This window comes from Balaenoptera physalus (genome assembly GCF_965194825.1).
Source record: "Balaenoptera physalus genome assembly, chromosome: 6".
Taxonomy (NCBI): domain Eukaryota; kingdom Metazoa; phylum Chordata; class Mammalia; order Artiodactyla; family Balaenopteridae; genus Balaenoptera; species Balaenoptera physalus.
This window is the reverse complement of record NC_138885.1, coordinates 3,245,478-3,306,425: the sequence shown is the minus strand read 5'-3', so window position 1 is coordinate 3,306,425 and position 60,948 is coordinate 3,245,478. Positions and strand designations below refer to the sequence as shown.

The window sequence follows — 60,948 nt, the reverse complement described above, 5'->3', positions numbered from 1 at the left end:
CCCCTTGTGTTTTCATATTCACTTGGAACCCAGGATGGTGACAAGGAACCAGAATGTAGACCAGAAAAAAAAGGAGTGTTATGTACTAAGGAACTGTACTTCACTGTTGCAGCAGTAAAGGGTACTTTTTAAATAAGACTTCAAGTAAGCACCCAAATGTTTCTCGACCACCTCATATATGGGTCAGTGAGGTTGGATTTAAAGTCTAGGTGGACAGTGTTAGCATACCAAGTATCGAAGTGGCTGATGCATGCCTTTGAAAAAAACATAACTATCTGGTTTCTTATTTTGGATCTGTTGACCTTGGACTCATCTCTCACACTTTCATTTACTGGTCTATGAAATGCATTTCAAATGATCTCTTGAGCTGCAGTAATGATACTTAAAGTGTGACACCTCACAAAGTCCTCAGAGACTCATGGAACTGAACAAAGAGAATCACACAGGGTCATTCTCCTTCATGACTAAATTGCCTGCACTTATCACTGCAATTATATGAGTCACATATGAACCATTTTATTCCCCTTAATTTGAAGATGTGGGATGGAGGTCACTTTCAGCACATGGAAACTACATATTTAATGGTAGTTGTAAGAAGTATTCCAAATTTCACGTCAGCCATTGGTCCATTTTGAGCATACGGTTTGCTAGCATTGAGTACTGTGTTCCAGTTCAGCTCAGACTTGCTCCACCCGATGGAAGCCAGCCGGGAAGTCCAGAGGGCAGTAGTCCAGCCTTTCCTGCAAACCCACCATGCAACCCACCCAGACCAGAACCCTGCCCACAGGTGGCCAAGAGAGGAGAGAGGGGGGGAGAGAGAGAGAGGGAGAGAGGGCAGGCTGTGGGGGAGAGAGCAGCTCCCCGAGGGAGGGCAGTCTGCTCCAGCTGGGCCAGGAAGTGCTGCAGCTGCTCCTTGCAAGGTGCCCTGCCAGCCCCACCCGCTGCTCTGTAAGAGCAATATCGATGAGCACGCCAGCGGGGCCTGAGGCTTCAGATAGGTCTTGTGTCCTTGGGACCAAAGGGCACACAAGTTTGTACTATGGGGTCCAGGTGCAAAAGGACAGTCGTCCTCTTGGCTTGTCCCTGCCTTGCCAAGGGAATGTCCTTCCCTTGGGAAAGGGAATGACTGTGCTGGAGTCGGCTGCGGCCTGCAGCCCCGGCCTTGTGAATTTCTCAGAGCTCCCAGTACAGGAAGAACTCAAGGACGTAGGGAGCCGGCTGCCTGCGCGTTAGGGGTCCCCTCGGTCAGCGCCCCCGCCCACCCCATTGCCCTGAGTCTGGGTGGGGCTGTGAGGTTGAGGGGCTGGAATGCTGCCTCCTGCCAGTGTTGCCGCAGGGGGCCGCCGAAGGCCACTGGGATGTAGCGGGCAGGTGGGATTTTAGGATGGGGAGGGCAGTGGCTGGAGGGCGGGGAGGGAGGAGGGACGGGGGTCTTTGGAAAGAGCTGCGGGAGAGGGAGGGGGTGGGAGGCTAAAGCCTTCAGCAGCTGGTGTCCCCAGGAGGTCTGCAAACAAAGTAATAACCAGGTCAGTAACCCTGCTCCTGAGGTCAGGGGAGATGGGGCAGGTTCCACGTGATATGTTCTGACGCCAGGGCCCCAGAAGCCCACGGCCTGCTCTGGCCACTCTGGCTCCCCACGTGGCTCTGGACCAGGCACAGCGAGGTTCCTGCTTGCCAGGTCTGGGCGCACCACTGGCTGGCCCAGGCGCTAGGCCTCGCTTCTGCTGCCCATGCCTCCTACCAGCTGCGTCTGGAAAGTAGGAGGCGGGCCAGCCTGCTGTGTGCCTGAGACCAGGGGCCTCCAGCATTTCAAGGTCCTGGTGTTCTCTGTGCCCTCCCATCACGGGATACTCCGGATCCGGCCCTGCTGGGTTCCGAGAGCTCACGAGGTCCAGCTGCTGGGGCTGAGGGGGTAGGGACTTCAGGGACTTGGGCCCTTGGTCGTACGAGCGTCCGCAGGGCCGTCATGCAGCCCAGCCAGAGCCCTGACAGCCTCTACTGCGGGGCGCCACTTGTCCCAACCCACCTGGAGCCAGCAGGGCCCAGAGGGCACAGCCCAGCTCTAGGGCCCTTCTCCACTTTTCTTTTTCATTCCCTTCTTCTCTTTCCACCAGAACAGGCAGAACTGGATGATGAAGGAATGAGCGACCCCAGACCTTACATAACCTGGGTTACCTTGTCGACCTGTCCTTGCACAGTGTTCTGAGAGGCTGTTCTTCAAGAACCTTCTCTGCCTGAACTCTCACTCCCCCTCGAGGCTTACTGAAACCTAAGGAGCTCTGTGAGCTCTGTCCAGTCCAGGCCTTTCTCTTGCTCTGGAAGCCTGTTTAGCACTTGGTCATTTTCTAGTTGTTCTATGAGTATTTGGCTGGTCTCTCCAGTAATGAAGTAGGACTCTCAGATGCAGGGACCCCTGGGTCATGCTGGCCCAAAATACGCCTCCACCCCAAACTGCTCACTCTCTCCAAACACATTCAGAACTTTCTTTTTTAACCATATTTCTGATGGGTAGAAATGAAAGTGAAAAGTTATTTCTGGGTAAGCAAGATATAGATGTACCTTAAAAAAAAATTTTCCCCCCAGCTGGGTCCAAATTCTACTTTAGAAATTTCAGAGGCTAGTAGAAAACAGGGAGAAAAAGTTTTGAATTTTGAAAAAAATTGGAAACAAGAGTTTCCAGATGCTGGACCAGGGTCTGGTAAGGATTTTGAGGTGCCAAGGGCCACCGCCCAGGAGTTTGCTATGCCTCTATAGAGGATCCAGCTAACTTCACTGCCCACTTAATCTCATTCTCTTGGGCCCGGCACACATTCTCTAGGAGCGTAGGCTGGGCTGAAAGTTCTGGCCCACCCAGAGCAGCGCCAAACCTCCACAGAAGACAAGCCCACCAATTCTGGGGACCGGTCCTGAAGATTTCCTGCTAATTATTAAAAAAATTAACATTGAGAGGGGGGCCAAAATGATTTCCTTCCTTTTAATTTAACTGGAATCACAGGCTGTTAGAGCTAGAAAGATCATTAGGGTCCTGGCATCTGTCCTTTCCACTCAAGCAAAGACCCAAGCTGAGGGGACTGAACATAGGCAAAACACTCTTTGACATAAATCATACCAACGTTTTCTTAGGTCAGTCTATGAAGGCAATAGAAATAAAAGCAGAAATAAACAAATGGGACCTAATCAAACTTATAAGTTTTTGCACAGCAAAGGAAACCATAAACAAAATGAAAAGACAACCTACAGATTGGGAGAAAAATATTTGCAAACGATGTGACTGACAAGGACTTAATTTCCAAAATATACAAACAGCTCATACAACTCAATAACAAAAAACCAAACAACTCAATCAAAAAATGGGCAGAAGACCTAACTAGACATTTCTCCAAATAAGACATACAGATGGCCAACAGGCACATGAAAAGATGCTCAACGTCGCTAATTATTAGAGACATGCAAATCAAAACTACCATGAGGTACCACCTCACACTGGTCAGCATGGCCATCACTAAAAAGTCTACAAATAACAAATGCTGGAGAGGGTGTTGGAGAAAAGTGAACCCTCCTGCACTGTTGGTGGGAATGTAAACTGGTGCAGCCACTATGGAAAACAGTATGGAGGTTCCTCAAAAAACTAAAAATAGAGTTACCATGTGATCCAGCAATCCCACTCCTGGGCATATATCTGGACAAAACTCTAATTTGAAAAGATACATGCACCCCTATGTTCATAGCAGCACTATTTACAATAGCCAAGACATGGAAACAACCTAAACGTCCATTGACAGATGAATGGATAAAGAAGATGTGGCACACACACACACACACACACACACACAATGGAATACTACTCAGCCATAAAAAAGAATGAAATAAGGCCATTTGCAGCAACATGGATGGACACAGAGATTGTCATACTAAGTGAAGTAAGTCAGAAAGAGAAAGACAAATACCATGTGATATCACTTATATGTGGAATCTAAAATATGACATAAATGAACTTGTCTACAAAACAGAAATAGACTCAGAACAGACTTATGGTTGCCAAGCGGAAGGGGGGTGGGGGAGGGATGGATTGGGAGTTTGGGATTAGCAGATGCAAACTATTATAATATATATATGTATAACTAGGGACTTCCCTGGTGGTCTAATGGCTAAGACTCTGTACTCCCAATGTAGGGGGCCCAGGTTCAATCCCTAATCAGGGAACTAGATCCTACCTACCGCAACTAAGAGTTAGCATGCCACAGCTAAATATCCTGCACGCCAGAATGAAGATCCCGCGTGCCGCAACTAAAACCTCACAAGGCCAAATAAAATATAAATAAATATTTAAAAATATTTATACATATATGTATAACTGAATCACTTTGCTGTACGCCAGAAACTAACTTTTTTTTTTTTTTTTTTTTGCTTTGGTCTGAAGCAGCTCCAGGGACAACATTCAGCCTCTTGCACCGAGTGGTCAAACAGCTGCAGGTTATTACAGGAGCTGGAGAACATTCAGTATTTATTAATTAATTTATTTATTTTTGGCTGTGTTGGGTCTTCGTTTCTGTGCGAAGGCTTTCTCTAGTTGCGGCGAGCGGGGGCCACTCTTCATCACGGTGCACGGGCCTCTCACTATCGCGGCCTCTCACTATCGCGGCCTCTCTTGTTGGGAGCACAGGCTCCAGATGCGCAGGCTCAGTAGTTGTGGCTCACGGGCCCAGCTGCTCCGCGGCATGTGGGATCTTCCCAGACCAGGGCTCGACCCCATGTCCCCTGCATTGGCAGGCAGACTCTCAACCACTGCGCCACCAGGGAAGCCCCAAATCAACTATATTTCAATAAATTTTTTAAAAGAGAAAAAAATGGTTATGATGGTAAATTTTATGAAGTATATTCTATCACAATAAAAAAATTTTTTTAAAGATTTCATTTCAAATTCTGGAAGGGCAAATACCCTACTGGGCAACACTTGGGGGTGTCATTGTAGCTGGGATGCCCTCACACTGACCCCATGAATGGCTTGAGACAGAGTAGTCTCAGAGTAGTCCCTTGCCATCATGTGGAATAAGCCAAAGAAACCAACTCTGTTACAGAATATTATGACTCTGATGGCCCCACCACTTCTCAGTGTTGCCCAGTGGGCTGCTCAGATCCATCCCATGGCACTTGGAAAGAGTTACCCCTCACTCTCCTTGGAGGAGCCTTTCAACTGTCACAAGTAGCCAATTAATTTGAACTACCCCCGGGTACTCTGTCCTGGACACTTGACACCTTGACTCAGATAGGAACTAGGGGAGGACTTTGTTCACAAGTTCCAAAATTTATGAACGGGATTCACAGCAACATCTGGTAGAGGCAACAAAAAGCAGTTTTGGCTACAGCAACAACATGCCAGCCAGCAGCGTGCCTGCTGCTGCCATCTGGAAGACCTGTTAGAAAATCAAGAGCAGTCATTCGGTCTGAGATCAAACCATTCTGCTTGCCGGACCAATTGTTTCAATGTTTTATTATTATTACTTAGGTATTGTAAGGCCAACAGATTAGGAGACAATTGCCACTGAAAACAGTTTATTGCAACATTCCCAAGAGAGGGAGTAGGGACGCATGTGGAGGCATGGGACACAGAGACTGACCAAGGGGAAGTCAAGAGGCAGAGGCAGGGCAACGGGAGTTAGGATTGGCTTGTCTGAATAATTTCAGGGGCTCAAGGGCATAGAAACGGTCCCTGTTTTATCATCTGTCTTTTAAATTTTTGTTAAGAGCTACGCATGATGTATCGGGTAGAAAGAACTGAGGTAAATAGGCTTTTAGTGTGAGCTTTTGTATTTTTCTGGCTAGGAACCAGGCTGTATTTATTGTTTGCTCTAGTTGTAGGTGTCAGAGGCTAAAATTTCCTCCGGTGTTCTTATTTTTCTATCTTGTGCTGTCTTTGGCTTTCCCATTAGACCTCTTACACAGATTCTGAGCCTAGCAGTTCCTTCAGCTATAGTCCCCTATTATTGTAACACAGGAGCTTTAGTTATGTGGTGGTAAGACCTGGGCGGAGGGGAAGTGTCTAGAATCCTATGGCTAGGGCTTAGTCTTTTCCTGAGCACCAGCCCCTGGCCTGTGACCTTCACAAGTGTTTCTGAGCTTCTGTTCCTCCCTTTATGTGACACAGGATGGCGAGAAAGGGTTGGAGCTCCGTATCTCCCTTCCCCCAGGTTGGGTATGCTCTGTAACAGTTTCCCTGAGGATGGGCCTTTGTTAGGGAGGACAGGCTGCGCTGGTTCGTTTCAGAACGGTTCCTTTCTCCCTCCCCTTGCCAGAAGCACCGGGGGCTTCTTCTCCAGTCCTGACCCGGAGCACCTGGTAGGGCTCCTGGAGTAAAACCCACAAGTGTGACACTCAGTGAGCCTCCGAGTTTTCCTACAAGTTGCTGACTCTGGCAGCCGCTTCTGAGCCTGGTGAGGCCTGGCTCTCTGTCCTCACTGTTCTCTCCAGTTTTCGAGGCAGCAGGTGGCCCCGCGACCTCAATTTCCTCATGATCTAAGACGAGTGGCTAAACTGTGGTTTTCTCAGCTTTTTCCTTATTGTGAGGACAGGAATGACTTCCAAGCTCTCTGCATGCCAGATCAGAAACCACTGTAGCCTACTGTAACTTCCACGCTAAAAATTATTATGATTATGGAGATAATCCCCGCCCCCCGCGCAGAAGTGTCAATGAATACACGCGTGCGGTAGTGCGCTCCTGGGGACAGGGCCTCGGGCCTGCGCGTAAGCTCCCTGGATTAACTGATCCGACAGGGTAAAGGGATGGAAAACGGAGGAAGGCGTTTCCTAACTCATGTTTGTGGCTTTGGCTCCCCTTTCGAAGGGAAGTGTGCCCGGGCTGGGGTGCGGGGGGCGTGGCGTGCGGGCGCGGCCCGCAACCCCGCGTTGCCCCCGTGAGAACCCAGGACCCCTAACCACTGGACCACAGGGCAAACGCAGCGGCCGCCGGGCCAAAGAGAGCTAAAACCGTCGGGGAAGGCTCCGATCCCCTCCGCAGCCTGCCCCTCGCCCCTCCGCGAACTCAGCTCCGCAGCGGCCGCCCCACCTTCCCCGCAGGCCCGGGAGCCAGGCTGCGGCAGCGCCGCCCTCGAGGGAGGGGCCGGACCCAGGGCGCCCTTCACGGCGGCGGTCTAATACTCACATACTGGAGTAAACATTTAACCTGTAACTACTACTGTTACTCACACCTGTAGTGGATATGGTACCGCATGTAACTCACTGGTAGAACAACTAGTCAATGACGTGATGAAAATTGACGCTTCCGATTAATACGCTGACGGATGGGGCCCAGAGCTTCCCGGGCCTCAATTTCTCTAGGTTTAAACGGAGAGAGACATTTAATTTGACGTGAGGTGTGCTAGTGGAAAAAAGCCAAACTGTGGCAAGTTTAAAGAGTAAGAAAAAAAAAAAACAAAAAAAAAACAACTCAACATTCCCATACCGGGAGTCGAACCCGGGCCGCCTGGGTGAAAACCAGGAATCCTAACCGCTAGACCATATGGGAACCGTTGAAAGAACCGCTTCCTCGATGCAACATATATTATTTCCGTCAGCTTGTCATCAGCGCCGCCACACCACATCTGCGCACCTCAGGCCTTGCTCCGCTGGTAGAAATCCGTGCTGACTGCGGCTGCGCGAGCCCGCGCTTCACGGACCCGCCCGCCGGCACATCCGGGCCCCTCCCAGGGGCGGGAACTCCTCCTCCCGGAAGTGTTGCCAAGAACAGAAGCGAGGGTGGCTGGGTGCTAGTCGTTGTCACCTTCCGCACTAGCACACCCCGCTGGGATCCTGGCCGCCACCAAAACCCAACTTCAACAGTAAATAACGGAGGGCTATTGCTTGTCCTTCGATGTCAATTGACATGTAAAACAAAAGACACCCCTTCTCCCCCCGCCCCAGGACCGGGTTCCCCGTGAAAATCTTTTCCTCGAAAAGCAAAAATGGGGTGTTATCTTTCACTCATTTTAGCTTGAAGATCTCACAGGTTGGCACTTTGTTGGTAACGGGTTTTGGTCTGAAATTCAACCTTTTGTGTGGGTGGAGGGATGCCCTTTTTTCCTCCGGTCACGGCGTTTCCTTTTCACTGTTTCAATTAGGCTTTTTCACGGACGACTCAAGCTCAACGTAGTTCCCCGCCCCCCCCGGCCGGGCCAAAAAAAAAAATTCCCTCCAACCAGAAAATGTGCGCTACTGCGGTTAAAGTATGTATTAAAGGTTCAAGAATTAAAACAGTGTGGTTCCTGTGTCTGACATTAAGATCAATGAAACAGAATGGAACCGCCAGAATATGGTACGGGTATACAACATTGAGATTAATCGAAAGAAAAAGGTGGCATCACAAATCGGCGATAAGGGTGGTCCCCTGTATGTGGACCTGTGGTAGAAAAGAGGAAGTTGAGTGCAGGACTCACCCTGTACCTCACCTGAAAACACAAAAGTTCTTGAGGAAAACACTGGCGAATTCCCTTACCGTCACATCAACTGCAATCCCAAAGCAAGAAATCATACAACAGCTGATTGATAAATTCAACCGTACTAAGAAAACTAACTTAAAAACACAAGAGCTGAGAGATGCTCATGATAGCTTTCACCCTGCTCTTTGAGCTATTCATTTGGTCTGTGAAGTTTAATGTAATGTATTTTATTTTATAATAAAAAGTTTGTTTTGTTTTTTTTTTAAACCACCATAAGCAAAATTAAAAGACAAACTGGGAAAAAAAATTTACATCTCATATTATGAACAAAAAACTAACATCCACCAAACATAACAATTAGCGCCTAGAAACTGCTAAAAATATCAACAAGCCAGTAGGAATATGAATTGACACAGAGTTCCTGGCCCTTCAACAAATTAAAAGACTCACTCTTGGAAAGATAAAGTCAAGTTTTTAAAAACCTGAATGGTCTCTTGAAAGATTTCCCTTGAAAATCTAGGTCCGATCCTTTTTACTTTCTGGCTTAAAACCTGCCAAGCGCTGCCCATCTACTCGGGTGTATGTGTGTTTTATTGATGAGGAATCATTCTGTCCTGATCTGTTAGCTGTGTACGGTTTTTTCCTCCATCAAAATCACTTTTAAGGATCTAGTGAAACTGAAGCACCTACTTCTTGTCCTTCCCTGCCACTAGCTGTGCAATATTTCATCCTTTAATGAAAAACCACAGCTGATTTATGCATCAGGTTGTTACAGTTGTTCAGTGATATGAACTAACCTAACAGGTTTGTGCCTGCCCCACATGAATATGTCCTGAGACAACAGTAGAAGTGGTTTCATAGTAGTGACTTTCAACATTACTCACTTTATCCCTTCAAACTTCCCCACCTAACCAAGTCGGAAACATGCAGACCAGAGAAGTATTAAGGAGGGAGGAATAGCTGGGGTGAGGGGGCAATCTGTGAAGGAAGAAGGCCTGAGATAATGCAGCCACATCGAAGAACAGCTGTGCTCACTGCCTTGCTTCTGTGGTGGCAGGTCAGGGAGCCCTGGGCTCCAGCTGCTTGAGTTTCTCCTGCAGCCCCTGGAGCTGGCTTCGACCCCAGTCGATGCGGATCTGAAGGCTGGCCATGTCTGCAGCCAGCTGCAGACCTAGAGGAAGAAGAGAGACTGTCACCATGTTATCTGTGGTGACAAATGACTCAGGGGGCTCTGGACATCCCCACGCCTCTCTGGCCTTCACACTCTTCCTAAAACATTCCAGGTATAGCCTTGCATTGGCTCCTCAAGAACCTCACTGGACCCATACCCTCATGTCCTTCAGGTCATTGCTAAAATGTCACCTCCTCAGAATACTTCCTTGACCCCCTTATATCACCCACCAGGAACCAAAAATTCACAGATCATAATATAGTCTCATGCCCTTATTTCCTTCCTTCTTTTCTCCATTATCACAGCCCCTCACTGCTCTTGTCCTCTCTCCTTCTACCTGTTTTCTCTGCCCCCAAGAGTGGTCCACACTCTGGATCCACCTCTACGTTGCTTTCACCTGATGCTTCTCCTGGAACAGCTGCTGTCAAGTCCTCTGGGCCCTCCACACCACCCAGTCCACTGGCCAGTCCTGTCTTCAGCCGAACTGCCTGGCAGCAGAGCTGGCCACACACCTGATCACCTCCCTCCAGGGCACATCTTACCCTCCTGGTGTTGCTCCTGCCTCACTGCTGCTTCTCAGTCTCCTCGACTGGTTTCTTCCCTTCTTACATACTGTCCACATTCCCAGGACCTCTGCTGATCTTATCTCATTTCAACTTTAATGCTGTGTCTGTGTTAGCAACTTGGGAATTTAAAACCAGTGTCATGCAGTGGGCTCCCAAATCTCTCTCTCCAGCCCAGTCCTCTTCCAGACTCCAGATGCATGTGGCCAACCATCTGACCAGAATCTCCAGCACACAGTACCAGGAACACACCCCACACCACTCCTGACTTCCCCTCGGCTGCTGCTCTGCAGCCCTCCCACTCCAGGTGAGGGCATCCACCCTTTCAGGCATTCTGGCTAGAAACTGTGGGCTCATCCTTCACTCCTCTCCTTCCCTTACTGCCCAGTTGATCTGTCAGCAAATCCTGTGGCTTTTACTTGAAAAAACGTGCAGCTTCCCACCACTTACCCCATCCTCCACGGCCCGCCCCCCGCCCCCCTCCACTAGACCACTGGCCTCCTCTCTGCCATTCCAGATACAACCTTGCCTCAGAGCTCTGCCCTGGCTGGTCCCTGCACCTAGAACACTGTTCCCCCAGATCACCAAAGCTCTCTCCTTCATCTCTTCAGAGGCCTTTCCAGGCTACCAATCAAAAAACAGCTTCCCCAGCCCACTCCATACTCTACCTTATTTTTTCATAGCAAGTCTCATTACCTGGTATTATATTTAGGGCCTACTTATTTGTTTGCATGTTGTTTTTCTGCCCTCAATAGAATAAACATCCCATGAGGGTGTTTGTCCCTTTTGTTTACTGCCAGCACCTAATATGAACCTGGAACTCTGCCAACAGCGAATAAATGCTTTTTGAAAAAACAGAAAGTGTGCAACAAAAGTCTGCAATGGAGAAAACCTGCAAAGCCCTTTGCAGACTAATCCCAGACCTGGCATTGTGCTCAAGTGCTCCCTGTAGATAGAGGGTCCACTCACCCTCCCGGAAGCTGGCTTGAGCTTGCCGTAGACTGTGAGGAACCAGGATTCCAAACCAGTTCAGAGGGTCCTGGGGAGCTGGGGAGGGGTCTGGCTCCGGGGTCCTCGTGAGACCCTTGCGCCTGCGCAGAACTGTAAAAAGAAAGGCTGGAGGTTGGCGGTCTTGTTACCTGGCCCTTGTTTTCTCAGTAACACAGTGTTAAACTTTACTTGAGCTCATGATCCCAGAAAATACTGATGGTTGGAAAATCCTCTCAACCTTTTATGTTCTGGAAAACAGCTTACTACAAAGAACCACCCTTCCCCTTGTGGTTCATGTGAATCTGTCCACTCTTTCTCTTGACTATTGCAAAACCAGCAAATGACCCCCCTTGTTTACCCGTGAAAAAGCCACACAATGACTTTTCCCATTTCGCCTGAACATGCTGAAAGGCCAGACAGACCCTTCAACTCCCCGTTCTTTGTCTCACGAATGATTAACTGAGATTAGAAACTTGTCCCCCTGAAACTAGCTAGACACAGAAATAAATATCTTCTGCGCAGCTGAGACTTCCTCTGATTGCAAAGCAATCCCAACTGTAAAGGACCTCACCTATAACTTTCTCTCTCTCTCTGTAAAAGTCTAAGGCAAAAAACCACTCTGCTGAGACATTCTACATTCTGATCTTCAGACCTGCGGTGCTCTCTCTACCGCAACAGCCTAAATAAAATCATCTCCTCCGTTGTCCCGTGCATTTTGTCTTTGACATCGGAAGGGGCCCTACGGGAAGAAGGGGCGGGGGGACTCACCTGCCTCGCGGGGTCCCAACTCCTCTGGAATCTGGGTGCCGGCTCTCACCATCCAGAACTTCTGGAGTCCGTCCTGGGCCTCGCTAAAGAACGAGAAGGGAGGCTGGACCTTTGGCGGCCCCGACCTGGCCCCTGCCTGCCCACACGCTGCAGCGTGAAAGGGACCTCACCTGGTGCAGACGCGGACCTGGGGCTCCATGCGGGAGGCATACTGCAGAGGCCCCACCGACTTCGCACCCATGGCGTAGCGAGCTTTGGAGAGTGAGAGCCAGCCCTGGGAAGAGAGAGGAGAGCGGTGAAACTCCGTAACCTTCGCGTGCCAGCCCTCCCGCCCCAGGCTCCCACCTCCTCCACCCGGGCGTTCAGCGCCGCCCGCTTCCCCTCCAGTTCCTCCAGGTCCCCGAGCAGCTGCAGGAGAAGAGAGTCCAGCTCGGCTCGCGGATTCCGCGCCGCCATGGGTCCGCACACAGTCAGTAGCCGGCTCCCCAGGTCGCCCAATCAGCGTCCGCCGTGCCAGAAGGACAGCCAATAGGCGCGCGAGGTCCGTCCCCGAGGGGGCGTTCCCAGCCTTGGGACGAGACGCCCACTGGGTGGAGGCAACTCGCTTAGCTCCTTTAAGGATAAGCATCTTCAGAGCAGCGGTCCGAGGAGGTGATTAGCGCCTCGTCACGCGAGCACCGGAAGGGGACCAGCCACCCGGACAGTCGGCGAGATCTGTGGGTGTCTCCGAATCGCTTTTGGAATCGGCCGTTTTTTAAAGTACGGCTGTCGCAGTGGCGATGGAAGGAGGCATAGCCGTTCGGCAACCATTTTAAGGGAGGAGCGGCTTTAAATTTAATTCTAGAACCGGCCGCTAGGCGATCATCCGGTCAATCGCTGTGCAGCTTTTACAGTTGCTGCACTATTTCGAGCCTACAGTTATGATTATTTTAGCTTCTAATTGGGCATCCCGCTCCGCACGGTAGGTAGTGAAGCCACGGCCGACGCCTTTATTAACGGCCGTTCTAAGCTACGTGACAGCACCTTGACCACCACCACCCCCCTCCGCCTAGTAGTTGCTCCAGCTTCGGGCTGGCCAATCGCCTTGCGACTCCCAGCCACCGTTCGCCATTTTAACTTTGGGCATTCTCGGCAGCAGCAGAATCTAGTGAGGCCTCTAGCGGCCTTCTCGGTTGAGGGCGGAAGCGACGACTGCGTGGTACCGGCGGCGCCAGAAGAGAACTCCTGGACCCACGTGGAAGTTGTGCCCAGGATGGTAGGAGGGATGTTTAAGCTCCTGTTTTGGAGGTCGGGGGCTCGCGGACGCTGGGGATGTGACCCGTGGGCTCGGGGCGGGTGTTTCCTGTGCCCGGCCTTGCGCGGCGAAAAAGGGTTGTCTGAGCGGGTCTGCTGTTTCCCAGCTGCGCCGCGAGGCCCGCCTTCGTCGCGAGTACCTGTATCGCAAGGCCTGTGAGGAAGCTCGGCGAACGGCCCAGGAGAGGAAGGACAAGGTTCGGCGTGCGCTCGAGGGTACGTCTGTCCCCGCCCCCCAGTCACTGTAAAGACCCTTGGGCTTTCCTGTTAAAACCCAACGGGAAAAAGGCCAGTGGTGTCAAACGCGTTTAATTAGCATTTACTTGTGTTAGTGTGGTGAGTATCTTTTCAGGTATTTACTGGTCATTTTCCTTTCCGGTTGGATCTTCCTGATGGGTTGCAAATGTCGCTTTCATGATGGTGTGAATTACTTGTCATTTATGCTGCAGTATCCAGATTTTACAACTTGCGTAGTGATTTTATTTACAGTGTCTAGGTCTTCCCAAATTTAAACATTTCACGTGGTTCTATATTTCCCCTCTGTCGTTTTTATTCTTGCTACTTTTTTCACTACAAGGTAACAAGAATATCTTATTGTCTTTTGGTGCTGTTATGAGTCCCTTGTATTTTAAAACTGTTAACTCGTGTAGAACTTAATTTTATTTGCGTTGTAAATTAGGAATTTAGCTTTGCAGTATTTTCCCCGCTTTCCATTTGCCGTTCTAATGAAGAGCCTGTCACACATGCCAGATTGGAAATGCCGTATTTATCCGTATTTTGTTGGTTCTCATGTTGGTGGAGCTCTGTTTCCTATCTGATAGTACATCAACTCCATATCTCTATTTTAGATTCACTTTGATTTTCTTAGGTTTTAGACATATAAAGTATATGAGGTATGTGTATGTAATACTTATGTCAAGCATAAAGTTAAACACCTCTGACCTATCTGCCCATGTTAAGAAATGAAAAATGATCAATATATTTAAATTCAGATATATTTCCCCCAACTTAGGTAAACACGGTATTGAATATTGATTAAAAATGAACCATTTCCTTGCTGTTCTTTTTGAGGATTATCATGCTTGTTTGTATTCTTAAATCATATTGGTCGATTTTTAGTTGTAAAGGTAGTATTAGGTTGCGTGTATTCTTTTGCAGCTTTCTGTTTTGGTTCAGTGTTGTTTCTAAGATCCATTGAGTGTAGGTGGGGCTCCTGCAGGTTAATATTCCACAGGGTCTTCATGCATTTCCCTGTGGGTGGTGTGGAGCTTATTTTTAGTTTGGGGCAGGCCTGCTGCTGTGAACATTCTCTTCCATGTGCAAGAGTTTGTCCAGGGCATGTTGGAGGGACCTGCTGGGTTCAAGGGCATGCTCCAAAGTGGGCATGCCCACAGCCTAGCCCCTCTGCCAAGTCCAGCGTTAGGTCACAGAGGAAACCTCTGACCCAGAGCATCATGATTAATGATTTTATTGTCAGAAGGTTTCAGGGTTTCTGGTCCACCTTTGTATAGAAAGAACAGTTTCCATTTATTCTTTAAAAATTAATTGTTAATTTTTTTCTAACTACAAAGGGAGTGCATACTTGTGATTAAATATTTTAGAAACCCTTCAAGTCTTGAGAATCAGGAACCATAGTAAATGAAATCTCCTATAACCAGTTAGCAGGTTGGCATGTAGCCAAAAACAGTTTCATCCCTCTCCCCCCCCGTTACGTATCACCTCTCTGCTCAGAAGGGAGTAAAAGGGGTATTTTTCCATCAAGTTTGTTCAGTGTTGTATAAACTGAAGGCTCCATGCATGTGTCTCACTAGCCCCTCTGTCTTCCCTCTGCAGAGAACCGCCTGATTCCCACCGAGTTACGCAGGGAGGCTCTGGCCTTACAGGGTTCCCTGGAGTTTGACGATGCCGGCGGTGAAGGTGACCTTCCCTGACCCTGTGGGCCAGCCTCACTCCCTGCAGTTGAGCCCACTGGCTTCCATGTCATTCCTCAGACACCTTGAAGAAAGGTTGTGCGGCTCCCACTCCTGAAACTGTCCCCCAGGTGCCCTCGTGGCTCTGTACAGATGACACCTCAGGGGACCTCTCCCTGAGTGCTCCCAATTCCATTTACATGACACAGTATTACCCCACTTTCTGCTTTGCTTTGTCTGTTGGTTGTCCCCCTTACTAGAACAGTGGGCTCTGCTGGGGCAGAGCAGTGTCCATTTTGTTCACTGCTGTGTCCTCAGCTACCAGCACTTCATTGGCACTCAGATGTCTCATTCACTGCATTATTCAACAAATATGAAAGGAATCACAAACATAAATATTTGTTATGAGGGAATGGAGCCTGATACCTTTGGCCTTAACAGAATCTGGACTTGTGCTAACATGGTAGCTACTAGCTCCATGTGATTACTACCGCTTAAATGAACTAAAATTAAATATAAAGATTCAGTTCCTCGGTCACACTTGTGTTTGTAGCCAGTGTGGCTGGGGGCCACCCCGTTGGCACAGAGCAGGTAGAGAGCCTTTCGTCAGACAGTGCTGTTCTAGGTGGATTTGGCCACCCCAAGTTAGCACTTCACTTCTCTAGACACTGTCACGTTCTTGCCCCTCATGCTCCTAACAGGTGTGACCAACCACATGGATGATGAGTATCGATGGGCAGGGGTTGAGGATCCCAAGGTCATGATCACTACTTCCCGAGATCCCAGTTCCCGCCTCAAGATGTTTGCAAAGGTACCAGTCGATGGGGTTAGCGGGAGATGCTCAGGCCCCAGGAGCCCCAGTCCTAACCAGAGGGAGTTCATATGCAGGAGCTAAAGTTGGTGTTCCCAGGCGCCCAGCGCATGAACCGTGGCCGGCATGAGGTAGGGGCGCTGGTGCGAGCCTGCAAAGCCAACGGGGTCACTGACCTGCTGGTTGTCCACGAGCATCGAGGCACACCTGGTAAGACTGAAGGGAGGGAGCAGGGTGCTGCCATGATGGCTGGCTGGGAGCAGAGGGTCTCTGACGGCTTACTTGGCCCCGCCAGTGGGGCTCATTGTCAGCCACCTGCCCTTTGGCCCAACCGCGTACTTCACACTGTGCAACGTGGTCATGCGGCATGACATCCCCGACCTGGGCACAGCGTCGGAGGCCAAGCCTCATCTGATTATGCATGGCTTCTCCTCCCGCCTGGGTAAGCGGGTGAGTCTGAGGCCGTGGGGTGAGGGCTGGGGGCCTGGAGTGCCAGGCTGGGCATTTTCCACTTTTCTTCCTTCTGCCCCAGGTCTCCGACATACTCCGCTACCTGTTCCCTGTGCCCAAAGATGACAGCCGCCGGGTCATCACCTTCGCCAACCAGCACGACTACATCTCCTTCCGGTGGGTCAGTGGGCTGGGCCCGAGTGGTGTCCTGACCTTTGCGTCCCTGTGCTGTTTGTTGTTGACCCCGAAGCTGCTCCCTGCCTCTCCTCACTCCTGCCCTGCCCCCCTTGCCCCAGGCACCATGTGTACAAGAAGACCAACCACCGCAATGTGGAGCTGACCGAGGTTGGGCCTCGCTTTGAGCTGAAGTGTGAGTTTGGGGCTTTATACCACATCTGGTGGGGGGCATGCTGGCTGTGTAAGTGACCATATCTCATCCCCCTCCACCAGTGTACATGATCCGTCTGGGCACGCTGGAACAGGAGGCCACAGCAGACGTGGAGTGGCGCTGGCACCCCTACACCAACACTGCACACAAGAGGGTCTTCCTGAGTGCTGAGTGAGCCCACTCACCAGTCAGGATGTGGACCTGGACCCGGGAGCTGGGGAGAGGTCAGAATAAAGTCTGTTTGCCACAGCACCCTGCTAGCCTCTGAGTGGCCAGGACAGGGCTGTCAGGCTGAGCGTGAAGGATGTGGGGTCTCCTCAGCTGGGGACCTGATAGCTCTGGGACATTCTCAGGCCTGGTGGTGACATCATGTCTAGGACAAGGCAGGCCTGATGTGCTGGCTTGTCCCTGGGCCACAGAGGGTTTGGTGCTACCCTGGGAGATTTGGTGCTGCTCTCTGTCACTCAGGAGTCGGGGCCCTGTGACTTCATCATCTGGGAGTGGGGATAATAATGTGAGCACGGAAGTCTCACTTAGAGCAGGGCTTGGCGCTGGGGCCAGCTCTCAGCCAGGGACAGGCAGAAAATAAACAAGAGGCAAACCATTTATTCACTTCATTGTGGCCTCCTTTGAGTGTAATTAAAGTTCCTCAGAGAACCCAGTGCACTTGGACTCACCAGCAGTGGAAAGCTTTATAATGACCATCTTTCCCTTTAGGGATCTCCTTAGGCTCTCCCTGGATTACCGAGAATATTTCTAGGTTATCTAGGATGTCTGGTATGTGTGGATTCACCACTCTTTGATGGTCGCACACTCAAGTTGTTTCCTGTTTTTACTACCACAAACATTGCTTCAGGAACATTGAACATACCTCTGTGCATATTTATGCGAGTATATCTGATGAGTAAACTACTGCAAGTGGAATTGTGTCTTGAAAATGATTATAGATGCTGCAGAATTGTCCTCCAAGAGGCTGTCTCTCCCAGCCACTATCAGCAGATCTGAGTGTTTCCTGTGTCCTTGTCGGCACTGTGGACTGTCAGACTTTGCATCTTGCCCAAGCCGTAGGTGCAAAATGGGTCCTCAGTTGAATTTGCATTTCTTTAATTATGACAGAGGTTATGCATCTTCAAATACTCATTGGCTATTACTGTATGTGTATTCTCTGTGACCTGTTAGCTCTTTATAGAAACAGTTGTTCACCTCTATGTTGATTGATTAAGTCTTTTAATTGTGGAGAATTCCAAACATAAGAGCTGAGAGGACTGTACAGTGAGTCCATGAACCCACCTCAATGTTGACCAGTCTGGTTTCCTTCATAGCCCCACCCACTCCCTTTATCCACTCCATTCGTTTATTTTGAAGCAAATCCCATACACCATATCATTTCATCCATAAATATTTCCATATATCTCTGAAAGATAAGACTCAACAGGAATAACAATACCACTGTCGCACCTAAAAAATCAACAATTATTCCGAATTCTACATGTTAATGTTCAGTTTTCCCTGATTACGTTATGTTTGTTTGAACTAGGATCCAACTTAGGTCCATTCATTGCAAATGATTGACAAGTCTCTTGTCTTTTTTATTTTATTTGTTTGCTTTTTAAAATTGAACCATCTTTTTCCCTTTATTAATTTATTTAATTTATTATTTTATGGCTGTGTTGGGTCTTCGTTTCTGTGCGAGGGCTTTCTTTAGTTGCAGCAAGTGGGGGCCACTCTTCATCGCAGTGCGCGGGTCTCTCACTATCGTGGCCTCTCTTGTTGCCGAGCACAGGCTCCAGACGCGCAGGCTCAGTGGTTGTAGCTCACGGGCCTAGTTGCTCCGCGGCATGTGGGATCTTCCCAGACCAGGGCTCGAACCCGTGTCCCTGCATTAGCAGGCAGATTCTCAACCACTGCACCACCAGGGAAGCCCCCGCTTGTCTTTTTTAAAACAGCTTTATTGAGATACAATGCATGTCCCACACAGTTCACCTGTTTAAAGTGTACAATTAAATATTTTTTTATCATATTTACAGGGTTGTACAACCATCACCACAGTCTAATTTTAGAGCATTTTTGTCCCTCCTAAAAGAAACTCCATACTCTTTAGCTGTCACTTCCCATTCCTCTCCAACCATCTCCCAACTCTCAGCCCCCAGCCCCTTGTAGCCACTAATCTACTTTTGGTTTCTATAGACTTGCCTATTCTGGACATTCCGTAGGAACTGTAATAGGGAAGAACCTTTTGTATTCTATTACAAGCTAATCACTAAAGGGATGTTGCCTATAAGCTTGAGTTATACATAATGGCTCATCTCTGGGAACCCTGCTTCCCAGGTAGTGAGCTAAAATACCTTTGTTTAACTCACAGGAAACATCCTGACCAGGTCCGCCTGTAAATGACTGCAGGGAGGAAGAAATTAACACATCCTCTCCAGAGGCTGATGGGAACCAGGAAGTGTTTGATTTTACTTCCTCCTCTTTTAGTATAAAAGGAGCCTGAATTCTAACTCAGGCAAGATGTTTCTTCGGGGCACGAGCCCACCATCTTCTCGGTTTGCTGGCTTTCCAAATAAAGTCTTATTCCTCGTCCCAACAACTCGTCTCTCGATTATTGGCCTGTAGTGCGGCGAGCAGTATGAACTTCGACTCGGTAACGGAACGGAATCATACCATATGTGGTGTTATTTAGCATTGTTTTCAAAATGTATCCATGTTGTAGCATGTGTCAGTACTTCATTCCTTTTTTTATTGCTAAACAGTATTCTATTGCGTGTGTATACCTTATTTATCCATCAGTTTATGAAATTTGGTTTGTTTTTCACTTTTGGACTATTTTGATAATGCTGATATGAGCATGTGTGTATAAGTTCTAAGTCTTTTATCCTATAGAATTCTCTTTTTAATTTTTTTTTCTTTGTAATTTATTCAGTTAGGAAATTGGTTTGTATCGTGGAGTTTCCAGAGTCTGGAACAAAAGCCCTCCCAAAGGCAGTTACCTCCAATCACTGGTGGATGCAAGCTGCCACTTGTAGCTGGAGAGACTGGCATTTTTCCTTTTTTGCCAAATGCCAGACTTGTAGGTGGGCCAACAGGTCAGCCCACACCCAATCCAAAGGTTCTTAACAGAGTGGAGTGGTGGGAGAATTTTTTCAAATTTTTTGTTCCTTTTTGTGGCCTAGCAAAAAAGGAAGTCAGAAGAACTGTTCAATAGGGATGTCAGTAGTCTCAGACTATCTCTCCATAAGCCTTCTAGGTGAGGGTGGTGTCTGCCAGGTTTCTCCACTGTTTAAAAGTTACTATTTCCCCTGTGCAACATCAGCGCAGGCTGGGTTCTTCACAGTGTTGCAAAAGCTTCTCTGAGCACCTTCCAGCACCCTGTCCACTTGGCTCTGTGGGGTGGCCTAGCACTCTGAGCTGGGAAGCAGGTGGCAGACTGGCATGTGGCATGTGGGCGCTGGGGTGCTCAGGATCTTCAGGACAGTGCCAGCTGCTCCCACTGCTTGGGACTGCCGCCAGTAGGGTGCGCAAGAGGGCCAGCAGCAGCAGTGAGTCCCGCTGCGAGAGCACAGCTTGCAGTTCTCTGGGACAACGGAGAGGGGTGAGCCAGGGCTGCTGGAGGAGGTCTTGGGGGTCTTTCCATCCCCTACACCCAGCCTGAGCTGAGCAGAGGGCAAGCCAGGAGAATTTGGATGTTGGAGAGACATGGAGGGATGGTCAGTGTCAGGATGGCGGTCCTGTTAAACAAGAGGAGGGTGTGGAGTAGGAGGTGGATGTGCAGCTAGAAAGACAGACACCCAACCCTGGTGGAAGCATGGCAGGTGGACTAAAGTCTCAGCCACTCTGTTCACAGTCCAGATAGGCAGAAAGATTCCCAAACAGGCAGGCAAACAGACACATAGACCCCTGGCAAGACAGACTTCTAGATAGCGTCCCAGGGAGAGATAGACTACAGCAGGACAGCCAGACAAATGGACAGATTATTGGACACGTGGGAAGGTGCTCAGCCAGGCATCCAGAAAGACCTGTGTCCAGACACGTGGACACCCCTCCCACCCCACTTCCAGCCAACCAAAAGACAGAATTCCTCAAGGATAGACAGAGCCCCACAATTGTACAGAGAGACCGTTAACTCAATGGAGAGACATTCCACTACCCTGTCAACTAGCCAGCCAGACCTTCAGCTTGACAGACTTACTCTTTGCCAGTAAGACAGACCCAGCCTATGAGAAAGGCAGGTAGGTCCTCAGGATAGATGTCCCCTAAGCCAGGGGGACAGATAGACATATACACCCCACCCTGTCAGACAAATAGACCCTCAGCCCCTAGTGGAACAGAAGATCCCAGAGTGCCAGAACCCAGTTGCTGGGTTAGCTGCCCTGCCTCCCAGTCATCTCCATAGGTGATATGGATGGCTCACTGACCCTCAGTGTTGCCTCTGCTCCCCAGGTAGCACTGGTTTCCAGTGATCATTGACATCCAATGACATTCACTACCAGCAGGGTCCATAAAGCCCTTTCTTGATCCCACAGTGGCTGTTCCCCCTTTACTCTGGTATCCACTATACCCAAATGACTGCCATTCGTATCCATGATTACTCAGGGACTCAAACGTCTCTGTGACTCCTCCAGTGGGCCTCCATATTTTCTCAAAGTTCATTGATACTTCTGTATCCTGCCACCCTGAGTCTCCAACAACCCATGACCAAGAAATCTCAGTAATTCCACTGACATTCACTATTGAGCTCTGGTTAGGGGTCCTCAATGAACTTCCCTGACTCTTTTGACCCCTCAATTATTTAGTAAACTAACATTCCAAGTCCCAATGGCTCCTCAGTTACTTTCAGCCTCTCACTGACCTCCCCGTGACTGCCATTGACATCTGACAGTCTCCATGAACATCCAAGGAACTCTCACTGGCCTCCAATGAATTCACTATCAATGTCCATCCTCAGTGATCACTGCTGACCACCTTTGAACTCTCAAAGATGACAGTGATAAACACTGAGTCAACAGTGACACCTACTGATCCCTCAACCAGTGAAACATCCCCACTAACTGGCTTTTTGACCTCTCAGTCACTTAAACTGGGGTCAGCAACCCACAGCCTGCAGGACACACACACACAAATCGTGACACATGAAATTAAAATTTCAAGTCCACAAAGTTTGGGACACAGCCATGCTCATTCCTTTACATGTTGCCTATGGTTGCTTTCACCCTGCATGGCGGAATTGAGTAGCTGGGACAAGGACCAGAGACCCAAGCCCTTTAAGAAACAGTTTGCCTGTTCTTGACTTAACACTGATGAATTAGGTCCACACTCCTCACCCCCAGGGTGAAGGATGGGCTAGCCCATCTACACCGGCCAATCCTTGGCAGGGGCCGTAGGCTCCTCTCTGCTCTCTCGAGCCTCCCCTTGGTGGCCCTGGGAGCTGGGACAGCAGCTGTCCTCCAGCCTTCTCCACATTTTTCTGAAGACAAGAGTGTGGGGACGAAAAAAAATAAGCCCCTTAAAAAGCATTGAGAACACCTTGTCCCTGGAACCCACTCCCAGAGCCTCGATTCTCAGTTTCCCAGAAGGTTTATGCGGGTTGAAATCCTCAAATTAGGACTGGATGCTGGCGCCCCCAGTTCATCCTAGCCCGACCCAGAAAGAGAAGGAACCTCAGGAAATAACACGGATTCAGTCTTTCTCACAGCCCAGGTGCCCAGGTGTCATTTTCCCCCGCGGCTACCTCCCTCGGACCCCGCCGAAGCGCAAAGCGCGGGATGGTCCCCACCCGGGGTCCCCCAGGCAGGAGTTGCGACTCGGTCTCGGCGACCGTCTTTACTCACAGCTGCCACGCCACCCCGGCTCGGATCCGGACACAGCCTAGCTCCCAGAAGACGAGCCGGGGAGACCGGGCGAGGGCGTGCAGCCATCCGCCCTGCCTGGGCGCGGAACCCGGGTCCAAGAGAGAGGAAGTGGCCATGGGACCGTGCGGACTCAGCCAGCTCGCGCGGAGGCCATAAAAAAGGGAAGAGCCAGCGCAGGATCCACGTCCCTGGCCCAGCCCGGGTGAACCAAGCGCTCAGGCAGCCGCCCCGGTCCGGGAGCCTGTAGGCGAGGCTGGGGCGGGCTCTGAGTGTCATTGGCCGAGGGGAGCGCCCTGTCCGCCGCTGCGCACTTCCATTGGCTGGCGAGATCTGAGGCGTGGCCTCGGCAGCCTCCCACGGAGTCTACACTAGGTGGGAGCGCGGAACGCCACAGGTGGACCGGGCATCGCTGGCCGGCAGCGCCATGAGCCGCAGCTTGGACGCGGCGCGGAGCTTCTTGGAGCAACTGGAGGCACGGGGCGGCCGGGAGGGGGCTGTCCTCGCCGGCGAGTTCAGCGTGAGTGGCCGAGTTGGCCGGCCGCGCGCCGCGCTGCGGCTCCTTGCCCTGGACGGTCCAGACGTCTGTTCTCCTGTGCGCCCTGCTGCGCTTTGCCTCTCTCTCTCAGCCTCCAGGGGCGTCTCCTCGCCTCGAGATCTCTCTGTTCTTCTCTCCCCAGCACCTCTCTCTGTCGCAGTCTCTCCCTGTCTGTCTTCACCCTCTGCCAGTAGGGTCCCAGAGGGCGATGTCCACGGCCGGGTCGGGAGGGGCCGCGCAAGCCCTCGGGTCCCTGCGCCCTCGCCGCGCTCCCGGAATCGTCCGGTTGCTGAGCAGGGCGGGCGCTCACCTGCGCTGGACACGCGACGCCCGGCCGCTCCAGGCGACCAGGCAGCCACTCCTGTGGTCCTGGGGAGGAAGGGGCTGTGGAAAGAGGAACCAAGAGGCCCCGCTGCGGCGAGGGTGTGGACGCCGGCTCTAATAGGCGCTGTGGCCTGGGGCGCTCTATCCGGTCCCTCTGGCCTCAGTTTCTCCTTGGGTGAAATGCGGACATTGATGACTCAACTGGCCTGAGGATTAAAATAACCAGTGTGGGTAAAAACCGCTTAGCACATCTTGAGCTCTCACTTTGTAGGCGCCTTTGTCACTAGTTATAAATATTCTAAACTTTACAATGGGGTAGTGCAAGCCGTATGTAAGGAATGCTAAGGCAGCAGCGTCGTAGGCATCGCATCTACATGTACTGAGGTATTTTAAATATAATAACACGGAAACGTGCTATGCAAATATGTAATTACAATATATGGTGACATCTCAAATTTAGAAATAAGTTTGGTAAATATATGTATGTATCTAATAAATGACTATATATATATCATTGAGTACAATAAAAATAGATAACAGAAACATTTATGAAATAATTTGATTAATAAATAGAAAATATATAGTGAATATGTATAAATATGATTGTAAACTATAATTTACACAATAACAACATTAGTTAACTTCTTAAAACAATAGAATACACATAAATACAACATAGAATTATAATTTATCCAATAAACAGTTATTGAAGTTCCTAAGTAATAAAATATGTAATAAATAGGTAAAAGAAGTTTAAGATAAATCTAAATTTACACAAATATAAAAATAAATATCGTTTATAAGAAATGCATAATAAATGCAAAATACATAATTTGTTCAATATGAAAATGTACATAATAAATGTAAACATATAATATCCAGGTAGTACATGACATCATCTCCATCCGGGTCTGGGCCCAGTCTGGGACAGTAAGTAGTGCCAGCTGCTGGAGGCCACCCTCCTGCAGGCAGCCTCCTGTACTCGCAGGAGTCTTTGGGCCTCTCTAGGCCTTGGTTTCCTCATCTATATAGTAAAAATATTAATAGTGTTACCCACTGCACCAGTGTGTCCACGAGGACGTAAATGACTTGATGGGCATAAGAACACTTAGAATGGTGGCTTGCACTCATCAGGGGGCTTGGTAGGTGTTACTTATTATCATCATGATTATGAATACTTGATGATGGTAATGCTATTCACTATAATAATGGAACAGTAGTAAAGCACCTGTAGTATCTAGTTACATAAGTAATGTTTTACATTATAATTCATATGCATTGTATATTGTCTTATATATTGTGTATCACCATGTTTGTTATTTTAAATGCATAATATATTACAATTATTGTTCACAATACAATGTAAGTACATATTGAGTGTACAGGGGGTAGATGCTCAGAGGTCTTAGTTCAATACTCACTCACTGTGCCACTTCTTGGGTGGGACTTTCAGCAAGTCACTCAAACATGTGGTGCCTCAGCTTTCTCACCTGCACGATGGGGATGTCAATAATAGTACCCACTTCGGAGGGACCTTGCAGGTGGTTCAGTGCCCTCACACAGAGCCTGGCACAGAGAAGGCACTCTGAGTCGCTACTATTATGGAATCATAATTAGCAGGCCCTGTGCTATCTGGGCACTGCACTCACCTCTCACAGGCCACGTGCCATGTATCCCTATGAGAGTCTCAGTGTCCCAGGACCCTGACCTGGCTGCTTTCTTGCTCTCTCCTCCCTCCCCCGGCTCTTCTTTCTGTCCTCCCACCAGGACATCCGGGCCCGCTCAGCCTCCTGGAAGACAGACAGCGTGTGTTCCACTGAGGCCGGCAGTCGACCAGAAAACGTGAGGAAGAACCGCTACAAAGATGTGCTGCCATGTAAGTCGGGGGTGGGGGTGGGGGCCTTCTGGAGGGAGTCGGTGCTGCTCTGCATGCCCGCACCCGGAGGCAGTGCAGGCGTTAGCCCGGTAAGTGGGAGTGCTGGGAGTTCCAAATGGGGTGAGATCCAGGAAGATCTCACTGAGGAAGTAGCATTTGAGCCAAGACCTGTGCCACCACTGGGCTCCCAGAACTCTCCCTCCCAGGGCCTTGCTGTGGCTGCATTTCTCCCCAGCAGTCTGCAAGTGCACCTCGATGGGATCCCTGCTAGGTATGCTGCCCCCTGCTGGCTTTCATCCGGGAGGCCGTCAAGGCCCCTGTCACCCACAAACTCCACGTTTCTCACCTCTCCCGCTGGCAGACGATCAGACACGAGTGATCCTTTCCCTGCTCCAGGAAGAGGGACATGGAGACTACATCAATGGCAACTTCATCAGGGTCAGGCTGGGCGTTAAGGAAGGGGCAGAGGTGGTGGAGGTGACAGCGGGATCTCCACAGTGAACTTAGCCTTTACCAGGGCACAGATGGAAGCCAGGCCTACATCGCCACGCAAGGACCCCTGCCTCACACCTTGCTAGACTTCTGGCGCCTGATCTGGGAGTTTGGGGTCAAGGTCAGCTTTGGGGGAGGGTGAGGTATGGCCAACATTCTGGGTCCTCCCTTGGCCCTGATAACCACACGCCCTAAACCAAATCTCCTCCCTTTCCCCTTACCCCTCTTGTCTAGGTGATCCTGATGGCCTGTCAGGAGATGGAAAATGGGCGGGTAGGTGTCCTCAGCCCCTAGAATGCATATCCTTGTGCAGAGAGGAGACAGGAGAAACCTTGCTAGCTCTTCCCTGACGCCATGACTCAATGGCCCAGTTCTTGGAGCGACTCTCACTGTACCTCTGCCAAGCCCACTTTATCTTTAATTTTTTTGTTATCTTTTTCCTTTTATTCGTGGGGCTCAACCCCTCTCCTGCTGGTCTTCCCGCCCCATTCCATACCATAGACCATAAGGCCCTATAACTGTGACTTCCCCAGTACACCTCTGATCTCTCTTTCCACCTTTCTCCCCCTTATTCACTCTACTCCAACCACTCTGGCCTTTGTTCTGCCTCGGGTCCTATGCTTTGTTCCCACTGCCTGGGACATTTTCCCCTTGGCCTGCTCCATCACCACCTTCAGGTCTTGGCTCAAATGCTACTTCCTCAGTGAGATCTTCCTGGATCTCACCCCATTTGGAACTCCCAGCACTCCCACTCTCCTTCCCTTGTCCTACTTTCATTTTTTTCTTCACAGTTCTTACCAACTTCTAACATACAAGATAATCTACAAATGTGTTATGTATATTGTTTATTCTGTCTCCCTGATTAGAAGAAAAGTTCCATGAGGGCAGGGATCTTTGTTTTGCCCATTAGCATAAATTAGTTTCTCAAGGAATGCATGTCAACATTGAAGGCACATGGTTTCTGCATCCTGGCGTGCTCCATGGACAGGGCTGGGGGTGGGGCAAGTACTGCCCCGGGATGGCTGGCTGATCATGGAGTCTGTACAATCTGTAGTGATGTACCTTCTTCATTCCTAATTTTGATATTTGGTCATCTGTCTGTCTCTCTCTCCTACCGTGGTCTGGCAAGAATAAAGACAAGCAAACTTTAGTTGTTGTACTAAATCTGTCCTGCTGCCTGTTTTTGTAAATAAAAATGTATTAGAACATAGCCACACTCATTTGTTTACATAGTGTGTATACCTGCTTTCATGTTACAATGGCCAAGTTCAGTAGTTGCAAGTTAAGTAGATTGTATGGCTCACAAAGTCTAAAATATTTATTATCTGGCCATTTATAGAAAGTTAGCCAGTCTCTGCACTAGAGGTTTATCAATTTTATTATTTTTTCAAAGACGCAGCTTTGAGTTTTATTCATGTTCTCTATTTTTTTCATTTTTATTTCATTAATTTCTTCCCTTTATCATTTCCTTCCTTCTGGTTTAGGTTTAACTTGCTCTTTTTTTTTTCTAGTTCCTTAAGCTTAGATAATAGATTCGTGATTTTTTTTCACATATAAGTATTTTTAAAAAATATTTATTTATTTTTTGGCTGCATGGGGTCTTAGTTGCGGCATTGGGGATCTTTTTGTTGCGGTGTGTGGGCTCTTAGTTGCGGTGCGCGAGCTTCTCTCTAGTTGTGGTGCTCAGGCTCAGTAGTTGCGGTGTGTGGGCTCTGGAGCATGTGGGCTCTGTAGTTGTGGCGCACGGGCTCCAGAGTGCATGGGCTGTAGTTGTGGCACATAGGCTCTCTAGTTGCAGTATGTGGGCTCTCTAGTTGCGGCACACGGGCTTAGTTGCCCTGTGGCATGTGGGATTTTAGTTCCCCGACCAGGGATCAAACCGGCATCCCCTGCATTGCAAAAAGGATTCTTAACCACTGGACCACCAGGGAAGTCCCCACATATAAGTATTTAATGTCATTCATTTTTCTCTATGCACTGCTCTAGGTACATCTCACAAACTGGTATGTTGTGTCTTTTTTTTCAGTTAGCTCAAAATATTTTCTAATTTCCCTTGTGATTTCTTCTTTGACCAATGGTATTTGACCATGGCTGTGCTTAAGTTCCAAATATTTGGGGACTTTTCCATATATCTTCCTGTTATTAATTTTCAGTTCCATTGTGGTCAAAGAACAACTTTATATGATTCCAAATGTACTGAAACTTGTTTTGTGGCCATGAATGTGATCTACCTTGGTAAATGTTTTGTGTGCACTTGAAAAGAATGTGTATTCTGCTTTGTTGAGTGGTGTGTTCTATAAATATCAGTTAGGTCAAATTGATTGTGTCGTTTTGAAAGACACTTTAATATCTTTTATATCTTTACTGTATCTTATATATCTTTACTGATTTCTTTTCTCTAAATGTTCCATCAATTGCCAAGAGAGGAGTGTTGAAACCTCCATCTGTTCTGTAACTGTAGATTAGGACAAGTTTCTCAATAGTATTATTCAAATCTTATTATTCTTACCTTTTTTTTTTTTTTTTTGGCCATGTGGCATGTGGGATCATAGTTCCCCTGACCAGGGACCAAACCTGTGCCCACTGCACTGGAAGGATGCCCCCTGCAGTGGAAGGGCAGAGTCTTAACCACTGGACTACCAGGGAAGTCCCTATTCTTCCTTTTTTTCATCTACTTGTCCTATTATTTGCTGAAAAAGGAGTGTTGAAATCTCTAACTCTAATTTTAGATTTATCTATTTCTCCTTTCAGTTCTGTCAGTTTTTGCTTCAGATATTTTAAAACTCTATAATTGAGTGCTTATACAGTTAGGATTATGTCTTCCTGATGAATCAATCCTGTTTTCAATATGTAATGTCCCTTTTATCTCTGGTAATATCCCTTTCTCTGAAATATGCTTTGATATTAATATAGCCATTTAAACTTCTTTAGATTAGAGTGTGCATGATATCTCTTTTTTAATTCTTTTACTTCTTATCTGTGTTCATTTTAATTTATTTCATTTTTATTTTATTTTATTTATTTTTTTGGCCGCACTGCGGGGCTTGCAGCCTCATAGTTCCCTGACCAGGGATTGAACCCATGCCCCCTGCAATGGAAGTTCAGAGTCCTAACCACTGGACTTCCAGGGAATTCCCCATTTTTATTTTTAAACTGTGTTTCTTATAGCTGGCATATTGTGGGTACTTACTTTTTTATCCAGTCTGGCAATCTCTGCCTTTAATTGGAGTATTTAGTCTTTAATGTGTCAATAATGTGTCTAAATCTATGATTTTGCTATTTGTTTTGTATTTGTTCCATCTGTTCTTTGTTTCTTTCTTATTTTCTGTCTTCTTTTTTACTGAGAATTTTTATGACTCTGTTTCACAGTCATTATTCACTTATTAGTTATACCTCTTTGTATTATGTGCTTGTGTGCTTAGGGGAATGTGTACCTATCACAGTCCATGTTCAAATAATATTATACCATTTCATGTAAAATGTGAGAACTTTACAATAGCATATTTCAATTTTCTCTTTCCATGCTTCAAGCTATTGTTGCCCTAGGTTTGATTCTAAATTTAAAATATACCACAAAACACACTGCTATTATTTTTCCTACAGATTATCTTTAAAAAAAAAAACAACTTTATTGAGCTACAATTCATCCATCTAAAGTGTGCAATTCAATTGTTGTTAGTATATTCCTGAGTTATACAGTCATCGCCACAGTGAATTTCAGAACCTTTTCATCACCCCATAAAGAAGCCCTGTATCTATTAGCAGTCATGCTGCATTTCCTACCAAACTCCACCCTAGGCAACTACTAATCTATTTTTGGTCTCTGTAGATTTGCCCACTCTGGACTTTTCCTATAACTGGAATCATATGATATGTTGTCTTTCATGACTGGCTTCTTTCACTAAGGTTGTGTTTTAAGGCTCATGTATATTGTAGCATGTATCAATACTTCACCCCTTCTTATTGCTGAATAACATTACATTGAATGGATCTACCACATTTTATATATCCATTAATCACTTTATAGAATTTGAGCTGTTTCCACTTTTTGGTGATTATGAATATTGCTGCTATAAACATTCATGTGCAAGTTTTTGTGTAGAAGTATGTTTTCATTTCTCTTGGATATATACCTAGAAGTGGAATTGCTGGGTCATATGGTAAACTCTATTTTTAACATTTTGAGGAACTGCCAAACTGTTTTCCACAGTGGCTATATCATTTTACATTTCAGCCAGTAATGTATGAAGGTTCCAATTTCTCCACATTCTTACCAACACTTGTTATTGTCTGTCTTTTTCATTAGTGCTATCCTGTTGGATGTGAAGTTGTACTCATTGGGTCTTTTTTTTTTTTTTCAGTTGTGGTAAAATATACATAACATAAATTTTGCCATTTTAACGATTTCAAGTGTACAATTTAGAAACATTAAGTACACTCACAGTGTTGCAAACCGTTACCACTGTCCAATTTCAGAACTTGTTCATCATCCCAAACAGAAACTCTGTATCCATTTAATAGTTTCTTCCCATTTCCCCTTCCTGCAGCTGTTGGTAGCCTTTATTCTACTTTCTGTCTCTATTAATTTGCCTCTTCTAGGTACCTCATATCAGTGGAGTCACACAATACTTGTTCTTTTGTGTCTGACTTATTTCATTTATCAGGTTTTCAAGGTTCATCCATGTTGTAGAGTGTATCAGAATTTCATTCTTTTTAAGGCTGAATAACATTTCATTGTATGTATATACCACATTTTGTTTATCCATTCACCTGTTGATGGACATTTGGGTTGTTTCTACCTTTTGGTTATTGTGATAGTGCTGCTATGAACATTAGTACATAAGTATCTGTTTTGAGTCCTTGTTTTCAATTCTTTTGGGTAGTAGAATTAATTACTGGATCATATAGCAATTCTGTGTTTAATTTTGTTGTTGTTGTTGTTGTTTTCCACAGTGGCTGGACCACCTTATATTCTCACCAGCAATGCACAAGTGTTCCATTTTTCCATACACTCACCAAGACATGTTATTTTCTGTTTTCACTTTTGTTTTTATTAGCCATCCTAATGGATGGGAAGTGGTATCTCATTGCGGTTTTGGTTTGCATTTGCCTAATGAGGTGGATTTGTGCATTTGGTTTGCATTTACCAAACATCTTTTCATGTGCTTATTTTTCCATTTGTATGTCTTCTTTTGAGAAATATTTGTTTCGGTCCTTTGCCCATTTTTTAATTGGGTTATTTGTCTTTTTATTATTGTGTTGTAAGAATTCTTCTGAATACAAGTCCCTTATCAGTATATGATTTAGGAATATTTTTCCCATTGTGTGGGTGTCTTTTCATTTTCTTTATAGTGTCCTTTGAAGCACAAACACTTTTTAATTTTGAAGACTTCCAATCTATTGTTTTGATGTGCTTTTGATGTTGTATCTAACAAGTCATTGTCTAACCAAAGGTCAAAAAGATTTACTCCTATGTTTTCTTCTAAGTGTTTTATAGTTTTCTCTCTTATGTTTAGGTCTCTGATTCATTTTGAGTTAATTTTTGTATATGGTGTAAGACAGTGGTCCAAACTCATTCTTTTGTTTATAGATATCCAGTTGTCTTAGCACCATTTGTTAAAAAGACTGTGCTTTCCCCATTGAATGGTCTTGGTACTTTGTTGAAAATCAATTGAGTGTACATGTAAAGGTTTATTTCTGGACTCTCAATTCTATTCCATTGATTGACATGTCTATCTTTGTGCCAGTACTACACGGTATTGTAGGTTTGTGGTAAGTTTTGAAATCAGGAAGTGTGAGTCCTCCAAATTTGTTCTTCTTTTTTCAAGATTGTTTTGGCTACTCTGGGTCACTTGCCATGCAGAAAAGAGTTAACATAGCAGGCATAAATGCTTATGCTTAAAAAGAACTTCCTGCAAGGTTGGCTCTTGACTGGAAATTGGATTTCCAATAAGAGTGGCTCACCATGCCTAAACTGTTTATACAAACAACGTGTCTATGTGACAGTAGGTTTATGTGAACACCTGCTTTCCCTCTGGGAGTCTGAAGTTTTGGCACATGCTAGTCAGAGGTGCCTACATACCACATAGAGTCCCCCAGTGAAAACCCTGGGCACTGAATTCCTAAATGTCCCTGTGGACATTTCACATGTGTGGTCACAACTCATTCTGGAGGAATTAAGCACATTCTATGTGACTCCACTGAGAGAAGACCCTTGGAACCTGGCACCCTGTTTCCTGCAGACTTCACCCTGTGTGCCTTCTCCCTTTGCTGTTTTATCCTGTAACCTTTCATTGCGATAAATTGTAGCCACAAGTACAACTCTATGCTGAGTCCTATGAGTCCTCCTATTGAATCATCAAACCTGAGGGCAGTCTTGGGAATCCACAACACATTTATTAATGTTAACATATTGTTTATATATTAATGTTAAGATCAGCTTGCCCATATCTTCAAAAAGCCTTCTAGGATTTTGATAAGGATTTCATTGAATCTATCAGTTCTGGGGGCGGGGGGGGAGGTATTGCAAATAATAGTCTTTTTAATATGAAAAAACAGTTGATTTTTCTGTATTGGTTTTGTATCCTGCAACCTTGCCGAACTCGCTTATTAGTTCTAATAGTGTGCATGGGTGTGTGTGTGTGTGTGTGTGTGTGTGTATTCTTTACGGTTTTCTATATATAATATCATTCTATCTGCAAGTTGACATACTTTTGCTTCTTCCTTTCCAATCTGGGTAACCTCCCTTCCTTTCTTTCTTCTTCCTTCTCTCCCTATCTTTTTTTCTTTTCTTTTCTTTCCTTTCCTTTTCTTTTCTTTTTTCTCTCTCTTGCTTCCTCCCTCCCACCTTCCCTCCTTTCCTTCCTTCATTTCTTTTTTCCTAATTGCACTGCCTACAACTTCCAGTACAAAAAAGTGCAAACATTCTTGTCTTGTTCCTGATCTTAAGCGCAAAACATTCAGTCTTTCACCATTAAGTATTAGGTTAGCTGTAGGTTTTGGTAGATATTTTTTGTTTGTGTTGTTGTTGATTTTGCTTTTTAAATCAAGATGGGGAATTTCCTTTCTATGTCTAGTTCCTTTCATGTTTTTATCATGAAAAGGTATTGGATTTTGTTCAGATTTTTTTTTCTGCATCTATTAAGTGTGTTTTTGTTTTATTTTCTATTATTATGGTATATGATATTGATTGACCTTCATATATTGATTTTCATATATGTGTTCCTGGGATTAATCCCACTTGATCCTCTGTAAAATCTTTTGTTAATATTGTGTTGAGGATTCTTCTGTCTATATTCTTGAGACATTGCTTAGTAGTTTTCTTTCTTGTGATATCTGTCTGGTTTTGGTAGCAGAGTAATACTGGTCTCATAAAATATGTTGGCAAATGTTCCTTCAATTTTTTGGAAAAGTTTGTGAAGGATTGCTATTAATTCCTCCTTTTTTGGTAAAATTCACTAGATTATCTTTTAAAGATGTTAAAAATGAGAAATACCTTTTACATTTAGCTACATATTTACCTTTTTCTTTACTCTTCATCCCTTTGTGTAGGTCTGTATTCCACCTGGTTCCTTTTGTATGAAAAGCTTACTTTAATATTTCTCATAGTGCAGTTTTGCTTGTGATAAAGTCTCTCAGCTTTTGTCTGAAAGTTATTGTTTTTTAATTTCAGCATTTTTAGGGTGTCACAGCATTGACCTCTGACTTGCAGAGTTTCTGACAAAATTCTGCTGTCATCCTTATTCCTCAGTATGTAATGTGTCTTTTTTATGTGTGATGCTTTTAAGATTTTTTTCTTTATCATTGTTTTTCAGCAATTTGATCATGAGCTACCTTAGTGTGGCTTTCTTTATGATTATTCTCCCTGTGGTTCATTGACCTTCCTGGATCTGTGGGTTCATAGTTTCATCAAATTTGGAAAATTTTCCAGCTATTGTTTATTCAAAAATAGTTTCTATTCTCCCCTCTCCTCTCCTTCTGGACTACAGGTACACATACATTAGGCCACTTGATATATATTTCCACAGGTATCTGATTCTCTCTTAGTTTTTTTCCTCATTTTTTCTCTCTCTTTTTCATTTTGAATAGCTTCTATTGCTATGCCTTTGTGTTCACTGATCTTCTGGTGTCTAATCTGCTATTAGACAGTGAATTCTTTTTCATATTCTTTTCCATTATGGTTTATCACAGGATATTGAATGTAGTTCCCTGTGCTATACAGTAGGACCTTGTTGTTTATCCATTCTATATATAATAGTTTGCATTTGCTAATCCCAAACTTCCAATCCATCCCTCCCCACCCCCTTGCCCACAGCAACTACAAGTCTGTTCTGTATCTCTGTGAGTCTGTTTCTGTTTTATAGATAAGTTCATTTGTGTCATATGTTAGATATTTAGTGATATCCTATGGTATTCGTCTTTCTCTTTCTGACTTACTTCCCTTAGTATGATAATCTCTAGGTCCATCCATGTTGCTGCAAATGGCATTATTTCATTCTTTTTTATGGTTGAGTATATTGTATATATATATCACGTCTTCTTTATCCATTCATCTGTCGATAGACATTTAAGTTGTTTCCATGTCTTAGCTGTTTTGAGTAGCGCTGCTATGAACACAGGGGTGCATGTATCTTTTCAAATATAGGTTTGTCCAGATGTATGCCCAGGAGTGGGATTGCTGGATCATATGGTAACTCTATTTTTAGTTTTTTGAGGAACCTCCATACTGTTCTCCATAGTGGCTGCGCCAATTTACATTCCTACCAGCAATGTGGGAGGGTTCCCTTTTCTCCACACCCTCTCCAGCATTTGTTATTTGTAGACTTTTTCATGATGGCCATTCTGACCAGTGTGAGGCGGTACCTCATTGTAGTTTTGATTTGCATTTCTCTAATAATTACTGATGTTGAGCATCTTTTCATGGGTCTTAGACAGTGAATTTTTTATTTCATATATTTTATTTTTCCTCTCTAGAAGTTCCATTTAGGTCTTTTTTATATCCTTTATTTCACTTTCATCCCTTTTGTGGTTTCCTTTCCATTTGAACATATTTATAATATTTATAAAGGCTGTTTTAAAGTCTTTGTCTGATTGTTTCCTCATCTCTATTGGGTCTTTTTCTGCTGATTTTTCTCCTGGGTATAGCTCATATTTTCTTGCTTCTTTGTATGTCTAGTAAATTTTTATTGGATGCTCAATATTTTAAATTTTACAAAAGTAAGTTTTGGATTTTGTTACCTTCCTTTAAAAAGTGTTGGACTTTTTCTGGAAGGCAGTTAAGTTACTTTTAGATATTTGATCATTTTAAGGTTTGTTTCTAAGCTTTTTTAGGGCGAGTCTAGAGAATCCTTTATTCTAGAACTAAGTTCATTCTACTTTCAATGTTTGATCCTTCAGGTTCCCTACTGAATGCCCCTTTTAATCACTTAGGTCTCTCCACTGTGGCTGGAGGAAATGTAAATTATTTCTGTCCCACTTGAGACCTAGGAAATGTTCATCTTACAGTTCCCTAGCTATTACTCTTTCACGGGAAGTTATTCCTTCCTAGCTTCACGGGGTTTCGTGTCATATGTGCCCAGATTATTATTCAGCTAAAGACTTAAGGGGACCCCTATGCAGACTTCTGGAGTTCTTTGTTTTTGTTTGCATAGTGCTGTTCTCTCAAGACCTCTGCCTTGGCTTCCCCGAGCCAAGATCTCTGGCTCCTCAACTCAGTGGGCTCATCAAACTCTCCACGTTCTGCAGCCTGGTTACTGCCTCTTGGCAGTAAGCTGGGGAGGTCATAAGGTTTGACTCATGTGTTTCCCGTTGTTCAGTGATCACAATCCTGCAAGGCTGTGGACCAGTATCTGAAAATAGTGGCTCATATATTTTGTCCAGGTTTTTAGTTGCTTACAGAAGGAGAATATTCTGGACTGTCTTCCTCCTGCACAGTCAGAAGCTCACATCTCCATTGAGTCTGTCTGTGTTTAGTCTGACGAGGTTCTGCCGCCTGGCCTCCTTTGAAGCTTCAATTGTCTGTGCTTCCACCAGCAACCTGGGCTGTCCCATGCGGGGTGTGCACATGTTGATCTGAACTCTGAGGCAGACTCCCCCTCTTCACTCTCTGCCCTTTTCCCCTTGCCTTTTGCAGAAAAAGTGTGAGCGTTATTGGGCCCAAGAACAGGAACCACTGCAGATTGGGCTTTTCTGCATCACTCTGGTGAGCTGGGGCAGAGGTGGGAACAGCACTTTATGAAGTCTTGGATGTTGTGGAAGATTTCACAGATGATTCTGAGTGGAAAGCTTTTGGGCTGGGCCTGAAAGGATGAACACTTTTCCCACAGTCCCCCTCACACTGCAGGGAGCTCTCTGGTATTAGCAATGCAAATAGTCAGAACTCATTATACACTGTTTTTGCATTTTAACTACTATCATGGTTATCTCTGTAAATGTTCATGTGCCTGGTTAGGTTCTTAAAATCCTTATTTCCCTTACCATTTCAAAAGAACTCAGGAAAATCTCTCATAAGTCATAAATACAATTGGTATTGAATAAATACAATGAAACTTTTATTTTAGAACAAAAGACATTTCTTTGTTTCACTGTAAATGAGCTTGCTGGATATTTAATCATAGTTCCTCTTTCTCCCCTTTGTGAAATGTTTCCTTCACAAAAGCCATGGGAGATATTCGGGCTAAATGAATTTTTAAAAATATGTTGTTTGTATTTGATTTTTCTTTTTTCTTTTTTTGGGCCATGCTGCATGGCTTGAAGGATCTCAGTTCCCTGACCAGGGATTGAACCCAGGCCACGGCAGTGAAAGCCCAGAATCCTAACCACTAGGCCACCAGGGAACTCCCTGTATTTGATTTTTAATCAGAAATGCTTTGTTTTTTGTAAATATGTCTTTTGGCACCTGTGATCTTTGTTTTCTGCCCTCTTCTCACATGCCCCATATCCACAGACAAGGGAGACATGGCTGAATGCAGACATCATGCTCAGGATCCTTCAGGTCACCTTCCAGAAGGTACTGAAAGGGGAGGAGGAGACTCCCACGTAGGGAGAGCTGTTTCCTGTCTCTGTTTTCTCATCTGTAAAATGTGCATTAACAATAGTACCCATCTCTTCAGTTATTATCTGTTGCATTTAAATGGGGGATGTGGAGAACTAGGGCTGACATGTAATAGGGGCTCAATAAATGCTTTTCTTTCTTTTTTCATTCTTTGCCCCTCATTTCCTGTGTTTCAGGAATCCCGCTCTGTGTACCAGCTGCAGTATATGTCCTGGCCAGACAGAGGGGTCCCTAGCAATCCCGACCACATGCTCGCCATGGTGGAGGAAGCCCGGCGCCTCCAGGGATCTGGACCCAGCCCCCTCTGTGTCCACTGCAGGTTTAGGAAAATGGGCTTTATGGGGGTCTGGTGAGACAGAGGGGATGGTGGTGGGGGAGGGGGACAGGGAGGATAGTGCAGGGCTTGGAGCCAGTCTTACAGTCTGAGTGCCTATTTCAAGAAACCTGAGGCCACACTTGCTCAAGTTGCAGCTGAAATGGTTAGTATTTATTGAGCACAGACTGTCTGCTAGGGAGAAGTACACAGTTGATGCTCAACAAATATAAGCAATTAAAAAGGTTTTCCTTTCAAATTATAACCTGGGATTCTGGGAATCAAAAAGTGCTGCAGGGGACACTCCATTAAGGTCCTCACCCCCAGCCCCAAATGCCCCCTTTAAAAGGGGTTGCAGGCAGGCCCTGACCAAGCTCACTCTGATTCTCACTTGTTAGCGCGGGCTGTGGGCGAACAGGTGTCCTGTGCACCGTGGATTATGTGAGACAGTTGCTCCTGACCCAGGTATGAAGAGGGCATACAAGCACAGTGTGGGTCCTGTGCCTAGGAGGTCCTGCTCATGTGCCCATCTCTCTGCCCTAGATGATCCCACCTAACTTCAGCCTCTTCAATGTGGTCCTCGAGATTCGGAGGCAGCGGCCTGCAGCCATACAGACAGAGGTGGGAGCCGGGTCTCCTCGTTCCAAGGACATATCCCTCCTGTTCTGGTCTTCCCTTCTCGATGACCCCTCTTCCCTCCCCCACCCCCTCAGGAGCAGTACAGGTTCCTGTACCACACAGTGGCTCAGATGTTCCTCTCAGCGCTCCAAAGTGCCAGCCCTCGCTACCAGAACCTCAAGGAGGTACCAAGGCCCCCTTCCAATCCTCGGAGACCAGGACCCAGAGCAGAGGTCTATGGCCACCTCCAGCGCAGCATCCAGCCCTTGGACTCCCTCCGGGAGTGGGGACTGATGCACTATGATATCTACCTTTGTCCTCCTCCGTGCTCCCTTATCACTGTCCCCTCTTAAGCTTCCCCCGCAGAGCCCACAGTGACCACCACTAGGAGCCTGGACAGCGTCCTCCGAAGCCTCATGCCTTTCCCTCCTGCCTTTCCCCAGAATTGTGCCCCACTCTACGATGATGCCTTCTCCCTCCGGACTTCCCACACCCTTCCTGCCATAGCCCGCCCATCCGGCGGGGTCCTCAGGTACCCAGTCCCCTCCCCTCAGTCTTCCATTTTCACTTTCTCGTCCTTGGAGGCTGGCCCTTTCCTCACCCTTGAAACACCAGCCCCTTCCTTGCCGTTCAGTTCACCAAATATTCACTGGCCCTTTCTCGCAGTTGAGCTCTGGGAACCCTCCCCAAGGTGGTTCTTTAATCCCAGAGATCCCATTGCCTCTGCCCCTCAGGCTAGCTCCCGAGGTTCGCCCTCTCCTCGCTTTTCCACTCATTAATTCAGCAGATATTTTTTGAGGCCGCCCAACTGTAAGGCCTCATGTCGGGTGCGGCAGAGACTTCAGCCCTTGGTCCTTGAGACCAGCCCTCCATTTTGAGACTCTCCCTTTCTTCTCTTTAGATGTCACTTCCTCATTCATCTATTCAACAGACAACTACACAGAAATGACCAATCCCCAATACCAGTATCTTGCCCCATTCACCTGCCAGGCTGGCCCCTTCCTTCCTTCATCCACCCAACCTGCTGGGCGCTAGGGACACACAGACGAGACCCCTTTCCCCAGAGACGCTACCACCTCCACCTCCTCGCTCCGTAACTGCGCGCCGCCTCGGGCGGGAAGGAAGCCGGTGGTTTGCGCGCCGAGCGCGCTGCCCCCTCCCTCCCCAGCCTCGGTGCCGCCGTTTCACTTCCTCCCCACCCGCAGGAGCATCTCGGTGCCCGGGCCCCCGGGCCTCGCCATGGCCGACACGTACGCTGTGGTGCAGAAGCGCGCGGCCCCCGCGGGCACCGGGGCAGGGGCGGGCGCGCGGGCGCGCGGCGCGGAGGAGACGCCCCTCTACAGCCAGGTGACGCCGCGCGCCCGGCGGCCCCAGGCGCACGCGGAGGACGGGCGTGGGACGCTGCCCGGCCGCGGTAAGTCGACGCGGCCCGGCCGCGGGGCTGGGGAGGGCTGGCCCCGACCTGCTCCGTCTCCCGACCCCCTGTGGCTGCGGTCTGGAGGGCCTGGAGGCCACGAAGACCCCCACCCCCCTCCACCGAGTCCGGCCCGGTCACGCCCCGGAGGCTGACGTCCTGGCTTCTCCGGCCACGCCTCTGGGACAACCGCCCGTCCTCTGGTCACGCCCGGAAGCGTCCCGGGCCAAACCGCGGTCTCTGGCCCGGCCACCTAGGCTGGGCGGAGGTCTCCGATTTGGTTACGCCCCTGGACACGCACCCTCCCGCTGGGCCCCGGCGCTCGGCCCCCAGCCTGCCTTCTCTGGTCTGGGAGGATGCGCATTTGCCTCGCAGCGGCTCTCCGGAACTTCGAGGGGCGGCCTGAGCCGATCTGTTAGGGGTGGTTTTCTGCCCGCAGTTCCTGTTGATCAAAGCCCAGCAGGGCCTGGCGCCTACGAGGACGTGGTAGATGGAGCTCAGACTGGTGGGCTAGGTAAGTCAGACAGCCTGGGTCGCTGGGACTCTCTGCAGTTTTAACTGAATCCCAGGCATTTGGGGTTTTGAGATGGTGGCAGGAAAAGACACGCCCTCGGAGACCTGTGGATGTGTCTGCAGCAAACCGTGAGGGCCTGGAGGCTTGGGGGTGACTTTCCACGAGTTGCCTACGTCTCTGCACCTCAGCTTCTCCGTGAGCCCTACGGTGCCCTTCCTTTTCCAGGCTTCAACCTGCGCATTGGAAGGCCTAAAGGACCCCGGGACCCGCCTGCTGAGTGGACCCGCGTGTGAGTGCAGCGCCCTTGCCTGCCTGTTGGGTGCCTGGTCCACATGGGTTCCTGGACTGCTGAGAGCCGTGCTCTACTCTGTGAAGTGTTGGGAATGGGGTTGCTGGGCTGAATCAAAATAAAAGTTTCTCAGTGTGGAAAATATGGGGGCTTTGCCTCAGTGATCATAGCGTTCAAGACGTGAGGCTTGGGAGGTAGTTGCTTGACGGTGGCTGGTGAGGTTACACTGAGCATATTCAAGAATAAATTCAACCCCAAGAGTCTGGGCAGGGCTCCCGGCTGTGAAGGGGAGGATGGACAGATAGGCTTCTGGAGACTGTCCCCTTCACCACTTGAAGGACTGGTTCATCTCAGTATCTGAGCCTCCCTTACTCAGACACTCAGCTTATGACACAGAGAGATGGATGGACCCCCGTTGCCCTCCACCATTCAGACAGATGGAAGCCAGGCATAACAACAGCCAAGCAGACTGATTTCAGACAGACAGGTGAGAAGATCCCCAGATGGGCAGGCAGACAGATGGAATCCCAACCTGGACAGGCAGATAGCAGTTCCCTTAGACGGCCAGACCTTCAGAGGGACAGTCCGTGGGTGGACCTCCAGCCAGAGAGAGTGACCCACCAACAGCCTAACAGACCACCCCATGCAAAAGAGACCACCAAAAAGACAGACCCCTTCCCCCAGCTAAACAGCTAGACAGACATCAGCCAGATAAACCCTTGGCTGGACAGACTCCCAGGCAGATGTAAAGAGATCCCCAGCTGAATAGACACAGGTGTCCTGTCAGCTAGACAGACCTCCCAGCTACACAGACCCACCCCCATGTGGGCAGACAGCCTGGCAGACCTAGTCACAAAGACTCCCCACTAGCCAACTGGACTCCAGCCAGGCAGATACTAGCCACACAGACCCTTGATTGCACAGACACCCCACCCAGCCAGCCAGACTTCCAACTAGGCAGACAGGTGGGAAGACCCCCCATTTTGGCAGAGAAATTGATATATCTTCTGCTGGGAAGACAGCCAGGTGGACACTCAGGCAGTCAACTGGTCAGATAGGCAGATGGACCCTCATATAGAAACAGCATCATGAGCCAGACAGATCCTCCACTACCCAGACCATCTGCCAGTTGGACACACACTGCAAATCCTTCAGGTAGATGGAATCCCTGCTAGCCAGATGGGCTCCTAGCCCTCAGATACATAGGACCCCATTGGATGGGTGGACTCCTAGTCGGACAGATAGATTCCCAGCCACAGTGAGACACCATCCTCAGCCAGAGAAATAAATGGACCCCAAGCCAACTGGCCAGCTAGATCCCAAGTTGGATGAACAGACCCCCAAACCAGATGAATGGGTAGACGCCCATCTGGACAGATGAATGGACCCCAACAAGTCAGACCCCTAGCTGTTCATACAGGCTCCTAGCCAGACAAGCCTCCAGCCCTTGAGCTGGACAGCAGATGCACACAGACTACCAGCTTGGCAGACAAATCTGCAGCCAGCAAGACAGCCCTCTAGCCTCACAGTCAGATGGACAGACCTCATCCTGATAGACTGGTAAACCTCCAAGTAGACTCAGCTGGAAAAATAAACTCCAGACAGACCGACTCCCAACTTGAAAAGAAGATCCGCAGACAAACCCATGGCTGGACAGACATGCAGACCCCCAGCCAGAAAGACAGCAGCCAGACAGACCCCATCTAGACAGGTAGACACTCAGTGAGCCACACAGATCTCCAGCTGGACAGACAGGCACTGGGCCACCCAGCCAGATAACCTTCAAACGAGATGGAACGCCAGGTAGACAAGATGAGTAAATTTACATTTGATGCTTCAAAATCCTGATGCTGCTCTGTAAGCCTCCCTCCCGACGTGATCTTCCTTCTGGCAGTGTCTGTCTGACAATGTCAGGTTTATCTAGGCGGACTCCCAGTCATTCCTCCCCAACACAGTGCCTTCCCCAGGCTGTTGGAAAGCTGTCCTGTGTCTGTGACGAGCATGGACCACCAAGGCCTCCACCTGCCATCTGCTCAGCCAGGCCACATCCCTCACACAGTTACTGTGAGAATACAGTGAAAGAGAATATAAAGAGCCTACCATCTGCACAATAAATGTTCGGCCATAATTAGCTCCAGGGCCCTGCGTTCAATATAGGTCCTGAGACAAATCATTTGCCCTTTGAGTGTTGGTAGAAGGAGGATGAAACTTGCCTTCCCTGACCACACAGTGCTTAGTGACAGTGACTTAATTTTTCAAGTGTGTAAAGTCTCTGCACAAGAAGCAGTTCGACCAGCAGAAACCAGGAATTGCAGAGAAACTAGAGATTCCCCAGCTCAATGGGAAACAGGTGAAAGTTGGAGCAGATCTTGATGGAAAGAGGCAAGAAGGAGGCCCCGGGGCTGCTGATAGCAGAGGAAGCTGAAGGTGTCATTTAGAGTGTAAACCAACCTCAAAGCCAGAGATATTAAGTCATTGCACTCCGGAGACCAGAGGGAAAAAGCAGTAGTGTCTCAGAGTAGAGGGGGCCAATGGTAGAAGGAAGAGGCATCTTTCCATCATTCCATCATTTGATGTTTCTTTAAACTAAGCACGTCTGTATCATAATGGTGAATAGCTTGGACTCGGTCACTTACTAGTGAGATATTGAGCAAATTTCTTAATTTCTCACTGCTTCAGTTTTCCAGTCTATAAAATGGGACAATAAAGTTATATTTATCATAGGGTTGCCACATATATGACTGTGAATCTGGATTTTTACAATGGACATAGAAGGGAAGATTTCTTATTTTTTCAGGGTTTATCCCCAGAATAAAACAGAATTCCATACAGTTGAAATGATTATATCAAAAGCTCTAACTAAGACATGGGACTTCCCTGGTTGTCCAGAGGATAAGACTCTGTGCTTCCACTGCAGGGGGCACAGGTTTGATCCCTGGTGGGGGAACTAAGATTCTGCAAAAAAACCCTGAAAGCCAACCAAACAGACAAACAAAAAAAACCCACAAAAAACAAAACAAAAAAACACCCTCTACCCAAGACAAAAATAAATGAAAGCAAATTTAATTATACATTCTCCTGCTTAAAATCTAGTGGCTCCAGTCTTTAATTACTGTTGCATTTTAAATCAGTGGGCAGAAAAATGTTTTATTCAACATAGGTTATTGAGATGATTAAGTAGTCATTTAGGAAAAAAGAAGTTTGAGCCATATACCTTACAGCAAGATAAATTCCAAATGCATCAAATATTTAAATGTAAAATATTAACCCATGTTACACCATGTTATTCACTGTAGTAGCAGAAGACTGGAAACATTTTATTTAATTAATTATTTTATTTATTTATGGCTGCATTGTGTCTTCATTTCTGTGCGAGCTCTCTCTAGTTGCGGCGAGTGGGGGCTGCTCTTCGTTGTGGTGTGCAGGCTTCTCACTGCGGTGGCTTCCCTTCAGGCTCTAGGCGTGCAGGCCTCAGTAGTTGTGGCGTGTGGGCTCAGTAGTTGTGGCACACGCGCTTAGTTGCTCCTTGGCAGATGGGATCTTCCCAGACCAGGGCTCGAACCCATGTCCCCTGCATTGGCAGGCGGATTCTTAACCACTGCGCCACCAGGGAAGTCCTGGAAACATTTTTAATGTTCTCCCTGGGATCCTGGTTAAATAAATGCTGTGATGGAATCTTATGCAGCTGTTTAAAAAAGGGAGAACTCCTCTATGCACTGGTGTGGACGAATCTCCAAATCACATGGTAAAATGAAAAAAAAGGGACTTACCTGGTGGCACAGTGGTTAAGAATCCCCCTGCCAATGCAGGGGACACGGGTTCAATCCCTGGTCCGGGAAGATCCCACATGTCATGGAGCAACTAAACTCGTACACCACAACTGCTGAGCCTGCGCTCTAGAGCCTGCGAGCCACAACTACTGATTCCACTCACCACAACTACTGAAGCCTGCGCAGCTAGAGCTGGTGCTCCGCCGCAAGAGAAGCCACCAAAATGAGAAGCCCATGCACCACAACAAAGAGTAGACCCCACTCGCCACAACTAGAGAAAAAGCCTGTGCGCAGCAATGAAGACCCAACGCAGCTAAAAAAAAAAATAAATATATATTTTTGAATTTTATTTTATTTATTTTATTATACAGCAGGTTCTTATTAGTTATCTATTTTATACATGTTAGTATATATATGTCAATCCCAATCTCCCAATTCATCTCACACACACACACACACACACACACACACACACCCCTGCCGTTTTCCCCCCTTGGTGCCCAATACATTTGTTTTCTACATCTGTGTCTCAGTTTCTGCCCTGCAAACCAGTTCATTTGTACCATTTTTCTAGGTTCCACATATATGCATTAATATATGATATTTGTTTTTCTCTTTTTGACTTACTTCACTCTGTATGACAGTCTCTAGATCCATCCACATCTCAACAAATGACTCAATTTCGTTCCTTTTTATGGCAGAGTAATATTCCATTGTATATACGTGCCACAACTTCTTTATCCATTCGTCTGTCAGTGGGCATTTAGGTTGCTTCCATGACCTGGCTATTGTAAATAGTGCTGCAATGAACACTGGGGTGTATGTGTCTTTTTGAATTATGGTTTTCTCTGGGTATATGCCCAGTAGTGGGATTGCTGGGTCATATGGTAATTCTATTTTTAGTTTTTTAAGGAACCTCCATTCTGTTCTCCATAGTGGCTGTATCAGTTTACATTCCCACCAACAGCGCAAGAGGGTTCCCTTTTCTCCACACCCTCTCCAGCACTTGTTGTTTGTAGATTTCCAGATGATGCCCATTCTAACTGGTGTGAAGTGATACCTCATTGTAGTTTTGATTTGCATTTCTCTAATAATTAGTGATGTTGAGCAGCTTTTCATGTGCTTCTTGGCCATCTGTATGTCTTCTTTGGAGAAATGTCTATTTAGGTCTTCTGCCCATTTTTGGATTGGGTGGTTTTTTTTTTAATATTGAGCTGCATGAGGTGTTTATATATTTTGGAGATTAATCCTTTGTCCGTTGACTTGTTTGCAAATATTTTCTCCCATTCTGAGGGTTGTCTTTTCGTCTTGTTTGTAGTTTCCTTTGCTGTGCAAACACGTTTAAGTTTCTTTAGGTCCCAATTTGTTTATTTTGGTTTTTATTTCCATTACTCTAGGAGGTGGATCAAAAAAGATCTTGCTGTGATTTATGTCAAAGAGTGTTCTTCCTATGTTTTCCTCTAAGAGTTTTATAGTGTCCAGTCTTACATATAGGTCTCTAATCCATTTTGAGTTTATTTTTGTGTATGGTGTTAGGGAGTGTTCTAATTTCATTCTTTTACATGTAGCTGTCCAGTTTTCCCAGCACCACTTATTGAAGAAACTGTCTTTTCTCCATTGTATATCCTTGCCTCCTTTGTCATAGATTAGTTGACCATAGGTGCGTGGGTTTATCTCTGGGCTTTCTATCCTGTTCCATTGATCTATATTTCTGTTTTTGTGCCAATACCATATTGTCTTGATTACTGTAGCTTTGTAATATAGTCTGAAGTCAGGGAGCCTGATTCCTCCAACTCCATTTTTTTCCCCTCAAGACCGCTTTGGCTATTAGGGATCTTTCATGTCTCCATATAAATTTTAAGATTTTTTTGTTCTAGTTCTGTAAAAAATGCCATTGGTAATTTGATAGGGATTGCATTGAATCTGTAGATTGCTGTGGGTAGTATAGTCATTTTCACAGTATTGATTCTTCCAATCCAAGAACATGGTACATCTCTCCATCTGTTTGTATCATTTTTAATTTGTTTCATCAGTGTCTTATCGTTTTCTGCATACAGGTCTTTTGTCTCCCTAGGTAGGTTTATTCCTAGGTATTTTATTCTTTTTGTTGCAGTTGTAAATGGGAGTGTTTCCTTAATTTCCCTTTCAGATTTTTCATTGTTAGTGTATAGGAATGAAAGAGATTTCTGTGCATTAATTTTGTATCCTGCTACTTTACCAGATTCATTGATTAGCTCTAGTAGTTGCCTGGTAGCATCTTTAGGATTCTCTATATATAGTATCATGTCATCTGCAAACAGTGACAGTTTTACTTCTTCTTTGCCAATTTGGATTCCTTTTATTTCTTTTTCTCCTCTGATTGCCATGGCTAGGACTTCCAAAACTATATTGAATAATAGTGGTGACAGTGGGCATCCTTGTCTTGTTCCTGATCTTAGAGGAAATGCTTTCAGTTTTTCACCTTTGAGAATGATGTTTGCTGTGGGTTTGTCATATATGGCCTTTATTATGTTGAGGTAGGTTCCCTCTATGCCTACTTTCTGGAGAGTTTTTATCATAAATGGGTGTGGAATTTTATCAAAAGCTTTTTCTGCATCTATTGAGATGATCATATGGTTTTTCTTCTTTTTCTTCAATTTCTTAGTATGGTTTATCACATTGATTGATTTGCATATATTGAAGAATCCTTGCATCCCTGGGAGAAATCCCACTTGATCATGGTGTATGATCCTTTTAATTGTTGTTGGATTCTGTTTGCTAGTATTTTGTTGAGGTTTTTTGCATCTATAGTCATCAGTGATATTGGTCTATAATTTTCTTTTTTTGTAGTATCTTTGTCTTGTTTTGGTATCAGGGTGATGGTGGCCTCATAGAATGAGTTTGGGAGTCTTCCTTACTCTGCAATTTTTTGGAAGAGCTTGATAAGGATAGGTGTTAGCTCTTCTCTAAATGTTTGATAGAATTCACCTGTGAAGCCATCTGGTCCTGGACTTTTGTTTGTTGGAAGATTTTTAATCACAGTTTCAATTTCATTACTTGTGATTGGTCTGTTCATATTTTCTATTTCTTCCTGGTTCAGTCTTGGAAAGTTATACCTTTCTAAGAATTTGTCCATTTCTTTCAGGTTGTCCATTTTATTTGCATAGAGTTGCTTGTAGTAGTCTCTTAGGATGCGTTGTATTTCTGCTGTGTCTGTTGTAAATTCTCCTTTTTCATTTCTAATTTTATTGATTTGAGTCCTCTCCCTTTTTTTCTTGATGAGTCTGGCTAATGGTTTATCAATTTTGTTTATCTTCTCAAAGAACCAGCTTTTAGTTTTATTGATCTTTACAATTGTTTTCTTTGTTTCTATTTCATTTATTTCTGCTCTGATCTTTATGATTTCTTTCCTTCTACTAACTTTAGGTTTTGTTTGTTCTTCTTTCTCTAGTTCCTTTAGGTGTAAGGTTAGATTGTTTATTTGAGATGTTTGTTGTTTCATGAGGTAGGATTGTATTGCTATAAACTTCCCTCTTAGTTCTGCTTTTGCTGCATCCCATAGGTTTTGGATCATCGTGTTTTCATTGTCATTTGTCTCTAGGTATTTTTTGATTTCCTCTTTGATTTCTTCAGTGATCTCTTGGTTATTTAGTAACGTATTGTTTAGCCTCCATGTGTTTGTGTTTTTCACGTTTTTTTCCCTGTAATTGATTTCTAATCTCATAGTGTTGTGGTCAGAAAAGATGCTTGGGGACTTCCCTGGTGGTGCAGTGGTTGAGAGTCTGCCTGTCAATGCAGGGGACATGGGTTCGAGCCCTGGTCTGGAAGGATCCCACATGCTGTGGAGCAACTGAGCCTGTGCAACACAACTCCTGGGCCTGTGCTCTGGAGCCCGTGAGCCGCAACTACTGAGCTCACATGCCACAACTGCTGAAGCCCGTGCGCCTGGAGCCTGTGCTGTGCAGCAGGAGAGGCCACCATGACGAGAGACCTGCACACTGCAACGAAGAGCAGCCCTGCTCACCACAACTAGAGAGAGCCCTCGCGCAGCAACGGAGACACAATGTAGCCATAAATAAATAAATAAATAAATAAATAAATAAATAAATAAATTTAAAAGAAAAGATGCTTGATATGATTTCAGTTTTCTTAAATTTACTGAGGCTTGATTTGTGACCCAAGATGTGATCTATCCTGGAGAATGTTCCATGCGCACTTGAGAAGAACGTGTAATCTGCTGTTTTTGGATGGAATGTCCTATAAATATCAATTAAATCTATCTGGTCTATTGTGTCATTTAAAGCTTCTCTTTCCTTATTAATTTTCTGTTTGGATGGTCTGTCCATTGGTGTAAGGTGTTAAAGTCCCCCACTATTATTGTGTTACTGTCAATTTCCTCTTTCATAGCTGTTAGCAGTTGCCTTATGTATTGTGGTGCTCCTCTGTTGGGTGCATATATATTTGTACTTGTTATATCTTCTTCTTGGATTGATCCCTTGATCATTATGTAGTGTCCTTCCTTGTCTCTTGTAACATTCTTTATTTTAAAGTCTATTTTATCTGATATGAGTATTGCTACTCCAGCTTTCTTTTGATTTCCATTTGCGTGGAATATCTTTTTCCATCCCCTCACTTTCAGTCTGTATGTGTCCCTAGGTCTGAAGTGGGTCTCTTGTAGACAGCATATATATGGGTCTTGTTTTTGTATCCATTCAGTGAGCCTGTGTCTTTTGGTTGGAGCATTTAATCCATTCATGTTTAAGGTAATTATCGATATGTATGTTCCTATGACCATTTTCTTAATTGTTTTGGGTTTGTTTTTGTAGGTCCTTTTCTTCTCTTGTGTTTCCCACTTAGAGAAGTTCCTTTAGCATTTGTTGTAGAGCTGGTTTGGTGGTGCTGAATTCTCTTAGCTTTTGCTTGTCTGTAAAGCTGTTGATTTCTCCATCGAATCTGAATGAGATCCTTGCCAGGTAGAGTAATCTTGGTTGTAGGTTCTTCCCTTTCATCACTTTAAATATGTCATGCCACTCCCTTCTGGCTTGTAGAGTTTCTGCTGAGAAATCAGCTGTTAACTTTATGGGAGTTCCCTTGTATGTTATTTGTCGTTTTTCCCTTGCTGCTTTCAATAATTTTTCTTTGTCTTTAATTTTTGCCAATTTGATTATTATGTGTATTGGCGTGTTTCTCCTTGGGTTTATCCTGTAATGGACTCTCTGCACTTCCTGGACTTGGGTGGCTATTTCCTTTCCCATGTTAGGGAAGTTTTTGACTATAATCTCTTCAAATATTTTCTTGGGTCCTTTCTCTCTCTCTTCTCCTTCTGGGACCCCTATAATGCAAATGTTGTTGCGTTTAATGTTGTCCCAGAGATCTCTTAGTCTGTCTTCATTTCTTTTCAGTCTTTTTTAAAAATTCTGTTCCACAGCAGTGAATTCCACCATTCTGTCTTCCAGATCAGTTATCCGTTCTTCTGCCTCAGTTATTCTGCTATTGATTCCTTCTGGTGTAGTTTTCATTTCAGTTATTGTATTGTTCATTTCTGTTTGTTTGTTCTTTAATTCTTCTAGGTCTTTGTTAAACATTTCTTGCATCTTCTCGATCTTTGCCTCTATTCTTTTTCCGAAGTCCTGGATCATCTTCACTATCATTATTCCGAATTCTTTTCCTGGAAGGTTGCCTATCTCCACTTCATTTAGTTGTTTTTCTGGGGTTTTATCTTGTTCCTTCATCTGGTACATAGCCCTCTGCCTTTTCATCTTGTCTATCTTTCTGTGAATGTGGTTTTTGTTCCACAGGCTGCAGGATTGTAGTTCTTCTTGCTTCTGCTATCTGCCCTCTAGTGGATGAGGCTCTCTAAGTGGCTTGTGCAAGTTTCCTGATGGGAGGGACTGGTGGTGGTTAGAGCTGGGTATTGCTCTGGTGGGCAGAGCTCAGTAAAACTTTAATCCGCTTATCTGCTGATGGGTGGGGCTGGGTTCCCTCCTTGTTGGTTGTTTGGCCTGAGGCAACCCAACACTGGAGCCTACCCTGGCTCTTTGGTGGGGCCAATGGCAGACTCTGGGAGGGCTCATGCCAAGTAGTACTTCCCAGAACTTCTGCTTCCAGTGTCCTTGTCCTCATGGTGAGACACAGCCACCTCCACCTCTACAGGAGACTCTCCAACACTAGCAGATAGGTCTGGTTCAGTCTCCTATGGGGTCACTGCTCCTTCCCCTTGGTCCCGATGCACATACTGCTTTGTGTGTGCCCTCCAAGAGTGGAGTCTCTGTTTTCCCCAGTTCTGTCGAAGTCCTGCAATCAAATCCCACAAGCCTTCAAAGTCTGATTCTCTAGGAATTCCTCCTCCCGTTGCCGGACCCCCAGGTTGGGAGGCCTGACGTGGGGCTCAGAACCTTCACTCCAGTGGGTGGACTTCTGTGGTATAAGTGTTCTCCAGTTTGTGAGTCACCCACCCAGCAGTTATGTGATTTGATTTTATTGTGATTGTGCCCCTCCTACCATCTCATTGTGGCTTCTCCTTTGTCTTTGGATGTGGGGTATCTTTTTTGGTGAGTTCCAATGTCTTCCTGTCGATGACTGTTCAGCATTTAGTTGTGATAGAGGGAGTGAGAGTATGTCCTTCTACTCTACCATCTTGAACCAATCTCAATAATTTTTTAAAAAAGAAAGAAAAGCGTATGCGATTTAACTTACATTAAAAAAAAGAAAAAATATTTTTATATTTTTATATATAGATATGTTTTCCTTGGATATGCATAAAGTATGATTGAAAAAAAGCACAAGAAACTTGACAGAGGACTGACTTTCTGGGGGCCAGGTGCTCCCACCCACCACTCTGCCTTCCTTTCACTTGCTCAGACCTTCCTCGCTTAGGTATTTATGTATGGTGGGCTCAGGTCCTGCCGGCACTGCTGCGGTGCCCCAGGGTCCCACGTCCAACACAGTCATGCCCTGTTCTGAGTGAGGACTGGCCTTCCTGCCTCCACCTGCCCACATCCTTGGGGACCAGAAGTGCCTTGGAGTGAATCCCCACCCTGCCACCTTCCACCCAGCTGTCCAGGAGGGAAGTCCTCTTTCCCTGGGTAATATATATGTATCCCAGTGTAATATGCTGAGAGACCCTTTTCTCTCTTTCCCAAAGATACTTACATCACAGGACAGTGAATGATTTCTTTTTGGGGGAGAGGATGGGCAGGTTAGGAACAGCCCCCTTGATAAAATCTCAAAGCCTCCTTAGTTCAGGGTTTCTCTCCTGTGATGCAAACCCCTGGCATACACAGGTGACGCCGGCATCCCCTTGTGGGGAGCAGGGGCATGGGAAACTGACTCAAGATGATTATTCTGGCTGCTGTTTTTACTGCGAGTGATAAGCTGTTTCTCTGATTCAGAGGTCTGATGTCATATATAGATGAAACTGGGGCAGCTAACCTGATAGCTCGCAAGGAAGGGCCACCCTCAGAGGCTTCATGGATTCACCACTGGCCTCCTTCCTTGTCTGTTCACAAGCGCACTCCTGCCTCAGGTGTTTGCACTGGCTATTCTCTTTGCCTGGGAAGCTTTTCTCTCACATTCCACTTCTAGTATATTAGAAACTTTACCTCTTTATGTTGTTTTCTATCTTTCTCTCCTGACCAGAATGTAAACTCCATGAGGACAGGAATTTTTGTTTTGTTAACAGCTCTATGCCCAGCTCCTAGAACAGTGTCTAGCACTTAGTAGATGTGCAAGTTAATTTATGTCACACTATTCCTAAGCGTCCCAATCTCTAGTAAAATATCACACTTTGTCTCAAATGTGCCCTTAGCCTTTCCATGTTAGTGACTGCCTCAGGCTGACACACAGCCCTCCTCTTGTTGAGAAGGTACTCAGCATTGGGAGAGCCGTCCTCTGTGGGCCTCTTCCTTTCCTGAACATCTTTGCTGGCTGTGAGTGGAATATTGCCCCTCCCCTGCCCCAGATGTCAAATCCTAGCTCTGGGAACGTGTGAAGGTGACATTATTTGGAAAAAGGGTCTTTGCAGGTGTAATTAAGTTAAGTGCCCTGAGATCATCCTGGATTTAGGATGGGCCCTAAACCCACTGACTGATGTCCTTACAAGAGAAAGGGGAGGGAGATTTGAGACACAGAGACAGAGAGAAAATGCTATTGAAGATGGAGACAGAGATTGGACTGACACATCTACAAGCCAAGCAACACCAAAGAAAACACCAGGAGCTGGCAGTGAGGCCTGGAACAGATTCTCCCGTGGAGCCTCCAGAAGAAACCAGCCCTGCTGACACCTCCAGTAAAGACCTCTGGACCCCAGATCTGTTGTTTTAAACCATCGGTTTATGGTCATGTGTTATGGCAGCCACAGGAAACTCATATATTGGGTGTGCCAAGAATAGCCCTTCTCAGAGCTATGTTTGCAGCAGGAAAATTTCAGGGGGGCAGTGGCTCCCTCTGAGCTCAGTGTTCCTCAGCTGGGATGCAGCCCTTTGTGTGAGTGGTACCTGTCTCTCAGGTGCCTCAGTGGGATGTGGGGTCAGGGGATGCAAGCATGATGGGGGCCCCTTGGTCTCTGATCTGTAGTCTCATGTCTTCCGCCAGCACCCATGAAACACGGATGCACTGTGGTCAGTGTATAAGTCGGGTGGTATCAGGTGACACCTCCTCCACAGACCCCCCGGTGATTCCTCCCTCTTTTCTGTGTTCAACATCTTCTGACTTTACTTCTTCTCTATATAAGGTGTTTATTTCTTATTTTAGATTGTGACGTCTCTGAGAAAAAAACGAGACCCTGTATCTGTGGCTACATGTGTTGTTTTTAATCCCAGTGGTGCAGAGGTGTTTTACACAGTGATGGAAACTTTGTTTTGGTTTCCTAACTCTTAATTTAATGCTCTTTTCAGTCACCCTCCCCCCCCATGCACATGTATCTCATTACCTTCAGAAGCAAAACATGGTACTAAAAGATGCTGCTGGACTTTGGGCAGTGGATATCTGATCCCATGCAGCCAAAAGAAAGAGTTGAAGAATTTCTGTTTAGCCTTTGGGTCCTCAGCGAACTTCTCAAATCTTGACATAGAAGGGGGTCGCTGAGGTCTGGGGCTACTGAGAGTCTAACAGCCTTTCATAACTGGGCTGGCCTGGGCCCAGTCCCACTTCGTCTTCTCACCTTCTACTCACCCCCACACGCAAAGCCAGCACTCCCGGCAAAATGCACTGTCTCCCCAGGGCTCCCTACTCTCCTCCTTCAGTCACAGTTTCTCTCATCCCACAGGACCCAGCTCCCATTTCACCTGACCAGTGAAGGATGAAGCATTCTCTCACCCTACCCCTCGGCTTCTATTCCCCAGAGCACCTGGTGTCAGCCCTTGTCATATCCCTCCCTGGGCTGGCAGGATCCTGGGGACGCAGGACACTTCTGTGTGTCAGGGATGCGTCTTGCTCCTCTTTGCTGCCTACATGTTTGGAGCATACCCTGCACAGAGCAGTGCTCAGTAAGTGTGGATTTCAATTCAGTAAGTGGAATTGCTCAGTCGTGTTCCTGCAAATTGGCCTTGTTGGAAAGCCTGCAGAATGCCAATTACAGCCTCAGTGAAAGTCATGGAAGAAATCACTAGGCAGCTATTGTTCATTGGTCAATGTTTGATAATAGCTAAATTTAGTCCAAATACAAGGTCAACGTATGAATAAATTATCTAGTAAGTGGGAATTGTTTTATTTGCTTACTTTACGGCACATTTCTTTTAGAATGTACAAACTGGTCCAGGGGACATGAATCCTTAAGAAAATATGAGAAAGACAAGTGCTTGTAAAGCCACACCAGCATTCTAATCAATTTCAGAGGCTTTAAGAGCTAAGAAGAGTGTCCAAACATAAATACAAAAGGCACTTGAAAAGTGATTTCAATGGATTCCACAGGTCTCAGGAAAACCTATGGCCCTGCAGCCTTCCCTCTGAGGATGACTTCTCCAAGAAGTCTATCTGGCTGGCTATTTGGCGATTGATGACTACTGACAACGTTAACAGGCTGACTACCATGACTTTTTTCCAAGTGGCAGACGTAAGAATTTTACCTTATCTTGTCAAACTTATCGTAGTGAGCAAGACCCCAGTTTTAAAAATCTTTGGGTTCCCCCACAGGTTTAGCAGAGTTTGGGGTCAATAAATATTTACCGAATTTAATGAGCTGTTGGTGAGAAAGAACTCTACAGTGTAGTCATGCCTAAAAGCCTAAAGTTGACCTTTCTCCACCCTGACCTTGAAATAGGTCAAGGGCCCCAGTGAGAGTGTGGGATCAGCAGCTCTACAGCTTCCAAAAAATGGTTCCAATTTGCATTGTCACGTGTAAAGTGGATGCTTTAAAATCAAGGAACATCAAAATTATCAACAATGTGACATTGTGATTTGTAATAAATATTTATTTTGGACTTCTCTATTGTTTCTGGCTCCCAGCTCCCCAAACTCTTGGAATTTCCTAAGCAATAAGAGCAAGGGGAGCACCTTTTATTATAATATTTGGTCTTTTGCCCTCAGTTCCTGAAGGTACTTCAGGGCCATAAAGGTGAAATGGGTGTCATGCTAGTCATAGCAAGCCCCTTTCTACTACACCTGAGTTTAGGTTAATGAGGTGACTTTTGGAAAACCCCTAGGTAACTAAGGTTAGAGGCTGGTTGCCAGGGAAACCAATCAGATGATTAGAGGGTTGGAACACTCAGCACCAACCTTTCACCTGGGAAGGCGGTGTGGGGGGATAGGGGGTGGCTGGAAATTGAGTTCAATCGTTAGTGGCCAATGATATAACCAATTATGCCCACACAATGAAGCCTCCATAAAAATCCCTGAACTTCTGGCTTTGGAGAGCTTCCAGACTGGTTACCCAGAATGCATCCCCATGCTGGGAGAGTGGCACACCTCAAACTCCACAGGGACAGAAGCTCCTGTGTTCAGGAGCCTTTCAGATCTCACCCTGTGTATCTCTTTGTTTTGGCTATTTATTCCTATCCTTTGTAATAAATCAGTAATCTAGTAAGTAAACTGTTTCCCTGAGTTCTGTGAGCCACTCTAGCAAATTAATTGAGCCCAAGTAGGGGGTTTGGGGGACCTCCAACTGATCACCGTTTGGTCAGAAGCACAGGTAACAGCCTGCACTTGCGATTGGCATTTCAAGTCAGGGGGCAGTCTGGGTAAGACTGAGCCCTTAACCTGTGGGGTCTGATGCCATCTGCAGGTTGATGTCAGAATTGAGCTTAATTTGTGGGACACCTAATCAGTGTTGGCTGAGAATTGCAGAATTGTTTGGTGGTACTGGAAAAAACACATCCGAAACGATTGCTTTGAATATTCTAGTTGGCTTCTTGTTTCTCAGTTTGGGTTTGTTCTCGGGGGTGGAAGAAATCTTCATGATCAATACATCACAGCTTAGGAGAGAAGACTCAGCCATATTTCTGTTTCCCCCAAATATGACAGATGTATTTAGATGTGAGGGAAGGGACACTAACATGGGTCCTATGTGGGGGAAACCTCTACAGTGTCCACAGGACAGAGGGAGGAGGGGAGGAGAAAGACAAGGAAGCACTTTCCTATCTGTATGAAAAGTACAATAAACAATGCAGGGGAGCAAGGGTGAGTGTATCTTGGTCCAGTAAAAAATGAGGAAGGAGGGGTGGGTCAGGAAGGGACTCCTGAGGAAATGACACCTGGGCTGAGCTGTACTCATTGAGTTCAGTTACTTGTGGGCTAAGTTAATCACCAGTGAAAGCTGGTCATCGAAACAGCACCACAGGGACCCCATAACATGTGAATTGGTCATTTCATATATTGCCAACAGGAAAATATATTGAGGTAACTGTTTTCAATAATTATTAGATAATGCCTACCCTTTAACAAACCAGTTCACTAGGAGTCTACTCTCTGGATATATTCTCAAAAGTTCACTAAAAATGGTTTTCTCTGGAGTTGAGATGTTGGGAGGGTCTGGCCATGAAGGGGGTCACCCTCTGGGACAGTGCTGTGTGATTGCTAAAAGCAGCCGAATAAAACATTCTCCTGGAAGTATCATGAAAGTCAGACTTGTCTGTGTGAGCTGGCGCCCCACTGGGGAGACTCAGGTGTGTACTGGACCAGCCGTCACCCATGCCCCCTTTCCTCTCCTATTTCAGAGGAGAAGCTAAAACCTACAGAGCTCCTGCACAGCGTTCTTCTGAGGCCATGCCATACCTTTATGGACAGCTATTTCTGCCTTTTCCCCAAATTCTAAGTTTCTTGATATGTTCAGTTTTTCAAAGAGACCCATGTTATTGTTTTCTTTTAAGCAACTGAGTTTTGTGATTCTAAGATGAATTGGTAATTTTAGCTCTAATGTGGAATTGAGGGCATGGTGTTTGGGGAAGGGAAAGATAAAAAATCATGGTATGTTAGAACTAGCAACAACCATCTTTTCTGGATGAGGGAAATGGGAGAGAAGGAGGCAGGTAGAGGTGACAAAGACATCATTTGGGAGACAGGCATCAGTGGATGTGAACGAGGATGAAGGCACAGCAATGGGAGTGCAGATGCAGTCTGGAAAGGAGCCTGGTTGCCTTACTCGGGATGGTTGCTTGTAGGCAGTCAGGTTCATGAGTTGAGTTCCTGGCAGCTGACACTGATAGAGACAGAGTGCATTTATCACAGAGCATCTTTGCCCCTCAGGGCAGAAAGAGCAGGGGGTATTGTCACGTGGGTCTAGGGCTAGCAGGACTGACTGATTAATCACGTCTTATTTATACTGCAATTCGTGTGTGTTTTGAGGATGACCAGTGAAGATGTTCCCAGCATGTGGGCAGGAAACAAACCCACATCCTTGGTGGCCTCTTGCAGTACGCCCGGCGAGGCTGCACCTGAGTCCCGGCTGAGGGAGAGCAGAGCAGAGGTGGGGGGCTTCCAGTGTCAGAGTCGCCAGCCTTGTTTCTGGTTCCACAGGGTGTACTCTAGGTTAAGGAATAGAATTGGCTTCAGCGCCTTTGGCCACGCTGAGTCTGGTCCCCACATTCACACTCACAGGGCCAGCGCCTCAGATGTGTGAAGGGAAGAGCGCGGGACGCCAGGAGGTGGTGCGTGGAGGGGTAGGGGGAGTGACTGTGCTCAGCCTCTGCCCCAGTCTGGCCCCTGGTCTGTAAGACAGGGTTTTGGCACTAAGAGATATAGGCCTCAAGCACTAGGCACACTCAAGGAGCAAGACGCTCTACCGTCTGAGCGAGGCTTGGGAGGAAGGGAATGCTGTGCAGGGTGCTGGGAGAGCCCACTCAGCCCACCCACACCGACCCCACCGGACAGACTGCGGCCAGGGTGCTAACCTGCCATCTGCATGGTCGGATCTCATCGAATCCAGTGGGCGGGTCAGGAATTATTTGACTACTCAGACTTTAAAAGCTAGCGTTGAAACTTCCGGTGCTTAGATGTCTAGTCACGGAAAGGCTTTGCTGGAAATAAGTATGCAAAGTATAAAATATACATTGTAGATGATGTGTGGACACAGACCCAAGGTTGTGGCCTGAGCCACTGGAGCCGCTTTGTCCTGGAGGAGCCAGCAAAGCTACACCCAGATTCCTGACACAGGGAAACTGAGATAGGGAGTGTTACTGTTTACGTTTCTAAGTTTGGATGATTTGCTTTACACAGTAGAGGTAAAATACACAATGTGTTACTTGATAGGACATGGCCTGTTTGGAGCCCCCTCAAAGTGGATCTTTTAGATCAGGAGCCCTGCCACGGGGCTTGATCTCTCATCCAATGGGGCCTGCGTGGCTTTCCTCCATGACACTCATTTGGCTCCAATTCAGGGTCAGCCGGGTCTCTTCCAAGGCTGAGTTAGGTTATTCTGGGACCAGAAAGCTCCTGAGGAATCACTGAGTTCTCCACTTTTTGGAGAATTCGGTCCGCATTAGCATTGAAGAAAGTGATACACAAGGCATCTTGGCAATTATTGACTTATGAGTTTATCATCATTATTTGGTCCTCAGAAGCCTCATCAATTTTGGGTACCTGGGGGAAAAAATCCAGTTTCTGGACCTGAACAGCTTGTGGTGACACCTCACAAAGCCTTGTCCAGGAGCTTAGCTAGCCTCTCCTTAAGGTCATTCTGTGCCATCTCCATTTAATATCACCATAAGTCACCGAGAAAAAGATGGACTAGGAGTGGATCCCTCTCCTAGAGAGTCAAGAAATATTTATTGAATGAATAAATAAGTTCCTTTTACATTGCTGATATGATTATATATGTTTATATATTTATACCTATAGCTGTATGCCTCACTTTTCTATTTAACATTATTCTTGAAGTGTCTCCAGGCCATCTGCAGTCTTTGTAGACATCACTATGAGGGCAGCACCAAGCTCCATATGACGGTGGCCACTTATGGCTGAGCACTCCACCGGCTGGTCCACACTTGGTCTGCCCAGCATGGCTAGTGGCATATATTTGCTTCACAGAACATCTTTACTGTGCCTATGTTTAGGGGGTATTTTCTCTATTAATAATCATGTTGAGGTGTGCATACATGTTCACTTGCATGAATATGTATTTGCTTAGGATTGATCCCCAGAAGTGGACTCCTTGGGTTAAAAGGCAGCAAAAAAGACCACAGCAGCCATGACATGCAGGGGCTGGCCTGGTGTCACAGCGGGACCCTGATGTCCTCCTGCGGAACACAGAGTGAGTAGAAACAGGATGTGCTCTGTGTGAGGAGCGCTGTTCTCCGCCAGTGATGTGTGGTATGTCAGGGTCAGCAGGAGGCTGTGTGGAAATGGTGGTTGGTAGGGGAGGAGGAGGCAAGATCCACGGTAACATTTAGCTTCCCACCATATTGTTTTCTTTATAGGCTTAGAAAATGCTACATCACCAATCAAATTACCTAAAGGATTTTAAAATTAAACTTGACAAACTGATACTAATATTCATCTGGGAGAGAAAATGAACTAGGAGAATTTGAGGAATTTTGAAAACTATATCAATTAAATTGGCAGAGGTAGATGGAGCAATGGAACAAAAATCTTAGATCTAGGAAAAGCCTATGTACATCTGGGAATATGGTAAATGTTGAAGGAGGTGTCTTATATGGGTGGAAAAAAGGAATAGATTAATGTTTAGAGAACTGATTGCAAATTTGGGGAAAAAAATTGGCAGCTCTCTTTCCCACCATTAACAAATGTAAATTTCACAAATATTAAAAAATTAAACATTTAAAAAATTATAAAGGTAGAAAATGGCTATCTATATACCTATCATCTACCTTACGACTATATTTGTAAGTTACACATGTGACCAAAGCAAATGAATAAGAATGGGTGCATTTTTTAAATGTGAAAAAATATGTAAACTGAAATTGGCTTACAACTCTACTCTCAAATTGGAGAAGTCTTGTCTCAAATGGGGTCCCTGCATGAATTCTCAGTTGTTTTCAAGAGTACTTGCCTTGAAAATGGTCCCCTTCGTTGCTCATTTTGGGAAATATTGATGCATACAACAGATGGTACAGGAACCCAAGGGAGAAACAAGAGCTGACTGGCAGAGCTGGTCACTCCTCTACTGCCCCCTATTGTTGTTATTGCAAGCATCATCCCCACTCTACACCAGACGGGATCATGGAGAAACAGCTATTCATTTTGTGCAAATCCATTCTATGCACATCAAGATTTATAAGCCATCATATGGGAGGTAATGACTCTTTTTACCAAACTATCCAATAACATTTTGGGTTGCATATCTAGGTACAGAGAATGCTGGTTAGGCTGATCCCATTGCAAGGCACAGACATGAGCTCTAGTTCTGACAGTTTATGCTGAGAGGCCGGAAGCAGCACAGACCCTTCTTGGTGGCTGCAAAACCAGACTTCACACAGGCCTGGGGCACTGACCATGGCCATTCAGATGTAACCACAAACCCTGGAGGCCCCATGATTTTGCCACACTTCAAAAACAGGCACTCTCTCGTTCCTCTCTTCTGTTTCTCCCATTATTTCTTTGCTTTCTATTCTTCCTTCTTGTACTGCATACAGAATTCCCTGATAAAGATTTACTTTGTCCAGCTAACTGCAATCCAACATGGTGTTGTTGGATTTGTCAGAGTTCTCAAAGCAGACCCCAGGGAAGGCTGCACTTCTAGAGCGTCACTTATCCAATACAGTAGCCAGTAACCACGCGTGGCTATTTAAAAGTATATTTATTAAAAGTAAAAAAACCCCACAAACCTAGTCCCTCAGTTGCACTACCCACATTTCAGGCGCTCAGTAAGCATCTGTGGTTTGTGGTAGCCTGTTGAATGCAGGTCCAGAACATCCCATCATGGTCAGAAGTGGTACTGGACAGCACTGCTCTGGAGGCTGGCCTTTGGCAGGCACGCATCTGAGTGGAGTCAGTCAGAGGTGTAGCAAAGGGTCTCAGGACAGGGGGCACAGCAACGTTTGCACGTGGGCTTGCATCTAACCTCTGTAGACAGTGGCCAGAGCAATGTTTGCACGTGGGCTTGCATCTAACCTCTGTAGACAGTGGCCAGAGCTTGGAGGCTAGCATGCACATAAAGTTGGGTCTGGCACACAAGTCCTGTTTCCCTGCAGTGGAGAACAAGGCTAGAGAAACCCTGGATGCAGCGCTGGCCAGCATTCCCAGACTGCATTCTCAACGCCCTCTGGCAGTCAGCCGCATTCTTTGTGCCGCAATTTTTCTCATCCATAAATGACAAGAATTTTTTATTTCTCAGCCAGCTTCTAGCACAGTGTGGAATCCAGTGACTTATTCAGTGAGAGAAGCAGAATGCTAGTTTTCTGATAACTAGGCTAATACTTTGGTCACTAGCGGCCTCACTAAGGGAAAAAGAATGTGCTCACTGGCAAGTTCTAATGAGAAAGAAAATACTGTGGTCCCTTCGTCAATAATTTTCCAAGTGACTCCTTCTAAATACATTAAAAAAATATATATGTTATTGATGTTCTTAAGAGGCTTCCTTTTTTCTTTAATGTTTTTTATTTCAAAAGTATTATGTTCTTTTTATACAAAATTCAAATAATATGACGGATATAAAGTGAAGAATGATACACGCCTCCCTCTCCCCATGCTAATACAAATGGGCTCAACTGTGCTCACATTACATGCACCAGCGGCGTCTCCTGGGTTTGACCCTGGC

General features: G+C 46.2%; 3 protein-coding genes across 6 annotated transcripts; 2 read left to right on the top strand and 1 right to left on the bottom strand.

The window, feature by feature from the left end:
- Positions 1-8,209: 8,209 nt before the first annotated feature.
- VMA22 (vacuolar ATPase assembly factor VMA22) lies at positions 8,210-12,433 on the bottom strand. The gene is made up of 5 exons (XM_082466473.1): positions 12,270-12,433; positions 12,095-12,198; positions 11,925-12,007; positions 11,136-11,267; positions 8,210-9,603 (listed from the first exon to the last, which is right to left on the bottom strand). The coding sequence occupies exons 1-5, from the start codon at positions 12,378-12,380 to the stop codon at positions 9,491-9,493; spliced, it is 543 nt and encodes a 180-aa protein (XP_082322599.1). The 5' UTR covers positions 12,381-12,433; the 3' UTR covers positions 8,210-9,490.
- Positions 12,434-12,510: 77 nt separating this feature from the next.
- IMP4 (IMP U3 small nucleolar ribonucleoprotein 4) lies at positions 12,511-19,366 on the top strand. Of its 2 annotated transcripts, none has more exons than XM_082466472.1 (11): positions 12,511-12,640; positions 13,060-13,179; positions 13,325-13,433; positions 15,051-15,134; positions 15,829-15,938; positions 16,016-16,148; positions 16,234-16,388; positions 16,471-16,565; positions 16,685-16,758; positions 16,839-17,000; positions 19,139-19,366. In XM_082466472.1, the coding sequence occupies exons 2-10, from the start codon at positions 13,177-13,179 to the stop codon at positions 16,949-16,951; spliced, it is 876 nt and encodes a 291-aa protein (XP_082322598.1). In that variant the 5' UTR covers positions 12,511-12,640; positions 13,060-13,176; the 3' UTR covers positions 16,952-17,000; positions 19,139-19,366. The 2 variants fall into 2 exon arrangements, with proteins under 2 accessions (XP_082322598.1, XP_082322597.1); XM_082466471.1 differs by having other exon boundaries at positions 12,518-12,885; positions 13,063-13,179.
- Positions 19,367-22,995: 3,629 nt separating this feature from the next.
- On the top strand, positions 22,996-40,197 carry PTPN18 (protein tyrosine phosphatase non-receptor type 18). 3 transcript variants are annotated; one of them, XM_082465698.1, is made up of 15 exons: positions 22,996-23,142; positions 25,252-25,360; positions 25,722-25,798; positions 25,878-25,973; positions 26,087-26,125; positions 35,985-36,053; positions 36,798-36,860; positions 37,082-37,224; positions 37,617-37,683; positions 37,762-37,839; positions 37,932-38,021; positions 38,280-38,368; positions 39,042-39,250; positions 39,690-39,764; positions 39,990-40,197. In XM_082465698.1, the coding sequence occupies exons 1-15, from the start codon at positions 23,050-23,052 to the stop codon at positions 40,055-40,057; spliced, it is 1,365 nt and encodes a 454-aa protein (XP_082321824.1). In that variant the 5' UTR covers positions 22,996-23,049; the 3' UTR covers positions 40,058-40,197. The 3 variants fall into 3 exon arrangements, with proteins under 3 accessions (XP_082321824.1, XP_082321826.1, XP_082321825.1); XM_082465700.1 differs by having other exon boundaries at positions 25,596-25,798; XM_082465699.1 differs by lacking the exons at positions 25,252-25,360; positions 25,722-25,798; positions 25,878-25,973; positions 26,087-26,125.
- The last annotated feature ends 20,751 nt before the right edge of the window (positions 40,198-60,948 follow it).

Bases quoted from the DNA above. Each gene is read 5' to 3' on its own strand.
- VMA22 (XM_082466473.1), bottom strand. From the start codon at position 12,380: ATGGCGGCGCGGAATCCGCGAGCCGAGCTGGACTCTCTTCTCCTGCAG. The intron at 12,008-12,094 runs GTGAGGTCCCTT...CTCGTTCTTTAG, and splicing joins CAGGTCCGCGTCTGCACCAG to CGAGGCCCAGGACGGACTCC. The intron at 9,604-11,135 runs GTGAGTGGACCC...TTCTTCCTCTAG, and splicing joins TCAAGCCAGCTTCCGGGAGG to GTCTGCAGCTGGCTGCAGAC.
- IMP4 (XM_082466472.1), top strand. The intron at 15,939-16,015 runs GTACCAGTCGAT...GTTCATATGCAG, and splicing joins GCCTCAAGATGTTTGCAAAG to GAGCTAAAGTTGGTGTTCCC. The intron at 16,759-16,838 runs GTGAGTTTGGGG...CCCCTCCACCAG, and splicing joins GCCTCGCTTTGAGCTGAAGT to TGTACATGATCCGTCTGGGC.
- PTPN18 (XM_082465700.1), top strand. From the start codon at position 23,050: ATGAGCCGCAGCTTGGACGCGGCGCGGAGCTTCTTGGAGCAACTGGAG. The intron at 26,126-35,984 runs GTAGGTGTCCTC...TGCCTTTTGCAG, and splicing joins AGGAGATGGAAAATGGGCGG to AAAAAGTGTGAGCGTTATTG. The intron at 37,840-37,931 runs GTGGGAGCCGGG...CCACCCCCTCAG, and splicing joins CTGCAGCCATACAGACAGAG to GAGCAGTACAGGTTCCTGTA.